General features: G+C 47.6%; 2 protein-coding genes across 3 annotated transcripts; one reads left to right on the top strand and one right to left on the bottom strand.

The window, feature by feature from the left end:
- Positions 1-15,454: 15,454 nt before the first annotated feature.
- PGPEP1 (pyroglutamyl-peptidase I) lies at positions 15,455-38,793 on the bottom strand. Of its 2 annotated transcripts, none has more exons than XM_075070958.1 (5): positions 38,716-38,793; positions 35,629-35,681; positions 23,600-23,716; positions 21,633-21,865; positions 15,455-19,733 (listed from the first exon to the last, which is right to left on the bottom strand). In XM_075070958.1, the coding sequence occupies exons 1-5, from the start codon at positions 38,750-38,752 to the stop codon at positions 19,541-19,543; spliced, it is 633 nt and encodes a 210-aa protein (XP_074927059.1). In that variant the 5' UTR covers positions 38,753-38,793; the 3' UTR covers positions 15,455-19,540. The 2 variants fall into 2 exon arrangements, with proteins under 2 accessions (XP_074927059.1, XP_074927060.1); XM_075070959.1 differs by lacking the exon at positions 38,716-38,793 and adding an exon at positions 36,981-37,143 and having other exon boundaries at positions 15,744-19,733.
- Positions 38,794-43,990: 5,197 nt separating this feature from the next.
- On the top strand, positions 43,991-52,863 carry LSM4 (LSM4 homolog, U6 small nuclear RNA and mRNA degradation associated). The gene is made up of 5 exons (XM_032782821.2): positions 43,991-44,115; positions 44,782-44,823; positions 46,774-46,872; positions 49,248-49,431; positions 52,076-52,863. Exons 1-5 carry the CDS (start codon positions 44,113-44,115, stop codon positions 52,162-52,164), a joined length of 417 nt encoding a protein of 138 aa, XP_032638712.1. The 5' UTR covers positions 43,991-44,112; the 3' UTR covers positions 52,165-52,863.
- The last annotated feature ends 18,084 nt before the right edge of the window (positions 52,864-70,947 follow it).

A 70,947-nucleotide genomic window follows, 5' to 3' on the forward strand; every position in this document is an offset into this window, starting at 1 on the left:
GGATTAATTTACTGCAGGCGGCTTTAGCAGATTCCCTAACTATAATTCTTCTTTAAAAACCCCACAAATTAAAGAACATCTGAGTCTGCAACTGGTTGATCTTTCACTGCTTGTGAACAGAATAGTGAAGACCCTGCCCTCTGCCTTCCTGCATAAAGCCGAGGAGAAAGGAGGAGGTATTTTCACCTTTTCTCCAGAACTGTCCGCGAAGAATGAAGGTTTCAGAAACAGAACATTCTTCCTCCTTTGCCAGCTTGGGAGACAGTTACGTTTGACGTTTTTCTAGCACTGACTCAGTCATGATGAATCTCCACAATGGAATCCTCGCTGACCTTTAGGTAGTTCTAAAGCAACCAAACACAAGATGAATCAAAGTGGGTGCTGAATAGTTTTTATCTCGTGGCAGCAGGAATCTGTCTGCTTTCTTTTCCTTTCCAGCAGGTTGACAGCATTTGTCCAAGACAAAGCTTACATTTTTCCCCAGTGGAACATTTCTCACTTAACCACAGTCACCGTCACAGTGATGCCCAGCGTTCCCGGCCCATGCAATGCAGGGAAGCATGCTCAAGCTTCCAACCACCAAAAATAGAAATCTCGTATAACGTGTCCCTCAGCTGCTCCTGAAACACCTTTCTGATATTAACTCCTTCACACAGGAAGTCTTGTGCAGCCACAGTCCGCAATGAACATCCTTCCTGGGCTCTGACTTAAGACAGGACTACACAAAAAGGGGTGCTGGGGTGTGACAGCCCTTCCTTAGGATAAGCTGTTCCATGAGACCTTCACTCTCCATCCCCAGGTGTTACCCCTTTTGGACCTGAGGAGTTAGCTGGCACTGGGGGGTTTTGCAGACTAGAAGTGGATGCTGGAGTCAGGTGTTCATTGGATGCAATTTGATTTACTTCCAAAGAATGCACAGAAAGGTCTGATTCCTGCTTTGTTCAGGGAAATTGGCAGCAAGTTCCAGGTTCAAGCCCCTTTCCAGACAGTCCTTTACCCAAAAGGTCTCTCCCGGTCTCCCCTAGCTGTCTCTTTAGCTTGCCCCTTTCATAGATGCACAGCCACCCCAATCTTCCCCTTAGTTGTTATCCGACATCATGGCCCTGCACGGGGCTTTCCATCAGGAAACGATGGGATAGTTAATCCGTTAGCTGGAACTGCTAGTGCTTAGTAGACTCATCAGCCCACGCAGCCTCAGGCGCTGCTCAGCATAACAAGCCGTCTCTCTCTCTCACCACCTTCCTAAGGATCTCGCAATGCCGAGAGCCCCACCTGGCTGGAGAGCAGCTGACAAATGCAGCCCAGGCAAGACCTGGCTGATTGGGAGAGGTAAGCACTTCTGCACATACCAGCCCTCGCCCGTTGGTCAAACTGGTAGGCAGTCTCAGGACTCTGCCTGACCTAGATCAGTGATTCTCAACGACCGGTCCGTGGACTGGCACTAGTCCCCGGGACCTCCCAGACACAGTTTCAAAGAGGGTGAGAAACATTGGCCTAGACAACCAGACCACATCTGTGGAGAAAGAGCTCACTGTCCACCTCTGACCCGCTAGGAAATGCTGCCCCTTCCTCCCAGACAAGAACCTGGCCCCAGCAATCCATCACTTCCAGGTCACTGCAGCACTGGCTGGGGCCAAAGGTGGAAGCTGGGCAGGGCTCTGGGTCGTGCAGCCAGCCCAGCTCCTCGATGAGAGATGCTGCCATGAGCACACAGGCTGGGCACCGGTCTGCTTCCACCTGCTGCTTCGAGGGCCTGGGCCAGATCTCCCAAAGCCATCAGCAGGCCAGCACCCAGCCACATCAGCAGCCAAGACCTCCCAAGGCAGCCGTGCTCCTTTGGGACGATGCAGAGCACAATGCCCAGGAGTAAGCACAAGAAAGCCAGAGAAACTGCTCTCAGTCATGGCAGCTCCACTGCAGAACCAGTTCCACTGCAGAACCAGTTCCCAGGGGAGGTCAACACGACCCAGAGACCGATCACTGACTGGCCGTGCTGCAGACCCCCCCAAGAAGCTCTCTCACTGGAGCCAGAGCAATGGGAAATGGGAGGAAAGACGCAAGAAAACCAGCATGTCACAAAGTGCCGCCTGCTTTGCCTGGGAAGGGATGAGAGCAGAAGACTCGAAGTCAGCCAGGCTCCTGGCCACAAGGATCTATTTACTCACAAGCACTTGGCCACTACAGTTTTGCTGCCGTTTGAAAACCCAGCAACGGCCTCATCCACCGCAAGTGACGCTAGGGAGAGCTGTGGTACTTTGGACCAGTCCTGTAGGATATTTGTATTGGGTAGGTAACCCAGCATCTCAGGTGCGGAGATCACCAACCGTGGCCCATGTGCAACAACAGGGTCCCTTGGGATGAGCCGAGGATGGAGCCAGGAGCGGAGTCTCTGCATTTCCAGCAGGTGACATGCTGCCGGTCTATTCTGCAGTACGTACACACACGCATACGGCTGACCCATTTCCAGGGCATACTCTGCTACTGAATCAGTGCCTCCCCACCTCATTAACCATGCAAGGCAGGATGCAGCATTGCCTGGCTCATTTCGATGCACGAACTGGGTAGCTTTGGGCTGGGATTTTCAAAGGGAGGCACCTAAACCCCACAGAATTCAGTGGGAACTCAGTGCATAACTCCCTTGGGCTCCAATGAAATCCCAGCCCGGGCCCCATGGTCTGGCATACCCTCTCCATCCCCACCTGATGCCCACAAGAAAAGCCGGGATGTTTGAATATTGACTCCTGGAAAACACAGATAATCAGCTCATTCTAAATCCAGTCTAGCTGAACAACACAGCAGCCGTTCAGGGCTACCTCTCAAGTAAGACTGGGGGATCCAACCCAAATGCCAGGGAACAGTATAACCCATCACCCACCGCAGTCCTTGCGGCTATACCAAGAGGTGATGCAGAGGGACTTAGCTGGCACTGCCAGGGGGCGTGCGGTCTCTGTTCTAGATGTAACAAGAGCGCCCCCGTCCCCAGCGACATCAGGCTGGGGCCCTTCCACCAGCATGAGAGTCACTGGGAAGAATCAGACTCCATTCAGAAGTGGGAGCTGATAGAGCATCAAAAGTATGAGCAGATAGGCTGGAAATCAACCATCACCCCCAGCCCTGCCTCTCTCTGCACTAAGCCTTTTCCACTCCCGTTCATCGGGGGCTCTTCCTGGGGAGCCGAGTGACCTGGCACCAGCTCCTTATGGGGCTGCAGGTGCAAAGTCAGCTGCCAGCATCCATTATGGTTGTTGCAATGCCTGCAGTGGGGCCTGTGGCTTTCCCTCTAGCTTCCCACCTGAAACCCAGATATTCCCAGATTGTTTTCAACTCTGTGGACCTGCAAAAACTCCACCCTCATCTCAGCATCGGGGCAAGCTCGCCTCCCTCTTCCTTCTAGCTGTGTGTCCTCCACAGAGCCACACTGCACTGCAGCCAGGACTGCCCTTCGAGGACAGCACGCTGGGCGTGGATGAGGTGTGAGCAGAGGAAGTGTAGCACAGTGACAGACACAAACGCTTGCTTGGGGGTTAAGATGGTCGGCCAGAGGTCACCTTTGGCCATAGGCTCAGGGTCATGTCTACACTGCATCTTACTTCGGTATCACTAATGTTGCACGGGGGTGTGAATAAGCCACACCCCTGAGTGACGTAAGGGCTGGTGTGGAAGCACCAAGTCGGAGAGTTGTTGCTGCTCGTTAGGAGTGGATTAATTAAATCAATGGGAGAGCTATCTCCCATGGGCTTTGAATGTCTGCAGCTGGAAACACTCTAGTGCAGTGGTTCTCAACCATGGGGTACCCAGAGCTCTTCCGGGGGGGACATAAGCTCGTCTCGAGATTTGCCTAGTTTTACAACAGGCAACAGCAAGAGCACTAGCGGAGTCAGTGCAACCTAAAATTTCACACAATGACCAGCTTATACTGTTCTATATACCAGGGGTGGCCAACCTGAGCCTGAGCAGGAGCCAGAATCTACCAATGTGCATTGCCAAAGAGCCGTAGTAACACATCAGCAGCCCCCACCCGCTCCCCAGCACCCAGCGCCTCCTGCCTGCTGGCAGCCCCCACCAATCAGCACCTACTCCCCCCTTCCCACCACAACCAGCTGTTTCACACGTGCAGGAGACGCTCAGGGGAAGGGGCCTTGGGGGAAGAGGTTTAGGCACACGGCTTGGGGCAAAGCAGGGGGTTGAGCAGCGAGCACCCCCCAGCACATTGGAAGTTAGCATCTGTAGCTCCAGCCCTGGAATCAGTGCCTAGGTAAGTGTTCTATTAACCTCTGAGGAGCTGCATGGGGCTCCAGAGCCACAGGCTGGCCACGACTGCTCTAGCCCACACACTGAAATGTAAGTACAATATTTATATTCCAATCAATCTATTTTATAATTATATGGTAAACAGGGGAAGTCAGCCGTTTGTCAATAACAGTGTAGCTGTGACACCGGTATAGTCTGGGTGTGATGGAAGCAAGTCACTGCTAAGTGAGGTGTAACTTGGGGGTACATAAGACAAATGAGACTTTTGAAAGGGGGCCAGGAGTCTGGAAAGGTTGAGAGCCACTGCTCGAGTGTAGCCATGGCCTCAGTCTCTGGCCTTAGCCTACGGAGAGTAACATGCACACAGCTCCTTCACTGCCCCCCCACCCAGGAACAAAACCACATCCACAGTCTCCAGCACCGAAGAGCAGGCCCTGCTGTTCCAGTGCCCCGCTGCTGCTCCAGAAGCAAAGCAGGCACGCAGGTGAGAGACCAGTGCAGGGGGAGTCTCTGCTCTGCTGGGGCCTGTGCTCCATTTACTGCCCTGTTCATCCTAAGGCAGGCAGAGCGACAGTGCTGGCCTAGAGCAAATGCCTGAGTAACTGAACTGCAATCAGCCTCGCTCTGGGGTCAGGGGAGGCCTCCGGGCACAGGCCTGAGAAAAGGAGACTCGTTGATGGAGAGGAAGGATGGTACCAAGTGCATGTGCACCAGCATTTGGGCTCCAGCTGAACAGGCTGCCCATTGCACATGCATCTCACACAAGGACACACTCGTTCCCATGCTCTGCCCAGCTCCGGCATGCTCCACTTCTCAGCCACCCCAATATCTTTCCCATTTAAGAGATGGGGGAAACCCAGGCTCCCAGGGGTTGGGTTAGGTTTCCTGATGCCCAGTCCTCTGCTGTCCTTACTGGGCTCTATTTGCCTCGCTCCTAGAGGGGCAATCCCTAACTTTCTTGCAGATGAACAAACTGAGGCCAGAGTCATTAAGCAATGCAAGGCACACAGATGCTAGGGGGGTTTCTACAGAACCCCTTATGCAAGTCACACACAGGAAGGCCTCTGTTCTAGCCCATGGACTGCATAAGCACTTTCAGGGCATTAGCTTCTTGCTGAAGCATGGACTCCACTTTTAGTTTCAGCTGGATTGAGGCAGGAGGTGGAAATACTTCCTCCAGCCTGCATCTGGGGAGCGGTGCCCAAACCAGAACACTGATTGGGCTGACAGGTAGCAAGAGCCGCCCTCCTAAGGGACTATCACCGAGCACTTCGGAAAACACAAACCACGCCAGGAGCCCTTATCGGGGCCCTAGGAAGGCTGGTGCCCGGAAACCAGGAGAGTTCTGCACCATACCATTAGGCACCAGGGCGGAGACAGAGATACATGCCCGCAGAGAGGTGAGGTATTTATATTTCAGAGAGGACAGGAGCCAGACAATGAAGGCACCTCAGTGGCGTCAGTAAAATAACGAACAGGCTCTTGAAATGTCACTGCACGGAGCCAAGGAAGAGGTAGAAGTGGGAAATGTACAGTCAAAACCTGTCTCCTAAGGATGAGCTCAGGAACACTCAGCCCGCTGGAACAGGAAGCAAATACCAGGAATTCCTTTCCAGTGCTTCAAAATCTGTCAGTCATCTGGCTGAGCAAAGGGTGGGTCCAGAGCCAGTGACCTGTGAAACAGGACTGGCATGCTACGACTGCACAGCACTTCAAGCACTTGCAGGCTAAACTCTGTTCCCTGAGGCACATGCGTGCGCATACCTTCAGGAAAGGGTTTAGCAGAAGCTGGGGATTCTAGGAGGCAGGAAATTCCAGTCATTCCTAACCCCAGATCCTATAGCTGCACTGGCCTTATTGAAGTCTGGGGAGCTCTTCTCTTACATTGCAAAAAGGATTGGTTCTCGCGCCTTTGTCTAAAGCCGGTGGAGTTTAAAAAAGTCTCCTTGATAAAAAATAATAAAATCCAGCAGGAACCACTGCATAAGGAGTTCTTCCACTAGCTCCTCGCACCTGCTATCTAGAAAGCTACTCAGGATGCACTCCAGAAAACCAAGTAGTTTCCCAGCTAGGTGGCCATCTTTAGTGGCTTGCTCTTGGGTCACTCTTTCCTCAAAGAAGTGTTCTGACTGCAATTTGACCTTCTCAGATCGAGCCCTGGAACATCATTCCAGAAGCAACACCTAGCGGGAATGGCTTATCACTTTTATCAAGCAATTTAATTAGACTGATCTCTGCGCATGCACAAGTTAATAATATACAGACTAGAGTTGCAAGATGGTTGAAGGATCATTGCAAGATGGCCGTGAAGGACAAGAAAAAGTGTTTTAAACTTCGGCAAGCAACACTCCAACAGAAGGATTTTCAGGCGTATTCAGAAGTCAAAAAGGTAGCCAAGAAAAAAGGTGGCATCTGCTAAGGCTAACGCCATGGAAGGCTTATATGCCATCTTGAAATGAAGGAGGGTGAGGAAAATATAGACTGGCAAAGACCTGCGATGAAAACTAAAGACATTGGTAAGATCAAAGTAGAAATATATTACCCAATAGGAACCAGTGGAGCAGTTACTCTGAAAGGTTTCTGAATGAGGAGAATCCAAGAGAACCACACCGTAGGAGAAAACCAAACAGGGGTCTGATGATACCCGTCCAGGAAGCAGCAGGGAGGCATTAAACAATGAGAAGTAAGAAAGCTCTCAGCCCCAATGGAGCAAATAGGTGTGAAGATATTGAGACAACAGCCTGGTTGCTTCATGAGGCATGAGAAGATACCTGATACCTACAGAAAGAACACATTAATACCAATATCTAAGAAGAGAAAAGAATATGTACAAGGTTGTGGTAACTACCACAGCATTAAACTCATACACCACACAACAAAGATCTGGGAGAAAGTTATTGATGAGACTACAAAGAGAAATAAAAAGGTCAGAGACAATCAGTTTGGATTTGTGCCATGCAAGGCAAATAACAGCTGCTATCTTTGCATTAAGATGGCTTGTGCAGAAAAAAGAGAGAAAAGAAGAAAACCCTGCACGTGGTATTCATCGACTGTGACAAGACTTATGACCACGTTCCAAAATAAATCTGGTGGTGCATGAGAAAGAAAGATTTCTGAAGAGCATCTCAGACTCATCCAGGACATATACAAGGGTGGTATACTCCCACAGGTAGAAGGCCATGTAGAGAAACTGAACAGTTTTTAGTACAAGCCAGTATACATCAAGGCATGGCACATGTTGATGCTCAATGCACTTACAGAAAACATCCAGAGAGCGGCACCATCGCTGCAGATGTGATCATGGGGGAAGCAAGGAGGAAGTGGAAGATGATTTTGAGATGGAGGCGCACTATTGAAAGAAATGGGCATGACAATCAGCAGAACTAAATTCGTATATGTTCTGTAGATTTGAGGATACCTTGCAGAGGGATTAGACTAAATTTTGGGGGCCAGCCATTCCACAGGTAGAGAAATTCCAGTACCTGTGTTTGATAGTACAGGATAATGGTGAACTCAACTCACAAACTTATCTGCAGAACCGGAAAGGGATGGGCTAAAAATGGAGAGAAGGAGAATGCCTATCAAATAGACAAGATCTACAAGACAGTAGTTAGGCTTTCACTTTTGTATGGCTCCAAATGCTGGGCTCTGAGAGACAGGAGCAGATATTGAATACAGTGGAAACGGAAAAAAAAAAAAAAGTGTTAAGATGGATGCTTAGAGTTACAACGATGGACCATGCTCAGAACGAACGAGTCGGGAAGTGGGACCAGCTGTGAAAAAGCTGAGGGAATCCAGGGTTAAATGGTTTGGATGTGTGAAAGGAAGATCAGAAGAGCATATAGAAAACAGGGTGCTAAACTTAGAAGTGGAGGGTAAAAGAAGGGTTGGAAGACCCAAAACGAGATGGCTGTCTGGCTGGACGGACGGCATACCAACATCTGTGATTAGCTGTGGAGTTTCTGAGGCACTGCTTCGAGATAGACCGGAATAGAGAAGACTTGACCCATATAGACAGGACTAAAGCTAGAAGAAGTAGTTGCAAACTAGTGATCTCCTCTCCAGGGCACTTTCAGTAACCCCAAGTATTTTGAGGCAACTGCTGACATTCTCCATTACCTACTCTTTCACTTGCAGCAAGGGGAAGTCACTTGGACAGTATATGATGAACTCATTAAAGGCAGTTTCTCATCAACAACCCACAAGAAGAGACCAGTCTGGACGAACCTAAAAAGGTATGTCACTAGCAGAAGTAATATAGGCAAATGGGTAACCTCAAGACACATCTCAGAAAGAGAAGTGGATAGAATTAAAACAAAGTGACCTAGCGCAAGTCATTTGAGAAGACTCTAAAAGGGAACTTCAAAAGATGGATATGTTTATGTGCCATTCTCCCAGCCCCACAAACACTGTAATTTTTAGCTGTTGATCTCAAACTGCTTTACAAAAGGAAGGTGAGCATCATTACTCCATTGTACATATGGGAAAACTGAGGCACAGGCAGGGGAAGGGACTTGTCCAAAGTTATGCAGCAAATAAATCGCAGAATAGAGCCCAGACTTGACACCCACCAGGTGTGGAGATATCTGTGAACTTCCACTGTCTTTATAAAAGAAGCGCATACCAGCCCAGAGGCTGATGTGTCACTTTTTCATAGAACTTGCAAAAGAAAGACGAGGCAAAGTCAGCCAGACTGCTAAGAAAGGCATGTGTAGGTTCATTAGTACTTGGTCCTTCCACAGCACCTATCATCCAAGGACATCAGGGAGTCACAGACATAAATGCCAAGTATCAGGGGATAGCCATGTTAGTCTGTATCCACAAAAACAACAAGGAGTCCGGTGACACCTTAAAGACTAACATTTATTTGGGCATAAGCTTTTGTGGGTAAAAACCCACTTCTTCAGCTGCATGGAGTGAAAGTTACAGATGCAGGCATTATATACTGACACATGAAGAGAAGGGAGTTACCTCACAAGTGGAGAACCAGTGTTGACAGGGCCAGTTTGATCAGGATGGATGTAGTGCACTCCCAATAATAGATGAGGCCATGTCAATTCCAGGAGAGGCAAAGCTGTTTTTGTAGTGAGCCAGCCACTCCCAGTCCCTATTCAAGCCCAAATTAATGGTGTTAAATTTGCAAATGAATTTTAGTTCTGCTGTTTCTCTTTGAAGTCTCTTTCTGAAGTTTTTTTGTTCAAGTATAGCTACTTTTAAATCTGTTATAGAATGTCCAGAGAGATTGAAGCATTCTCCTACTGGCTTTTGTATGTTACCATAATGGACTGTTGCAACGCTCTTCAGAGCTAGTTAAATCTGCTTCCCCTACCTTTGGGCCCTTGGGAATGCACATGGAATCCTAGCAGACTCACCATGGCTGACCTAGCAACCCTGACTAGCACTAGGGTTTCCCTGGGCAGGGACAGAAGAAGTGATGTTGCCAATTGCTTCCAGTTTCTTCTGGTAACAGATCTGCACTGACTATGCCTATTCACCACCACCACCTGGTTCTTATCTTCAGATCTCAAAGTACTGTACATGAGGTGGTCAGCATCCATCACAGGGATCTTAGTAATAGCTAGAGATTTTTCCAGCTTATGACGTTCTTCAGGGTGAAAGCATTTTGCTTTCCAGACAACACATGGTAGCCCTTGCATTCCTCCCCGTGCCTGTGCTGTGTTACCAAATGAAAAAGGCACTGCTGTCATGGGTTCCTGCAAGAGAGATTTTCACATAGTCGATGGATCAATTTGATGAGTGATCCACCCTGTTCTCCTGTCAGGCCAGCAGAACCTGCTTAGGTTGACCCACAGGCTGGACGCAGGCAGTATTGGCTTGTGTGAAAACACGAAGAGCTGGGATCTTGTGCATAGACAGCTTTTCAGTTCATGTGACTTCAAAACTGGTACCGACAGCGGGGAGGTTCCAGCACCTGCGCCTAACCTGCATCCCTGGATTAGCTGTTCATTAGCACCATCTAGTGGCTTTACCACAACATACAAGCTATCAACACTGTTTTAGGCTGGGTCTACAGATTCCCTGCCTCGTACACAAAGCCTCCACCATTCCGCTGTTGCTGGGGCAGCTCCAAACGTGGCTGCAATGGTGGTAGCACTCCCATCAATCAAGGTGACCAGATGTCCTGATTTTATAGGGACAGTCCTGATTTTTGGTCTTTTTCTTATATAGGTTCCTATTACCCTCCACCCCCATCCCGATTTTTCACATTTGCTGTCTGGTCATCCTACATGGATCAGCTGAAGTGTGTTGACTGCCATGTTGTCTAACACTGCTGGGATCAGGCCACAGAGGTAAGAAGGTTGGTGACCTGTCTACGATAATGCTCCCACAGCTGCTGCGGCTTTAGACAGAGTCAAGAAGAGAGCTCAGGGCAGGCAAGGCTTAAAGTAGGATCTGCCCATTTGGTCACCGGAGTCCTCAAAGTTTCCAGCATTAGCAGTTTGTTTTCAAAGGCACAAGAGGCAGTTGGAGTCCATGGTCAATTGGAGGCAGGCATCTAACCAATTGTTTGAGTATCTGCAATACCGTAGCTCTTCTAACAGGCTATTCAGCCTCCACAGAGGTGTTACTCCAGGACTAGTTTGTCAGATCAAGTGTTTTGAAAAAACCTGGCCAACAATTATAGCAAACCAACCAACCACCAACCATAGCAGCTTCTCAGATTTCGGTAAACTCATTGTGAAGAAGTTGCAGCCCAAAGAGCCATATTTAAATTTACTGTCTAGTTTTTAAGTTGTGCCCGTTTCTTTAATGCATGCTTTGCAGTATACTCTTATATTCGGCTTAAGCAAATATCTGTGGTTGATGAGATGAGCTGGAGGTGTCTCCCCTTTGAAGTTTCACACACCACATATTTTGGGATTGTCCTACACTTTAATTTCAGACAGAAGTTAAAAAGGTGACATTGACACAAATCCTTTTTTCCCAGTTTCCTGCCACATTAATGCTTCTGAATTCATTTTGTGAAGCTCTTTGAACCCTGGCAGACATGGGACATGTCTGGCCTTTATGTATCTTATCTATAAATATCTGTCTAGATATGCTAGACAGGGTGTCTAATATCACATTCAGTGGCATTCTTTGAGGTGCAGAACGTTATCTAGGTATTTATACTGCACTCACCATGAGAGATTTACAAGAAGATGGGAACTAACAGGTGCTCAGTGGAGATTAGGTGTATTGGTAGATATAGCTAATAGAGGGGTCAGAGTGTGGGGTTTGTTTAAAGCATTATCCTAGGAAAACTGAGGCAGAGAGATTAATGTTACGTTTTGGTCCAAAGATGTGAGATTTGTGGACATTCCAAACTTGAGGAAGGGAGCTCCAAAAACCTTGGTCAGCTGCCAGAAAAGGTCCATCAAGTCACTGCTTTGTAAATAACAATTCTCCTAACTGAATACATCACATCAGTTGCATAACTGGATGCAATAACTAGAACCTCTGCCTATTGCTTCCCAGGATCATTAGTCACAGAGTGACACGTTGCAAGTCTCGGGCTCAGAGAACTGTGTGACTAGATTTTCTCTGCTAAGATTTCACGCTTGCTACTCTTACCGAATTGATCCAGCTGCCAAACCTGTGCAAAAATCTCCATAACACACACACACCCCTGAGGGGAAGGACATGACACTGGCAAGTGGCCACAGGAGACATTTTAATGTTTAGCAAATTGTAAACAAAAGTACACAATTTTTGCTATGTCACATGCCAGAACCATGTTCTACAGACCCCCAGCTTTATGTCTTATATCATTCCCTTGAAGGTCAATGTAAGATTTCTGAAAAGTCCCACATGACATAGTGCCTAGAACAATGGGGGGCACAGATACTGCTGTATACACATGACAGAATAATACTTCCAAGCACTCTTCCCTGAAACACTGCACAAAAATCTAAGCTATGCAATGGAAGTTTAAAAACAAAGTGATTCCAACCATACAAGAGAGCATCTCTGAGAAAGTTCCTGAAGTATTTGTTAAATAACACGACACGGCAAAGAATTAACTCACTTTATTGACTTTTGAAATATCAGTTTTAAATTTCCAGTTACAGAGTTCAGTCTAGCAACGCAAGCTGAAAGTATGTTACTGTTTGGTCATTACAACACAGCCCTTTTGTGACACACTGGATTGTTTGGTTTTACAAGGCACTGCAAGAAACTACTGAGAAAAACAGAAGCCCCAACAAACGTATAACTGTAGCAACAATAGTCCTGATAAGCACCCCTGAGAGACTTGGGGGCGCGGGGGGAAGAGGAGAATGTTTATCTGATCACAATTAACAGAAGAAGTTCAAAAGTGCCCATCCTGAAAGGCTGAGTGATGCTGCAAATGCATAAACAAGAGATGTCTGGACAAGAGAACACGATCTGAAGAAATCTGGCCAATAATTCAGTCAGCCTGCTGAAGCCCAGTGAACAGTTAAGAATGTTGTGTGTGCGCACGCAAGTGCACTTAGTAGCACATACTCTGCTCTCCCTTACTAGGCCTGGATGTGTTCTGGGAAGGTCTTAGGAGCTCAGGTCAATGCAGAGCTTCTATAGAACATGCCCTCAGATAAAGGGGACACTGACAAGTGGTCCCTGTTTTCTCCCAGCTACAGGAGTCCAATCTTGCCTCTTCCTTCCGCACCCCTTTGCAAATGGCTCATCTATCCCCACGCACCAACAGGCTGTGTTCCCAGGGAGCAAAGCCCAAGGAAAGGCACTCTCTGTTTAATCCAAGTTAAACCAGGCATTTCAATAAGCTGGTGCAATACAAGACCTGAGCCTGTATTTAAACAGCCCAGGGTTCAACTTCAGGGCAGGCTATAGTTTCATTTCCCATATTTAATTCTTGTCTACAGCAAGACACTTTGCATTTCATTTTGTTTTAAAATATTTCTTTAAATAGAAGTTGTTTCCACGTTTCAATAGGGTGAGGAATTAACAATACAGCCCAAGAGTATCTTGTGGGTTTAATTTTTTTGAATATAGCTTTGTTTCTGCTGTGGAGATTCAGTGAAACTGCTGTTTATTTTTACACCAAGACATTTATTATGTCAAGCTGCAAATACTAGTTTTTAAAGGAAAAAGGACATTTCTTCACTGCAAAATACTAGGTAGGATTTCTGGTACATGCAATGCAACACACTCTACAATATATAAAAATGAGCAATTGGGGCATTTATTGAAAAGCTTGCATAAAAGTTTTGAAAATAGAACATAACCTAGAATAAGCTAAATTGATTGAAGCCCTACCAAATTGCTTCCCGCCCCCCCGGATTTTGCTGTAAACCAGCTTTCTATGAACCAGAAGTGAAACGGTCAAAGGCGCTTGGAGGGAAGCTGCTCTATGGAAGCCCATTCGAGAAACACAAATGGATTTAGAGCTATTGTGAATTCAGCTACAACATCCTTGTTGCAGAATGATTCCTAAAACCGAACTCCATATATGAATATACACAAACCTGCCTGTTACTCTCTCTTATGTTACCCCCAGACAGTTGGTTTTTAACACTACAACTAACTCTTAAGGGAGCTCAATGCTGTATCACAAAAATGCATGGTTAGAAAGATTAAAAACACTTACGCTACAATTTAAAACCAATTCACAGGCCACCATTGGGCGGGCGGTGACAGAATACAATCAGGTGGGGGGTTTATTTCATGTAATGGTTCCTCTTTTAAACAAGGCTTTCACCTGCCAAATTAATCGCTCTTTCCCACAAGACCTTTCCCCACCTGGGGTCCAGCCAGGCCTTTGCACTGTGATTCTTCTATATAGTTCATATATATGCTTGTATGTAACGTTTCACTTAATTACACATTCAGACAGTATGAGGATTATTGGTGTTTTGTCACATTTAGGAGATTACAATTTTTTTTTTTTTTTTTTTTTTTTTTTAAACTTTTCATTCAAAAAAATACTGGGAGGCTGTGCTATCAGCTGGAAGCCAGGCCTGGAAGCTCTGGGTTCTTATCCCAGCTGTACCATGGATTCACTGTGTGACAGTGTCCAGGGTACTGTTTGCCAGCTGGGTGAGGCACAAAGAGGTAACACTGTGTGGAAGATGGGGCAGACAAAAAAAAACAAAACACACATCACTGAAGTCTAAATGCTACATTTGGGACAATTTATAGCCCTACTTGACTTATTATAAGCCAAGCACTTACAGACCAAATCCTAAGTAGATACAGAGAAGTTGTCATATATCAGACCCTGGCAGCAGCCAATACCAATGCTTCAGAGGAAGAGTGACAATCCTCCACACACTGTCATGCAAGGCTGCATGGGGACAAATCCCTTCTCGACGCCGGCAAGCAGTCAGTTTAAAGGTTAGGATTCTTAGTTTACATGGTACCAGTGATACTGGCCACAGAGCCAGGCCTACCAGCAGCAATGAATTGCAAACACTGAGCTGCATAAAGTGGTAATTTTTTTCATTCTAAATGTACTCCTTTTAATTTCACTATGTCTTGTAATTTTGAATACCCTCAACCAAGTCCCCTCCTTGTAAAATTGTTCTTTCCAGGCTAAATAATTCTAGTCTTTGCAGTCTCACGTCACAACCCTGCTCAATACCTCTTTCAGTCTTTTTCAGTCTTTCCAAAGGAGGCAGCCAATGCTGGCCAATACTCCACATAAATGTGAACCATGGATATATTCCTCCCCACCCCCATATTTCACTCTCCTTTTTTCAAATGCACTCAAGCACAAATGGCTGCTGAGCCTTGGGCATCTGTCTTCATTAGTACACCCACCATGGCTCCCAAATCCTTATTTTCAGAGAAGCCTTCAAGTTCAGAGTCAGTCAGTACTTCTCTTCCCTGATTTATAACGGATATTACCATGTTTTTATTTAAGCTTAATTTCTCCTGCCACTAGGGTCACCAATCCCTGAATGAGTCTGAGTGCATCTGGAGTTTCTCAAAAATCCTCCACAGTTTTTATTAACTGAAACAACTGAGTCTCATCCATAAGTGTCACCAACTCCTTACCTCCCACAAGCTGTGAGTACATAAAGACACCTTGACCAACACAACAAAACCTCCCTAGTTCTCTCCCCCATTCTGCAAACCTGATCTCTCATTAACACAAAATCCACCAAGCTCTCTTATCCAGTTTCTCAGCAAAGTGTTAATATAGACTAGGGTGACCAGATGTCCTGATTTTATAGGGACAGTCCCAATGTTTGGGTCTCTCTCTTAAATAGGCTCCTATTAACCCCCACCCCCGACCTGATTTTTCACATTTGCTGTCTGGTCACCCTAATACAGACAGTGCTGCAATGACTGTTACTAGAATTTCACATACTTTACTTTACCTACTAGTTATAGGTATCAGAATTTTAACTAACTCATTTTTTGGGTTTCCACATTTACTTGCTAGTTTGAAAAATTCTGTAGCTGGCAATGGGTCTCCCAGGCAAAGTTCTATTTATTAATGAACAGAGGATGAAGCAGGCAGCAAACATTACACAAGATAGTAACTGAAGTTTTTGACCATTTTTATGGTGTAATTCCAAACAAAATAGGTCTATATTAGAGAACACGAGTTAATGAATTTAAATTAAAAAAAAAATCAGCAAAAAAACCAACAAAAGTATTTAATTTAGCTCAGATTTAAATAAAATTAGTTTAATGTCACAATTAAAAAAAAATCACTATACAAAAGTTCACTAATAAAACAAGACACCAGCTCTTTAAAGAGGTGATCTCCAACTACTTATTCTCAAAACAAAAGAAAAAATAAATTATATTTTCTAGCAAATAAAACCAATCCCATGAAGCTTTATAAAAGCAGACTGAGGAAATGCAAACGATTAAAAACACTGCTCACAACAAAATCAAGCGTATTAGTAGAAAAAAGAACTTTGACACTGACACTCAGAGCTCACATCCCATGCTCCCACTCTCAGAAAATCAGTGAAGTTTTTTCCCTCAAAGGAGGATTGTGGAAAGGGACTCAAAATGCACTTCTGAAAGGGTGCCTGGCTGGGGAGACTCCACTGACTGAGCAGACTAATCCTGAATGCAGTTTTATCTGCTAGAAGAAGCTTCCCTCCTACTTTCTCTGTTCACAAAACTGTACACCTATTTCTACAGTTCTATACAGTATAATCCATTCTTAAACTTGAGTGGATTCCACTGAGCATGGGGCTCTGAGGCTGACCATCTGTAACTCCTTAAGGACTATCTGCACTCAAAGTTACAATTGAACATTCAACAGGAAGATGTTGACAGTGTCCAACTTAGAACTGGAAACACTGACCAAAATGAGATGTAAAACTGGCCTACTATCCAGAGGATCAGAGCTGCTAGGACTTCCCTTACTGAATTAGGAGGAATGTTCAGCAGACAGATGGCCCACACAAGATGAACTAATAAAAGTTCTGCAGACAAGTTGAACTTTAGCTTCTCTGTGTAGGGGCAGCCTCACCTGTGACTTTGAGGACATACCCTACAAGGAACACATGGTTGTTGATCTGCAGCCCTTTGAGACTATCCGATGGGAGTTTCGACTCTATAGTCATTCTATCTCACTCAGCTGTGGAGCTCTGCTTCCATTTTCTTCATAGCCAGGAATCTTTTTAAAGTGGAATTTAAATGGTTTCAGAAATTATGTAAAAGTCAGCTACTGTATTTAATGGAATATATATTTCTCTTTTTTGAAGAGGTTCAGCAGTTAAGATGCATTTTGATGATCAGAACTGCTTACCAATTAAAGGGAAAGCTACAAGATTATTACCTCCACTATTCACAAAAATGAGTAAAATCATCAATATTTAAACAAAATATTAAATATAATAAATTACTAAACAGGAAATTGTGATCTGACCTGCCTGATGAAAGCCTGACAAAAGTGCTACTCCGCATTGAATGCACAGGAGAGACTGTACGGTGACTTTTAAAGCAAGTTCTATCAATCAGAAAAGCTGTGAAGAAAACATGGCGATATTTCCACAGAAAACCAATCTTAAGTAACCCAAAAGTATATCTGAACATCTCTGTGCACTAGCTTCCCAAGCAAAAGAGTTGCCTTAACAAAACTGCAGAAGTCTCCAACCTCCCTCATGCATTCAAATGTTAAGTGGTATTTTCTTTGTCACTGGACTTCCTGGTGGGAAGTAGCAGTAAAGTGGCAGCTATCATTGAGAGATACTATAGTAGAATCACTCATAATTAGAGAGCTTAAAACAGCTACAGATATTTCTAACAGGTTTCAAAACGTAGTTTAATATCATTTTAGTAAAAGTATTAGAACTAGTCATATAAGTTCTTATTTAAATGGCTCCCTAAAAAGACAAGCTAGCTAGCACCAATTTCACTGTTACTTTTGTTGTGGAATTATGTACCTTTCACTTACGACATAATTTACAGTCAAGGTCACATGCTACTAGTTCAAAGACCTTTTTGAATCTTGGCTAGAACACTAGACCCATCTTTCCAAGTGCTGCTTTGGAAAGGCTGCAGAGCAAGCAGACCTAGTCTCAACGTTACGAATGAGATCATCTCACCAAACAGAGGGCCCGTGGAGGCCACCCAGAAATGCCCCCTTTGAGTGAAATTTTAAAATACAAGTCTCAGTTTATACATGGTGAGAAGCGCTTTCTTAAAAACTTCTAGAATGGGACCAGGCCCACAACACCGCTAGTGTGAAAAGTTTTGCTGCCCAAGAGGAGGCTGCAGCTAGAATGGGGGCATGTACTTGCCCCTGATGCGTCATGCCCCCTAAAATTGGTTTTGAGACTAGAATGGACCAGTCAGAAAAGTGCATGTTTGCTACTACTGGGGCGAGTGACCCCAGCAGAGAATCCTGCGTCCTGATTTTCAACCCAGTGGCGCCCCACAGATAATAATGGAAGCCGTGGTACCTTCTTGTCATTCCTTCCCGGTGCCCCAGGAGCGCCCTAGGAGAAGCACAAATACAGAGCTCAGCACAGAGTAAACAAGATCATTGCAACTCTCAGTCTGCATTGGGTCAGGCTGAGTGCCTGCTAGCTGTGGGGCGAGGTTGCCTTTCATTCACATTTTGGCATATTTAGGTCTATAATAAACCGAGACAGCGTAACTGAATATTTAATTTAGGGCTTGTCTACATGGCACGCTAAAGCACTCTAGAGGGTGTGACTTGTAAAGCACAGTAACATGCTATGCATGAGTTCAGTGTTGAAGCAGGATTCCGTCAACGCACACTAGGAACCTGTTAGTGCATACCAGCAGGGTCTTCATGGGACAGCTGGAGCACAAGCCGCTAGAGCACTTTGCTGCACTGTGCGGACAAGTCCTTAGATGTTACTCTTCCTCCAATCCCTAAACAGAACAAAGATTGACAATAAAAAAAGAAGAGTGCCGAGTTCTTTTTAAGGTACGGGGGCAGGGTAAGCTCTAGCATTGAGGTTCTGGGAAAAAGAGACCCCTGTGGAAACAGTGGTCACTAGCAAAGCTTTTCAAACCGCTGTGAGTTTTATTTTATACACATATGAAACCATGTGTTTTGTAAAGGAGGTATATGGTTAATCTGAGCAAGGAAGGTGGTATTAAGAGCACAATAAAATCATTTTTCAGAAATATTTGGTGCAGGCTGGGTGTCTCCTACAGACAAAAAGCCATCTCCTCTTTGTACCTCAAGTACTCCCCAACATGAGAAATCAAAACCATGTACCCCTTCTGTTTGCAGCACTATTAAAGTCTTAACAGAAGTCCACACTAATGCACTGGTATTTTAGGACTGGCAAAAAAGATTCAGTGCCCCTCTAAAACAATTAGAAATGACTTCCCATCCCAAACAAGAACTGTTTAAAGCCCAAATAAGCTCAGTCTTCTATGCCAACTGCTTATAGCTATAATTTTACATTAAAACTTTTTTTTTTTAAATCAGCAAATCTTTTAAACTAAGGACTTTAATCAGAAGATGGTATTATCAATTCCCTGCACACAAAAACTCTGATTCCAGGTGTAAACCTTTCCATCTGCACTGTATTAGACTGCTCAATAGCTGTCACTTGATTTACAGATATCCTCTGTAGAGAAAACAGCACACATTTTTCAGCCACTTCAGGAAATAAGTAGTTGCAGGTGGTTTAAAAGAAAGACTTGAAATCCTTTCTTGTTTCAGATGAAATTCACACAGGAAGGGAAGAATGTCACAGAATTGCTGAAAGTAGAATTAACTTTCATTCTGAAGTCTCCGATTCTCTTTCTGTGCATTTCAGACAGGCTGCTTCCCCAGTACTTAGTAGTGGGGAGTATTTTGGAAGTGCAACAGTGGTAGGAGTTTTGCTCAACTTCAGTGTTCATGGCGACAATTGATTTTGCCTTCAGAATGCTCCAAAACATCAAGCATTTCTTCTATGATAGCCTGTAGTGCCCGGCCCAGCTGCTCTGCAGTATATGGTTTTCCCAGTGGAGGCACATGAACAAACGCAGACCTGCCATGGCTCTGGTATAAGGAAGTATAGTAAGTGAAATCACAGAGATATCTGTAATTAAAAAAAGTTTATTTAGTGATAAGCAACAAGTACTATGAGCAAACTGATACAAATAAAACAGAATGTGGGAAGCCCAGCATCAATGGCTTCTGCTAATTAGAACTGGAAAGCTGTTACAGAAGAGAAAAGAACGATTAAATTAATCCTGTATTGGTCTCAGTTATTGTCTCTGCAGCAGCCAAACAGGTTTCAGAGCTTCTCAGATCATTCCCATGCCAGCTGTTCTAAAGCAACAACCAACTTCTCCCCAGACAGGAAAAACATCACTTTTGTAGCTGCTTTACCTAAAGAATATTAAGGAGATGGGCTTTATTAGGATAGTGGGAGGTCACAAGACCCAACTCCGCTGTCCTACACCATGCATAGTTACTTACAGTTGTGCAGAGTGGGTTACAATGGTATCAACTGAGACAGACACACATGGAAACAAGGCAGGCCCAAGAGGCATAGCTGATTGCTAACCTTCAGTGTTACACTTTAGATCCAAGCAATAATTTCACAGAAAGGGTTAAAGCATTCCTCTGCTCTGCAGACAATCTGTTCCTAAGCATTTCTGTGGTCTCAGAGTTCTACTTTAGACAACTGATAGACATGAGAAAAATTAGCAGATTTCTAATTAAGGAACACAAAAGTGCCCGCAAGCGCTTCAGTCTAGTGTATTTATCTTGTCGATACCCCTGAGTGGCAGGGCTGTTATCCCCATCGTTCAGATGGGGAACCGTGGTACAGACTTGCCTAAGGTCACGTGGGAAGCCTGTGGCAGAAGATGGTACTGAACACAGATCTCACAAATTCCAGGCTAGGGCCCTACACTCCGAAGTCCAGACCATCTCTACCTTTGGAACACTTTTAAAGGTGGGGGGGGGGAGAGAGAAGAGAGGGAGAGAGAAAGCATGCAAACATTGAAGAATTTATAACTTTGCCTTCTGTAAGGAAAGCTGAAGTGGAAAATATAAAAATGTAGATAAAGATACAGCTGCAGATATTTCAGAAAGTCATTTCAAACAAGTTCTCTGAATATATTTTGTTAAAATGAAGGAGTTATTTTTGCTATTCTGGGGAAAAAATGTCATGACAATGTTTAACAGTAAAGCAAAACCACAATAGCTGTTTCTGCTGCAGCCAGATAGCATTTTTTGGTTTAACCTAGCTTCAGAAACTCTACTCCCGCAGTACGAACACTGTGATCATTATCTAAGTGGACTTCCAGGAAACACAAGGTAATTGCCCCAATACATCCCACAGACATAAAAAACAGCGGTGATAAGAACCTGTGGCTGCATGCAACTTGTCTGGCTACTACAATATTTTAATGCGTCTCAGTTCCAGCCCAGGGGCTTTGTGTGGTCTGTGAATGGTGGATAATTACCTGGCATAAACCTAGTGGTAGCAACAACTGTTGCAAGATCTCCAGATAATGAAAAAGAAACTAACAAGAATATTTAACACAAGAATAGAAAACGAGCCCAGTTCCGATGCTTCAGACAAAAACTGTTAAAATGGAGTTACGGTTGAGAACACACATCAGTATTTTACCCCAAATTACATCCCAGTGATGTTTCAATTATATACCCAGGAAATTCACAGTTAAGGTTAAAACTTAAAATGCAGACACATTCAGAAATGGAAATACAGTTACAATCTTACCTCTATCTTCTAGTGACACCATGCAATAACCACAGGCCTAAGAGTATAACATTTTCTCTTATGGTCCCAGATAAAATTAAATTCATTTTAAAAGACAAATTAGGAGTTCTTTCCCCGCCCCCACTCCTTGTGTGAAGGGATGGAAGTGCTGACCCCATTAAGAGTGAGAGGCCCAGGAACTCTGTCATCCCCATTAGTTTAGCACAAATGGAACATATACCACTGATCACTATGACCCCATACCTGCCAGCATCCTTGGATATAGTAACCGTGACATCAAGTCCCAGCGTTGAGACTCTCCTGCAAACTGCATCCATGTCAATAATCGAATCGATGCATTCTGGGCCACCTTCTACACAACACTGAGAGCCTGGACAGAAACGGCAGTTGTCCAAGCCTTTGTATCCTACGTTATGCCCACATTTTTCCAAGGTTACGGTTGTAGCCATACCTGATACACCCACATGAACCACCAACTGCAAAGAAAAAAACAAAAATTAGAGCTAGCTGAAATTAGGGTGGTGGAAGGGAAGAGGAGAGAGGGAAGACAGTAACTCCGGGGGCATTCTAATGCTATGTTGATGGGGCCACATTAAAACCTAGAGAGTTCCAGTAGAATCTCAGAGTTGCAAATACCAGATTTGCAAACTGACCAGTCAACCACACACTTCGATTGAAACTGGAAGTATGTAATCAGGCCCCCCAAATACAGTACTGTGCTAAATGTAAACTACTAAAAACAAAAAAAACCCAGAACATTTAAAAAAAGATTTGACAAAGAGAGGAAACTGTTTCTGTACTTGCTTCATTTAGAATTAAAATGGTTAAAAGCAGCATTTGAAACTTTACCGTGCAGAATAAAAGGTGGTCTTAAGCCAATGTTCAGATGTAAACTTTTGAAAGAATCATAATGTTGTGTTCGGAGTTATGACAACCTCTGTTCAAAGGTGTTTGTAACTCTGAGATTCTACCGTAGTTCATAAGCCAATGAAGACTTGGTTCCAATGTGAAACAATTCCACTTGTGTCTGTCTAGCTCCTAATGAGAGTTTTATTTCATGCCAGGCAAGAGGAAGGTTGGCATGAATGGCAGAATATGCTCAGGAGAAGCTTCCTCCTGGAAGAGCCAAGATGGCACAGATTAGTCCTGAGGTGCCTAGCCCTAGCCAGCCCTTTTCAATGTCTGCCCAGCAAGCGCATCTGATGAGCAGGGTTCTCTGTTTTGAGGTGTAGAATTCTTCAAACAAAAGCGATGCTTTGGAAACTATGGACTATCCAAAGGCCTCTGTACTGACTTTATAAATGTTCTAGGTATCTTTATGGGCTGCCTAGTGATGGCATTCCTGGCTAAACGGGTAAGATACAGAAAGTTTCCTAAAGCAACCAAAGTACTGGAGTGTAATTAAGGAAAATTCCCAATGCTGAAAAAGAGCAGGTGGTAATGCTTGTGGCATTTCATCTCCTGGGAAATAGCACTCCGACTGCTTTGAGTTGGTTCAAGGGCCTAACACAGAAAGGACTTGGAGCTGTGCAGGACGTCAGCTCTGGCCTGGGCAGAGGGCCACAGACACTTCTTGTGAACTGAAGGGCATGAAGGTATGTCCAACAGAATCAGGTCCTGCGGGAGGACCGGCAGTATTTTAGAATCTACAAGGCCTTCCATGTGAAAGATGGGTGATCACCTGGCAGGGCAGGCATGCATACAACCGGTTTGTTTTTCAGATGTGTTTTCTCCAAAATGATTTCGTTCTGAACAAACAGTACTTGGCTTTATGAAAGCTGGCTAATCACTGGATAGCTTTGTCATTGCCCTTGAGAGAATGGAACTGCAAGTGATGAGCTGAAGTCAGATCTATGGAGGTGATTATTGAATTGCAAGGATCTGCAGCCCAGAAGCAGACTGCAGGATTCCGCCCTGAGAACAGTGACAGCTTGAGGCTTGAGACCAAAGCGGGCCACCCTCGAGGAGGCCATGTAGACATCAGTGGTGCAGGGATTTGGGAACTGACACTACCAACCAGGACTCTAGTTATTTTAAGTTGTATAATTGTCCAAATTCACAAGTTTCTGTCAAAAGGAAAGATCTGTCAAATCATCAACATTTTAATCATACATCAGAAGTCTGACTTTGCATTGGGAACATCAGCCCATGGTTGTAAGGATCCGTCAGTTTACCATCATCTGTTCCATCTTGCTTAACATTTTACTCACTTGTGGACTGTGTTTTTTCCACAATGCGGGAATTAGTCTTTGTACTGTTTGGTATTCAACTGGGATTTCATATACATACAGATCCACACCATCTCCCAAGCCCAGCTTCTCCAGCTCCTAAGAACAGGAAAAAAAGTAAATATCAAGATATCAGACACTTATGCTGGAAAGTCTATTGCTGGGCCAGCCTTTGAGCGTGCTTTATGCAATCCTGCAGGAGAGAACTCAGACTGGCTTTCTTGCCTCTGGACAGATGGGGACTGGAAACCTCATGGTGGTTCTCCTCCCAAGTTATAGTGAGACAAAAGAAATGACATTTCTATTCCTCCTCTGCTGGCCATTTGTAGAAGTGACACAGCATTCCCGAGCAAGCCTTGCACCTGCTCTGAGGAGAGGCTCTCTCCATAGCAGTTAGCTGGGCAGGGGGAAAGCAATCATAACTGGGCTCAAGGGACAGTGAGAAAAAGATTATCTTTCCATAAACAATATTAAAAATCCACAGATAGGACCTTTCATCATACAGATTCTGACCTATTCAGAAAGTTAAATTCCTTACAGCTGGAAAGGTTGCAGAGTGCCTCATATCAAAAAATAACTTCATGTCTGTGCCATTTTTCTTAGCTATATTATTTTCCAAGAATATGTAATGACACCTTGCTTCTTTCAAGTGGTTTATGTTACACATGGAAAGCACTAGAGATACTTCTATTCACAGAATAAGTCTTTCTGGTCACCCCAGATAGGAAAAAAGAATATGCAAGTTTTCATGCTTGCCTGCAGTAAAAAGATCAGCAACTCTCATCTCTAGCTAAAAGTAGCAGCAGGCAGATTGCCTTTTTGTTAGTCTTTACAGGGAATTATAAAACTCCTCATATGGAAAATTGAAGCAGCATCAGCACAGATCACTCAATATATTTGTGGGTTTTTACTTTAGCAGGATCATAAATACAGCCTTAAACTCTAAAACGGAAAAAAGAGTTTCATTTGATGGCTTTACCTATACTGTACCATCCAGCATATCCGTACTTAATTTTGCAACAGCAACTTTTAATTTCTGATTCAAATACTGCAATAAGTCATTTCCTCTTTTAAAAATAATGACTAAAAGAGTCCCCTCTATTTTAAATATTTGGACACTAAATGTATTTCAGCTGAATATATAGCATCACATTTTTTCCTACACAAAAGTGAAAGTGGCAGTTCTGTGGCATGCTTAACACTAGCTAAAATGATGCTGTGTTAAAGTAGAGACTGTTCCGTTAAAGAGAAGATAGCTAGCTAGGAAATATAGCCTGCTGCACTGGGAAGCAGTGTCCCAAGCCATCAGAGCAAGACAAACAGAAAACTTAGACCACTGTGGCTAAATGCGACAGGAACTAGTTTCCCAGATGATTAAATACTATATAATACAAGTGGGAAACTGGTCACTTTGTGTAGAAGGATTAGACGGCATAAATCCCTATGCAATAACACAATATACCCTTTAGGAGCATTTAAAAATAAAATCTTGGAGCATAAGACACATGGAGCCACATGCTGACATTCAACACTTGAAGGAAACAATCATCATTTACTTTAGGATTTCAGGTATGTATCTTTCCCCCAGCCCACTAAGTGAGAACTGTAAAAAACACACATCCCACAGGCGTCTAATCAATCGGTACACATACAAGTGTTGGTGTGCATTAAATTTCCACCATCCCCCTCCCACAAGCATGAAGGGCTACATACAGTTCCCCCCCGTTCAACCAGTGGGTATGACAAGAATTAGTGGTGCTCCAAGGCAAACAGACAAGGTGTATGCCCATCCTCTTGGTATATCTGACTCCTCTATATGTATCCAGACCTGGGCCATGGGGACCACTTTAAGTAACGTTTTGCTTGTACTTCTACAGCATCTTTCGCTCAAGGGTCCCAGCACTTTACCAACTGTTAATTCAGTCTCACAAACCCACCTGTGACATGTGGAAAGGAAGTAAGGTCCCCATTTTAAAGACTGAGAAACTCATGCAGCGATACTCAATCTTGGACAATTCACTTAGCATGCTAAGTAGAATCCAATTCACTGGACAACTAGCAGAGTTTTAAAGACAAAGCCATCCTTCTCTGATCATCATCTGGATACTGAGTAGCTTGAAGGGATGTTGTCATGTTTGTCCCAACATTGTTTGGGACAATAGAGAACCCATAGAAACCGATATCCTGATTGCACTAACACTTTAATAACCCTATTGCTTTAACAAGTATTGTTTCAGAGGGCCCTGCTGTTTCAATAGATTTTGGTTTGATAGATTAAATAAAAGATTAGGATAAGTGAGTATGATGCCTATTTATTTTATTTAGTGCACTGTAAATGTATCCCTTTTGACATGTTTATAAAAAGAATAAACATCACTATTTGCACAGCTTTGCACTGAGTTTTACACAGGTTTGCTTAAGACAGCTACACATTGTTTGTGTTGTGGGACGTATACATATTTTAAACAGGAATCTGACCAGATGGTAGAGCTTGGAGTTCCCCAGAAGCTACAGTGAATATCCCTTTACTCATAAGTTAACATGTTCAAAAGAATTCTAAACTATGATGTTATTTAATTGTTTTTGAAATGCAAAGGTAGAATGTGACTTCACTGATTACCGTTGTAGTGTTCACTTCTCACCATATCAAACCTGTACATTTTGGGTTGTGTGGGAGGAGTACTGGAGTTCAGCAAATAAAAGTGGTTGCTTTGTGCTTATCTGGGCACTACAAAAATGAATTGGTTTTTCCACATACAAATTGTGTAATTCAAAAAAAGACAAACGTACTGAAATGAGTTTTAAGAAAAAAAGAGTTTCATCTGCTGGCTATGAGATTAGTTTTAGGAGCATGTAGACAGGTTTTTCATACTTCCATAGGATTTGTAGGTTTACTGTAAATCAATGAAATTATATATCCACAAACCCATATAGAATCAGCATTGTTGCTGAATTGGACAGCTGGCTAATGTCCCATCTTCTGAATTTAGAGTATTTGGATTATAGTTTTAGCCAAGATGAATAGCGCAGAATACAAATATGTATGCAGTCATAAAATTTTACAGAATTTATACCAGGGGTTCTCAGACTTTTGTACTGGTGACCCCTTTTACACAGAAAGCCTCTGAGTGCGACCCCATTACACATTAAAAACACTTCTGTATTTAAACACCATTATAAATGCTGGAGGCAAAACGGGGCTTGGGGTGGAGGCTGACAGCTCATGACTGCCCATGTAATAACCTTGCAACTCTCTGGGGGTCCCAACCCCCAGTTTGAGAACCCCTGATTTATATGCTCTGTGCAGCAAAATTAAGTGACTGCTTACTTTTTTTTTTTGTAATATTTGAGACCCTTACTCATCTGCAAGGTGAAATAAATATTCTAAAATAAAACATTAAATTCAGTTGAATTTAATCTAATTATTCAAAGGCAGGACTAGACATCCTGCTATAGTCAAAAGTTTCTGTCCTGCAACAATCTTAATCAGACAAACAGAAGCCAGACAGCCCACTGACTAAATTCAGACACCAGAGACACACTAACCTTCCCAAATGCCCAGAGGCAGGGAGAATTTTTGAGTACCACACTACTTGGTTTGAAGCACAAAGACACTAAACCAGTGGGAGCAACCCAATGAGGCCCTCCAAGAGCAGCTTAGCACATGGAGGCTTTAGTAGTTTGGGAGAGAGTAATACTGCACTATAATTTATGGCTACTTTTTGCAACATCCTAGTAATAACTGATTCTCCAAAGTTGCACACTTCATTGAATTCTTTATTCATGTATTATTAAGAGGTATTAAAACTTGTATGTAAGTGCACAGGGTAACTACACCCTCCATATGCTTAGTGAACTACTAAAGGAAGAAAGGGACTGACTTTGGTTATTTTAAATATTGAGGCTTAGAAATACAGCCTTGATCATTTATCTTGGGGTATTATGAAAGTTGGAAACCCAGATAGGCAGGACAGCTACAGGGTGAAGTGCAATAACTGCTCATAAGCAACACTCACACTCATTCTTTATTTGTACTCCCAGCGTGTCTGTATCCATCTGTCATCTCTTGTCTTAGAGTTGGACTGTAAACTCCTTTGGGTCCTGTGTGAACATAGCGCCTAGCACCACAGGATCCTGGTCCATGACTAGGGCTCCAAGGTGCTATGGTAATACAAAGAATACAGTTTTATCACATAAGATCACTGGCTTTGTAACAAACAGTACCCCAAAGGGCTGTAGGGATCTACTGCACCTCTTGCATGTCATTGCTTGGTTCTTCCTGTGTATACAATTGGTTAAGTGAGAGATCCATGCTGACTGAAGACATACATTGGGAACTCTGTTGATACTAAAACCGTCTCAATACAATGAGCAGAGAATTGGGGCTCTAGTCTGGTCTTAGTTATTTCCAAAGTGATACACAGAAGTGGCTCTATGCAAAACGTCCAGGACATTAGAAATCTGGGAAAGGGATGGAAATGGGTAATTTAGTGTTCCTCAGAGCAGGCTTGTCAGGTACACAAGAGCCTAGCAAGTTACTTTTTTCTAACCGTTAGTTGAAAACTTTGGAGAAGTTGAATGTGCAAGTTCAAGTTCCCCCCAAGCTTCTCATTAGCTTGTGATTTGCACTTACTCTGCAGGTCACCACTGGACCCCAGCAGCACTACAGGGTCTTAGTATTACCTGGCTGAACAGGACTTGAGCACCTTCTCTGGTTTAGGAGGGACAAATGAGTTTTTCTTCAACACTAGGCCGGCAGGTCATCTCTCCACTTGTTTCTTCTTTCAAACAGATGTGTGGCCAGTGTGGGTAAAGGGGCCCCAGTTTGCCTTGGTGTGTTTTCTCCAATACCTCAGTGGAGCATGGGATACTGAACCTGTCTTCTCGAGGGACTGTTGCCTCAAAGAGCAGGTGTTTACTAAACCTTTTCATTGGAGTTGAGTTTGGTTTTATTAAGGCAGATCAATAAGTTGTGTTCTCTTGATCTTGGCAACTCTGAAGTTCCTTTTAAAGCTCTTGTCCCATTTTCACAGTGTTCAGTGGCATCCAAAGCAAGGGCCAGGAAGGCAGAAGTCGCAGCACCAGCATGGATTCAGTACATTATTCTGAAGCTGTTCTATCTGTGTGAACTCCAGCAGTTCCTGTGTATTAACCGATTATGCCCTAGCAGAGGTGCTTTTCTGAGCCGGGTGCCATGAGGAGTGGGCACTGAGCATTAACACTTACACTATTCATTATGTGAATCAAAGAGAGATGAGGGGGTTTGGAAGGAATCCTCACATCTGAAATCTCTATTGTTTCCAGTTCACCCAATATCTCAGTAAAAAGTGGAGTATGCAGATAGTGCAGGGTTTCACCGTACACCTCAGAAGTTGCATTTATTTGGTAGCATAATGTGCAGCCTACATTATTGTAGTTTAAGACACTATCAAGTCGAAGTTAAGAGATGTTTTCCAAGGGGATTCATAAGGATAGAAGATAAAAGCATGCTCTGGCTAGTTTCTTTTAAACCTTTGGGGGAAAACTCTGCAAGTACCAGCTGGACCCCTGGCCAGAGGCTTCTTTGAAGTTAATTAGGGAAGATGGTAGGATGAACATTTCAATGAAAGAAGAGAGAATAGTATTGTTTCAATACAGCTTGTACTGAAAATTCTCTCCAAACCCAGCATAATGTCTTGCCTGTTTCCCAGCTCTCATAGTTGTAGGATTACTTTTATCTAGTTCTTTATAGTGGAAATTGTTCCAAGGCTCAGCTACTGAATGCAGTATCTCCATCCATCTAGTTTACTCTATGGTCAATTGCCAAACACACTAGTTTGGCCTCTTTTCTCTTTTGCTCTTCTGCTGTCACTTCCGTTTTGATGCATTCCAGTCTCACCAGCAAGATTTCAGTCAGATGCTTGCTCATACGGATGTCGGACTTTAATAGTTTACCCCAGAATGGAACTGGTTCATCTGAAGTGAAACTATCAATTCCTGAGCCCTCAAACACCAAACATCCTAAGAACTGTAGGAAGGGAAACAGACAAAAGATTTGAAGCCTCTGAAAAAAGGAAGAGATTTATATAAGCAAGCTCAAAAGCCAAGCTCCAAACCTATACTGTACGTTTGGTTTAGGAGCCTTACCACAGATTACACTGGGGAGCACTTTCAGAAGCTGTTAAGGGTCTTCAGAATCTGACTGACTGTCAGTAGGACTTAAGTGGCATCTTCATTTGGAAAAAGTCAGTGCTCATAACTCAAGTTAGCTACCTCAAGGAACAAACCTAGCGTAGACAACATAGTTTGTAGTTTGCATGAGTTCCCATGTGAGTTGAAGTGTAACTACAAGCTGCCTTAACAACAAGGAGTCCTTGTGGCACTTTAGAGACTAACAAATTTACTTGAGCATGAGCTTATTTAGCCCACAAAAGCTTCTGCCCAAATAAATGTGTCACACATTTATTTGGATGCCCAAATAAATTTGTTAGTCTCTAAAGTGCCATAAGGACTCCTCGTTGTTTTTGCTGATACAGACTAACACAGCTACCACTCTGAAACCAGTCTACAAGCTGCCTTGTCAGTACTGGGACTTTATCTCATTAACTGGAGTTAAGAATACACATCTTTCCCCTAATGACAAAGGTTTAGGCACTTTTGATGTTACCCATTGCTCTTCAGATAACAAAAGGACAGACAGACAAGTCAACAGCATCCCAGAATTTTGGCCTTGGGTCCTTCTTCCTCCCCCTCCCCCCAAGAATGAGGTGACCAGAGTATTTCTTTTGGAACACAATTACAAGTAGTGAGATACTTTGTACCACATCTGTTTTTATTGCTGATCCTGTATAGAAAGATAACTGACTTTTTAGGTCCTCAGATTTTCAAAAAACCTTGATACGCAGTTAAAAACATATTCTTGTGCTTTTCTGCAGATGGGTATTCTTGCTAAGATCTTATACTGCTAACTCCAATTAGTGTCAGAGTAGGAGTTACACATCAAGAAAATAACTTTCAACTCACTCACAGACCAAGAGCTATTATTTTAATTGTTGTTGGGAGTCCACACTGTTGTTCTTACACCACCAACCTGCTCTCAGACAGAAAGGTTACACATTTAAGGATTACTATACAAGAACATCTTTAGCAGTTTCACTCTTCAAATCCTTTTACTCTCTTTTGCTGTTTTAGTTCCTGACGCTACAATCAGAGCAATGAGAGCAGACTCTTGTGGAGGCTCCAGGCCTTATTCTCTAGGGTACTTATATATATTTTTCGTTCCCCAGGTATAGTTGCAAACTTTTCCATTTCATGAAGTGTGCACTTTTTAAAACAACTGTTTTTCTAAGCACTAACACTTCTGTCGGATTTGGACTTAAGTCTAAAACATGCTTTGAATAAGACTGCTGGCCCAGACTTTCACGAGTGTCTATCGATTCCATGTGCCTGACTTGAAATCCCTTAAATGGGCAAGGGGGTGAGTGGTCAAAGTATTCTTGAAATGAGGTCCATTTAGATGGTGCCTCTTGTGGGAAGCTAAAAATTGTTAATTGCTTTTAAAATCATGGCCATTTGCAGAATGCTGGTAGCTTCCTGCTCCTTAAAAAAAAATTAACCTTATCCGCAGACTGAATAGTGTGCATATAAGGAATTATTTTCAAACAGAAAGGCTAAACACATGTTTCAGTGGAGTCTCTAACACTCAAACCAATACTACTTTCAAAAAGTTCTACACTTTGTAAAAAACCCAAACATTAATATCTCTGGAAACAAACCATTAATTTATACAGTCCGCTCAAACAGCTTTGCCCCTAAAATTTGCAGAAATATACACAAGTTAAAGATAAATTACCGAGATTATAAAATCCTGTTTTTAATAATGCCTGGTAATTCATCTTAATCATTGAACATTTCTTGCAAGTTTTCAAGGGCAAAGCTATGCTTGAGAAAACTGCGTAAACTGGGCCAGGTAAAGTGAACGAAGGATTATATGTTAGCAAGAAGCAGGCTGGATACCTTAATTGTTTATTTCTACACTTAGAAAACCCAACATTAAAATGTATGGATTCTTTTAAATGAAGATAGTAATATTGCTTGGGTCTTAGCCAAACTCTTTAATAAGGGTTTTTGAGTGAGCACTTTAGCATATAGGGCCCCCAGCAGGGAAGTGCTACTCAGACAGCTCTTATGATGCTCCAAACTCTACTTGGACTTTTTAGGCCAAGCCATTTTAGAGATGTGAGCCATAAAACCTTAGGAAAGTTTTCAAAGCTCCTTAAATTCACAACTCCTTTTCTGATCATTACCAAACATGCCAGAAAAATTCTAACGAGGTATGAGATGAAGCATGTAAAATTTCAGGAAGATCAGTTTCTTTGGGAAAACCTGGGTGGAGAAGCATTTGAAACATCTGGCCAGTAACAGGAAGCTAGTGTAAACATTAACTGAAGTTTATAGAGAGACTCCTTTATAATACAGTAGTATTTCCTCTATATTGTAACCTGACTGTCAATATTTAAACGTCATCCTAGTTTTCCCCTAGTTATCAGTGCTGTCGCTTCCTTTACTGGAGTTCTAGGCACATGGAGAACATTTACGCTTGTATGGATGGACAGACGGACACCGTGCCTCCCCCCGGCTGCCAAACAAGATTACTAACAGACCCAGAAAAGATAAGAGTCAGACCTGCTGGTCCATGAAAGTCTGAGCAAGAACAGTGATAAATCTCTTGCTGTAGCTTTGAGGGCAAGTCTGATATTAAAGGTTTGCTGTATTGATTAGTGTCTGAAGCATGCAGACATTCGTTACAACAGACGGATGTTAAGTAATGTTTCATCACATCTTCTTTACACTAATCTACTTTCAAAATTGTAGATATTTTACTTGGTGCATCAATGAAATAAGTAACTACATAATATTAAAGTAATGCTGAAATAAGTCTGTCTTCTAACACACACCTAGGAATTCTGTCTAAGAGTATGGAAAGCTACTAGATGTGAGTCTCAACAATTATGAGATGTGCCATACTGCACCTCTCACTTAACCCTACATGTTCGCCTGAATGCTCCAGGCAGTAACTTGCAGCTGGAAGCATTTAAAGGCCAACTTCTCTGCTCTCTAGTCGCATTTCTATTAAATGTAGTTTTACAAATTCACAACTAACATTTTACCAAATAGCACACACACACTTCTATTCAATAATAAAAATGTCCTTTGGCCCCCAGACAACTTATTATCTACAGCCTTGTATACCTGACAAATATAGAAAAAAACATGTTTGACCCATTCCCTGACCCCTCAACAATGGGGCTCTTTGTGAGCCTTTAATATCCTTATCAGGTCTGTCTAGACACGCTGACAGCATTTGTCCCTAGTAGTGTCAAAACGCACTCTGACCCTTCTTCTCATCCTCCAGCTCAGTCAGAAACACTTCAATGGGATGGATCCAGGAGCCAATTAGCTTCACAGTCCATAGGGCACACCTGTGTCTAAGCTGATCTGCACAGCTCTGTACAGAAAACAGACTATTTTATACCAGGGAGAAAGGCAGTATGTTTAAGTAAACAGGAAAGTGATGTCAATGACAGTTGTTTTTTTAAAGCTCCCTTGAATGAAACCTTGTCTTCACCTCTCACGCAAAATGAGAAACTAAAAAATCCAATAGATATTCATTCAAACAATTCAGTACATACAGAGTGTTCTATATACATGATCAGTCCTGTATTACACAGAAAGCAGGTTTTAAAATGAAGTCTCAAGACATTAAACAAAAATATGCATTTTGAAAACAAACCAAAAATAAAAACAACTAAGTTACTACTCTTAAAAGGCATATGGTCTAGTGTCTAATTTATGTCCTATAATCTTATTTATAGGATCAGTCTTTCCCTGTATACAAAAGCACAAAACAATTAAAAGTCTTAGCACTATTAAAATGCTGCAGTGACTAGTTTCAAGATAGCCATACTTTACCAAACATAAGCAATAGTTTAGCTTTCAAGACCAAGTGAACATATTAGGCAGTCACTGCATTCTGAGGAAAAAAAATTATTTGTCTTCAACACACAAATATACCAAAAAAAAAAAAGGATTGGAAAGAAGAAAACACAGAATTTTATCCTCAGAATGCAGGATAATAAAAGATGTAATAAACGAGAACTAGCTTAGCCCTAAAGCTAGGGAGGATTTACAAAGATTGTTTAATTGATTTTTCTTCTATTAAAATGCAGATCACACTGTCTGGGATTCAGAAACTCAGACACATGTCTTTGTGTCCACTCAGCTCCATGAAGTCCCCTGTCTGAAACTCGCACAATGCCTAACTTGCATGTGTTCAAAGACATGCTGTTCCTTTTTTGTCTGGACCTCTCAGGACTGGAATAGAGTAGGGAAATGCAAATCCCCTATACATTGGTTGAAAGTTTAAGTTTTTAGGATTTTTAGCGACAATCTACCACAAGTAATTAAAAAATCCTGTCAAAGAACAGGCTTACAGGATAGCCGGCACATGTACAGCTATAACTCAGCAATGTGTGTGTAAAACTCAAAGGATAATTTTAAATATTCAGAACAAGTTTAATCTACATTAAAAGATTCTCTAATAAAAATGTACATGATTACTCTGCCTGTCAACAATGGAACTGATCAAAATCACCAGTGCCTTAAACTGAGGGAGTGGAGGGATGTTAGCTAGTCTCTTCCCTTAACTCAGATTATGTAGTTTACTTTTACTACAAGCCACAGAATAGTGGCCACCAATTCTGTTCTCTCTTGTCTCAGATCCCCATTATTCTGCTTCTGACCCCCATAACAAGCTACCTTTATTGGGGATAATTCTTTATGCCAACGATAAATGGACAAGGACCAGTCAGCCCTATCTAACATCAAATTATAGTAACTGCAGTTTTCCTATACACAGCCTACCTTTTCTACAATCTGAAGTTGAGTGAACCCTCTCTCAGAAGACCATCCAGCCCCAACAGTCAAGGAACCAAAGGTCTGATCTCCTTATAACAGTGCAGAGCATACGACATCTGGCCAGCCCTCCATTAGTTGGCTATAATTGATTTTAGTTTGTGATTTAATTTAAAAGCATTCTGAAGAATACATTAGTCCCAGAACACTGAGGCGAATGGGGACTTGGTGAGAAAAACATGTCTAATTCTTTGGGCAAACGTATCCCTGAGATGCATCCCTAACTTCCACTCGACTTGTCAACTGTCGCCAATAACAAAGAATTTGGATAATGCAGTAGTACTGTCACAAATTAACCCTGTTATGGGATACTGCAAAACATGCAGAATACCTTAATTCATCGTTAGCGAGAGTTGATTTCTTGCTGACATCTAGAGTGAATACATCAGCGTTGTAAGAGTACACAGCGAGATGAGTGTAAGAACACGTGCTTATGAAGATATGCAGATCATGAATGGCATAAGTGTCCTACGTAATGACTTGATCTGAGAGCAGTTTGTGCCTCATCAATAAATAGTAGAGCTTTAAAAACCATTCTCCTTCTGTACCTGTCTCCACAGGGAAGTTACACGTTATCCTCATTCACAATGGGAAAAAACACAGATAGGTTAGGTGATTTGCCCAAGGCCATTATTCATGGCAGAACTGGGATCAGAACTCATGCATTTCTTAAACCAAAACCTGCGCTCACTCCACTGCACACTGCAACCACCAATGAAGATTTCAGGTTATTTTTGAGGAATCATCAAAATCTACCTCTTTCCCCTCTGTGGGGGAAGATAACAGGAAAACTTCTACAACGTTCAAAGAGTTATCCTGGGAATTCTTTGTTTTGCTTAACTATATTAACTCAGCCTTGTAAAATTTGACTTGTCCAGAACACATTATTTTTTGATGAGTGATCATTGGGGTGGGTGGGCCTCAAATGGTATATTTCAGGAACAATTTCTGCAAGGCTCTATAATAGACTCACAAATTCTAACTTTTTTAAAAAAGGGGACATATTAGCACAGCACTTTATTTGAACATGCCACATGTGTTTTCATGTGTGCTGTTACCTGAACTGCAATCCAGCTGGCGTTAACAGCATGTTCTCCAAATGGGCCAAACCCTGAAATAGAAATAAAGATTTAGTGATGAAATCATTACCGCAGGCTTGACTGGACACAGAGATGCAAACTGATCTGTGCTATTCTGTTTTAAATGTGCCCATGGGAAACTACTTATGGACACTACAATGATTTCTTTGAATACCAAATTCTTGCTCGTTTACATGCAAGTACTCAAATCCTTTCCGTTGTCCAAAAGTATGTGACTTACATAACATAACATCCAAAATAGACAAAATATTGAAGATTCCAATTCAATAGGTTGTCTAAATAAAGACTCTCTCCCTCTTCTGACATGGTCTGAGGAAAAAAAAAACAAAAACACAAACCAAAAAAACTTTCTGTTCTTCGCTCCCAGTTGAAATCATCCCATCCCACAACTGTGAGAGTCCACAACAAAGTCCTCTACAATATATATAAGCAAATCAGTAGGTCTGCTAAGTATACCTCCTCTCTATTAAGCAAGTCTTAATTAAGATTTTTATTATTATTGTTATATTGTAACAGGAAGCTAAACAGAATACTGCTGACGTTCCCTGCACAAATAAGCACCAAAGGTTATGATAGTTCTATACAAAATACTAGCAGGGAGCCTAGATTTTCTAATGAATAACTTATGGTTAACTAGCAACCCACAATAGGTTTTACTGAGCAAGCATTTCCCCACTCTTATACCACCATAAAAGTTAGGCAATTCAGCTGCATGCAAAGTTATACCACTATAGTTTAAAATAACCTTCAGAATTGATTTGTGACCCTAGAGTGCCTGTGAAAACACACCAGAAGTCTTGTTCAGGTAAAGGAAAGGCCATAGGGGTATAAAGAACGTTGTCATTATTATGATAGTATTCAGTTTGCTGTGAATAGGTTTCAGGTATATTGTATACAGCTATACTAGTAATTAGCTCTCTGTAAGCTCAAACAGAAATTCTATTAAAAAAACAAACAACAAAAAAACCAAAACATCCATATATAATCTAACCAGTGTCAAACTGAAATCTCAGTTCTTAAAATCTTGTTAAGCTTTCCACAAGACTGACATGAAGGTGTCCTACTCCTGCAGGCCTAACCTCCATAAGATAAAAGGTTATCTGACACAGTAGCATACCAGCAAATAGCGAAAAGCAGCACAGTGCTGACAAATCATTTCATTAGTCAACTCAATGACACTCTAAAAGAAACTACTATCCAAAGATGACCAGAAACATTTCATAATCCAGACTGTTGCATTTCTTGAGTTCTGTAATAAGTCCAGCTACAAACCAAATTCCCTGCTCAGTGGCAATTCTAGAGGTGCTGGCAGTGTAGCTTAACACTCTTGATTCTGTGTCTGTTGCCCACACACGCCAGGCTGGCCCTTTGCTCTTCTGACCCACTATACAAGGTGTATGGGGATTCCTTCTCTTGTCCTATGTCCTTTACTGAAGCTAACTCAACTGAGCATGTCCAGGACTTCTCTGACATTCACACTGAAGGGGCCTCCTCCAAGGCTAATTAGCACTGAAACAGCTGCCACCAGCTGCAAAGATCTTTATGGGATTCTCTCTTTAAACAGTTCTAAAAAAATAAAAAGTATACACCCCCCCCTCTGCGGAGTACATATCGCCAACAGAAGGAGGCAGAAGCAATATAATTTCCCAGACTTTTAAAAAGAGAGTTTAAAAAGTGAACATGACAGCTGTACACAGATTACCCCAGTGGTAAACATGGGTCCAAGGCAAGTTAATGTCTGACTGTCAAAAGCAGAAAGTGCTGCAAGCCGTGGAAACTTTACCAACACAACTTTTCTTTTTAGGCCTTTGATCAAGGAATCGATGAGCGGTGGATGCTGACACTTCACTGCATACGCTGGCTGGGCTGACAAAGCCAGAACTGCCACCTTCCTAGATCTCTGAAAAGATACCTTGTAGAAACACTTGACTCCAATTCAAATCACTCCAGTGCATCAACAAAACCCCTTACCACATCCCCAAGGCAAACAATCTCAACTTCAGCTGCACAGGGAGCACTGAATAGTTTCATCAAGTTCCCCATTTGTCACAGAGCTGCCTTCCCCACAAATCAAGCTACCCTCCCCTTTGTAACTTAGGGAAAGACTCTGACAAGCTCTCGCCTGATTTGTAAGGGTCTTTCATTCCTTCGCTTGCTTCCTACTTCTACTTTACTCTCTTAGGCACACTTATTTCAGGAACACTTTTAGTTTCATTTCCCCAGTGGATTGCATGCCTGGGAGTAAATGTCTCTTCACACCCACCAGCTTTCCAGGACTCCCCATGCTGCTTTGGGTGAATTTACTTGTAACTCATAAGATTATTCTTCCTGCTCCCCAAACCTGCAGCAAGACCCTGAGCAGGAAGTCCAGGCTGGAAAAGTGAGGGCCAACCCCCAGATAAGAAAGCAGCAGGACTGGACTGCACAGCCAACCTCCTACCCTCCAGTGAAGAGCCCACTGTGCCCTAGGCTCCCCCCACACACACTCCCAAAGCCCCCACACCTCGCCTCAGCCCCCCAGCTCCACCAATCCCCCAGGCTCCCCACTTCACCTCAGCCCTCCAGGCTCCCCCCACACTCCCCAACCCCCCAGGATCCCCACACACTCCCAAAGCCCCCAACTAACCTCAGCCCCCCCGGATCCCCTCAGCCCCCAACCCTCGCAGGCTCCCCGCACACCTCCAAACCCCACCCTCACTCTCAGCCACCCCAGGGCTCCCCCACATCCCCAACCCCAGGTCCCCCACACACTCCAAACAGCCCCACTCACCTCAGCCTCCCCCGGATGCCCCTCGCCCCAACCGCCCAGGCTCCCCCCACACTCCAACACCCCCCACCTCACCTCACGCACCCCACCCCCCAGGCTCCGCACCCCAGGCTCCCCGCAACACTCCTAAGCCCCACCTCACCTCAGCCCTCCAACCCGTTCCCGCAGTGCTCTCCAACCGTCCACCCCCATCGGTGATCGCAAGCCCCATACACTCACCATCGGCCTCCCCTCACCCGCGAGCGCGGGCTGGAGAAGCATTCCCGCCTACCCCCCGCCTTCCGTTACCCACACCGGCCGCCGGGGAAGCTCCATCTTCGGCTCCCTCCTGCCCGCGGCCCGCCCGGAGAGTGCTGGGAGCCCGCGCCCGCATACGTGACGGCGCCGCTCGCAGCCGCCAGGCGCATAGCCCGGGGCCGCCCGCGGGAGAACGGCCCTAGCCGGACACTTCCGTCGGTCTGGGCATTCACAGCCGGAGTGTCTTCTGTCTCTGCTGCTTGCCGGCGACTGTGGGTCGCAGTGGCCTCGCGTGGCTCCTCGGTCCTGGAGCGTCCCTGGCCTGCGGACCCAGGGCCCTTCGAGCTGAGGAAGCCCCCGGGTCCGACTGCCGCCTCCGTTCTGGCGAATGGCCCAGCCCCCGGCGGAGATGCCTCCCTTCTCTCCCCAGCCCCAGGGCCGAGCTTTTCAGCCGCGTCGCGCCCTTTCGCCTAGCAGGCGAGGTCTCTGCTCCAGCCCCCAGGGCCGAGCCCCGCTCCCTCGTCCAGCCCCAGGCAAGCCCCCCTATCTCTCCAGCCCGCTTCTCTCGCAGCCCCCAGGGCCAAGCCCCCCTTCTCTTCCAGGCCCCTTCTCTTCCAGCCCCAGGGCCAAGCCCTAGCCCCCCTTCTCTCCAGCCGCAGGGCCCGGAGCCCTCCTTCTCTCCAGCCCCCGCTTCTCTCGAGCCGCCCCCTTCTCTCCAGCCCCAGGGGCCGAGCCCCGTCTCCTCCAGCCCCCGCTTCTCTCCAGCCCCAGGGCCGAGCCTCGCCGCTTCTCTCCAGCCCCCGCTTCTCTCCAGCCCCAGGGCCAGCCCCCACTTCTCTCCAGCCCGCCAAGGGCCGAGCCCCGCTTCTCTCCAGCCCCCGCTTCTCTCCAGCCCCCAGGGCCGAGCCCCCGCTTCTCTCCAGCCCCAAGGGCCGAGCCACCGCTTCTCTCCAGCCTTCTCTCCAAGCCCCCGCTTCTGCTCCAGCCCGCCAGGGTCGAGCCCGCTCTCTCCAGCCCCAGGGCCGAGCCCCCTTCTCTCCAGCCCCAGGGCCGAGCCCACCGCGCTTCTCTCCAGCCCCTAGGGACCGAGCCAGCCGCTTCTCTCCAGGCCCTCCTTCTTTCTCGAAGCCCCCAGGGCCAAGGCCTACCCCCTTCTCTCCAGCCCATCTTCTCTCCACGCCCCAGGGCCGAGCCCCCCTTCTCTCCAGCCCCAGGGCCGAGCCGCCCGCTTCTGCTCGAGCCCCCCCCTCCCGCGCCCCAGGGCTGAGACCCCCTACGCAGCCTGATTCCACACCCAGCCCTATGGCCCTAGCAGGTTAAGATTGCCCCCTCCTGATTTCAGCGTTGGGCTAGGCACATCTTGTGATGTGCTCTTTCAATGGACTTGAACCTTTGAGCTTCTCGTGATGAAATCCGACACGGGCCTTGTGAATGAATTTGGACTCTCTTGCTTTTCCTACCAACTGGAATGCTGATAAGCAGTGGTACACAGTGTACTGGTAACTTCACTGCATGTTCCCCTCATCCTTCCAGTACCTTTAGTTTAACAACATCTTACCACTAGCAGTTGCATAACTAAGAATTTAACAAGGAAGGCACTAAAAATGCTGCTTTGAGCTGCTATTTGGTTTCCATACACGCCAGGGAGTTTGAAAACAGCCAGTTACTGGAATCCAAGGGTTTGTCTTGGCTATAAAGGATGAAATATAACCTGAACCAGCAGAAAGGTCTGTATACATACACCAAACCAACCCATGTAATGGAGCTGAGTGATTTTTGGGGTGACCACTAGCAAGGTTGGATATTCGCATCAGATCCATTTTTGCTTTGTTCTGAGCTTCCCCTTCCTCACCCCTGTACTAGAATCTGGGAATTACAGTAACAACAGGGTCTGCTATTACTGCTGTGTAGGGTGGCCAGATGTCCTGATTTTATAGGGACAGGCCTGATTTTTGGGTCTTTTTCTTATATAGTTTCCTATTACCCCCCACCCTGTGTCCCTATTTTTCACGTTTGCTGTCTGGTCACCCTGCTGCAGTGCTGTATGATGTGACACCACCTAGTCATTGATTGCATTTGGAGGTAAATTCTTGAATATTTATCCATCTGTTTGTGCTGAAGTTCAGTTTTTGTCACCATAAGGAAAGTACCATTGTCACAACTTTTAGGAAGAAATACAAACTGTCTCTGTCCAAGCGATCCAGGGAATTTTAAGTCCTGAATTAGTTGGTTGGCTAAATGCTAAGTCCCTCTCTTTAAAATTAAAGGGGAACAGGATCAGTCTTATTAGGAGAGGGGAATAAACCATCATAAGCCATGTAAAATGCACCCACATATCACACTGATAGGCCTGGATATGCCTTTCTCAGCCTACTCTAAGCCACATTCCAAAGTCCACACTGTAAAGCCAAGTCATCCCCTCGGGGTTTTACCTTTATTAACAAAGAATTTAATAAAGTTCACCTCAAACATTTACCTAGACTTGCCTATTGGTGAGGGATCTTACATCAGGACTGCTTTGCTCACATACTAAACCTTCTTTTTGAAAGAAAAAAAGGGTCACTCTTACTTCCCTTATATGCTGGTGAGAAGTGAGCCAGCTGCCTCAGTGAGTCATTACAGCCCACTTAACCCTTTAGCTGTAGGATCAACACCTGCAAACCAGGTGGGGTGTTTTGGGTGAACCATCCTGTTGGGTTCTGGGAAGTGTGTGGGCAGAAGCCCACTCATGGCTAAAGGACCCTCCCCTAGCCTACCAGGAGGATCCATTGAGCCTGGGACTCAATTAAATACAGGGGACAACAAAAGAAAAAAGGACAGATGTGAGGGTCAAAGGGTCAAAAGTAGGGAACCTGAAGGGGACACCCAGAGAACCCTGGACAGTGCCCACTGAACGTGCCAAGGGAGCCAGCGGATGCTGCCCAGAGGAACTCTGCATGGATACATGAGCGGAGAGAGGATCGGAAATAGGTCCCACAGTCGCAGAGCAGCCTTTCAGTCAACCTCCTCTCCCTGATGTTCCAGATGGCCACTTTGGCCATTGCTAGGAGGAGGTTGACGAGGAGGTCCCGTGACTTTGTGGGGCCATGGATGGGGTGTGCATATATGAGAAGATGGGGCGAGAAGTGCAGTCAAAAATGCAAAAGTCTGGGAGGAGCTGGAAAAGGGACTGCAACCTGGTGCACTCAAGGTAGGCATGTGCTAGGGTCTCCCTCACTGCAAAAGGGGCAGGCATCGGGGACAGGTGAACCATGCCAGCCAGTTATAGCAGCCTAGCCATGAGTATAATAAAATAAACCTCAATGGAGATACAGTTTAGTGTAATAATGGCATTCATGCTGACTAGCTTTGCAGGCTATGTCTCGTTCTTGCCAAAGTCCAGTGTAATCTTTTTTGGTTGCTACAATGAAAGTTTCATGGTGGAGCAGTGGGAAACATAATTTAGCTTTGGCTAACCATGGAGCTGCTCATCCCTCTTCCCTCTCCAGGTCAGCTTGCTTCAATCTTGGTTTTATTCCCAAAGGCTTTGATTCATAATCTGTTTGAAATAACAAGGAAGTTTTGGTTTTTATAAATTTTGCAGGTACTGAGCATTCTTAACTCCCATAAGCTCAGCATCTTGCTTTATCAGGCTTTTATTATACAAAAGGAAAACCCACTGTGGTTTTCTTGATCAGATTTTTGTCATTTATCCATGGGTATTTATTAAGCTATAGTATAAACCTTTATAAATCTTTACTGGAAAGAGACTTCCATGATACTGTTGTTAATTCTGAAGATGGACACTGTTTGCATTTTTACAAGTTTTGCAGACCACCTGCCAAACAAATACATATTTAGGGTGGTGTACAGTAGAGGAGAAGTTTCTCAGTGGGGACTTTTAGTTGGACAACATATTTTCCCAATTAAGTGACGGTTTTGATGAAGAAAACAGGCCATTAAAGATAGAAATAAGTCTGAAAATATGTAATGAAATAAAATATGATACTGGGAATAATACAATAAGAAAAATAATATTTACTGTATTTCATCCACACTAGATCTTCATTTGATAGCTTCTATGTTTTAATGTATAGGCTTATAATTTCATACCTATTTAACATGGTTAAACATCACTTATTGAGGCTGGCCAAATGCATTCACAGTAAGCAGAAACTTGCTAATACTGTTCCAATAAATAAATAAAGGGGCTAAATTGTTCACTGGGAGATATGCGAATAAAGCAAATTTGCCAAATGAGTGTATGCAGAATGTATGCACAGCCCTCGAACTAAAGGGATGCAGTGTGTCCAATTTTCACCTGACCCTTTGACAGTCATGTAAGTGAATGGTTTTGGGGTAGCATTACTCATTCAATAATGGTAGTCTGCTTTTTCATTCAATAATGGTAATCTAATGTTTTTAAATGAAGGATAAATGGACGCTAGAGGGCATAGTTCTTCATTTCTGGGTTTCTAGATTGTGCGCCTGCTACTAAAATGCAGTATTGTATGGCTAATGTTCAGGGGAATGGGAGGAGAGGAGGTAGGAAGGCTGGATGAACACTAGGAAATTTAGGCCCGACTCCTGCAATAAGCTCTGAGAAGGTGGACTTCTGCACTACCCAGAGCCCAGTTGCTAACAATAGTGCCTGTAAACACAGGCTTAGACAGGACTGGAAAGAAAACGAGAAAAGAACGAGATGGGAGAGATTAAAGTTTCTCATGGTTGCCAATGATGGGTCATCTCCATCAGAGGAGCTGTGGTTGACTGACTGCCACAATTTTAACTGCTGTGTTGATTAGATCTCTAAGCAGGGCTGGTAAACGAGATGCTTAGACAATGGGGTCAGCGAGGAACTTGTATACACCATGGCTTCCAATGGAGAACAGCCCACAGGGAGCTGGACTGAGCCCTACCAGTCTAGCAGGGGGTGAGGTGCGCAGAACAGGAGCAGGGTACTGGAATATGAACTGGGCAGGGCATTTGGGGGCTCTCTGGATAAGGAGGTTTCAAACTGGGGGTCGGGACCCCTCAGGGGGTCGTGAGGTTATTACAGGGGGGGGTCATGAGCTGTCAGCCTCCACCCCAATCCCTGCTTTGCCTCCAGCATTTACAATGGTGTTAAATATAGGAACAAGTTTTTAATTTACAAGGGGGGGTGACACTCCAAGGCTCGCTGTGGGAACGGGGTCACGTGACCAGCACCAATGTTTGACAACCCCTATCTAGCTGGAGCGCTGCACAGGGGATTGTGGGTAATACCGGCTCTTGGGGCGCGGGGAATTGTGGGTAATGCGGGCGCCACCGCCCTTTGCGGCACCGTCGTAAAACGGCGGCTGTCGCTTTGCGGCTCTCGCTGAGGACTGGGCTGGCCCCGGGTTAGCTCAGAGTTTATTGGCTAGGGGCCGCAGCGGAGGCGATTTGAGCGGCGAGGCCAGCGCGGCCGGAGCGGGAGGATGGTGAGTCGGGGGGAGGGAGCGCGAGGCCGGTCCGAGGGGGAGGGGGGTGAGGGAAGCGGAAGGCGCGTGGCCCTGGTGCAGGGGTGCCCAAGCGGTACCGTAATACACCTAATAGCGTGCAGCGCCTGGTCTAGGGGAGTCCTGACCCAGGGGCTCTGCGGCACTACCGTAGTACACCTAATAGCGTACACCTCCCCCCAGCATAATGGGCCCCTGGGCTGTGACTGGAGGGGTCCTCGGTGCTACCGTTATACACCTAAACCACTGAAATGTACAGCTCCTAGCACTGGGCTCTTAGAGGCTACTGTGATAATGCACCGGGCAGGTCAGCCTGCGGGGCTGTGGTGTGGTAAGTGCTGGAGGCGCTAGCGGTTTGTGGCTTGGCTGCACCTGGCATGTGGTGCTGTTTGCGGGGGAGGGAGTGTCTGGGTGAGAGACGGTTCCTGCTGTGCTTTACCTGAGCTCAAAGGTAAACTTGAGTGGTCGGAGCTCAGGTAGCATATATCTGGAAAAATGGTTCTTACTCCTTCCTGCAAAGTGAAACAGAGTCATCTTGTGCTTGGTAGTAAATTCGTGGCTAAAATAAGTCGGTCTCTAAATGGACTATTTTATCCTCTATTTTTGCTGACATGTTTCTCAGGCTTATCCTCTTTCCTTTTGTTCTAGCTTCCTTTATCCCTGTTGAAGACTGCACAGAACCACCCTATGGTGAGTAACAAGGATATTTACTACAAGCAATGCTTGCAATCCCTAGAAAGCTTTTTCGGTCACCAGATGAGCGTCTGTGTGTTGGCCGGTAGGGAGGTGAATTTGGAAGCTCTAAAGAAGTGAGGTGCCTTAGATGTGTTTTCTGTATCTTCCATATGCTGCAGCCAGAATGTAGAGTGGTGGCCCTTTTTTCGTTCTTTTATTAACTTAGTGTAAAGTAAACCTTCTGAATCTTGTGAGTGACTTTTTATGAAATAAGATTAGAATCAGACATAGCAGAGATTCTAAGCAGCATCAGTGCATTTTTCACCACTCTCAATTTAACAGAAGTCTCACTGTTTTAAAGGCGAGTCTTTGGGCTGTCGCTCGTCTTTTGTTTTAATTTAAAACTGATAGTCATGTAACTTAACAAAGCATGTAGTGTGTTTGTGCAGCAACTACTGCACAGAGCTTTCTAAGGGCATTGCAGCTATTGTGGAACTGCTAGCACAATAATATCCCAAGTACCTTTATGGTAGAAACAGCAGAGAATCCTGTGGCATCTTATAGACTAACAGAAGTTTTGGAGCGTGAGCTTTCGTGGGTGAATACCCACTGCGTCTGACGAAGTGGGTATTCACCCACGAAAGCTCACGCTCCAAAATGTCTGTTAGTCTATAAGGTGCCACAGGATTGTCTGCTGCTTTTACAGATCTAGACTAACACGGCTACCCCTCTGATACATTATGGTAGAAAGGCAGTCTGTATATGAATGTTAGAGCCTACAGTAGTCGCTGCTTGGTCACTGTTAAAAAAATTAACACAAGAATTAGTCAAGTAATTATGGCTGGGTAGACAGGTAGATAGGGCAGCTGATGCTTATTATCCAACTCTGCTGATTTGTTTTTTTAATTCCTTTGTATGTTTGTCTTTGATTGTGAGCAGAATCTGCATCTTTGTATGTATGTGGAGAGATCAGGCATGTTGTGGGTGCTACTGGAATGCAGAAGATAAAAATCTAAAATTCTGTTAGCAAAACTCATTTGCAGAGAGAACAGAACAGATGCTACACAAATGCAGATCTCATGCAGCATCGTTTGGCGCTTGCCTAGACTTAACTTTTCTTTTTTGTGGTTTGGGGGCATTTTCCTCATTTTTTCAGGGTAAGTGGGGGAAGATGGAAGAGGCTCACAAAACTTAGGGTCCAGATATTTTTTCCCAGTAGCACTCTTATTCATCCTGTTTTCTCTTTCCTCTCCCTTTGATTTTATGGGGGTGGTGGTTTCTGAGTGGGTCTCCTACCCTCTGGTTTCTGTATCTATACCTCTTCATGTGTCTTACTGACTTGGGTCTAAACGGCCCCAAGCAGCAGAGGAAAACAGTCTCTTGGTTACGTTAAAATGTAACTCGAAGTATTTAAATTCAGTGAACCTGGTGGTCCCAATATAGTTTCCTATGGGCAGGAACGCCTAGTGTCAAAAAGTGCAAGCAATTTGGCAGCAGTGACTTGCAGTTGTGCCAAAGTGGTGCTGGACACACAGCTGTCCTTGTCCTGTAGAGAGTGTGTCCTTTTCAATTCAGGTTGCAGGTAATAACACAGGCAGGACCACTAGACTTCTGAGGTGCGATTAGAGTGTGGTAGCAGCTTTTTATCCAAAGCTTGAGTAGCAAAACAAGTTCCTAGCACAGCTCAGGTTTTATTCTCCCTGTTCCTGTACAACTCCCATAACAGGAAAGGAGGTAGCTGTTATATCTGCATGTAATGTGGGCTGGATATACTTCTTGTTTATGCCTAAATTGTAGCATATGCACTGATTTGGAAGTTCACTTCCTCTTGTACAGCCTTGCACTGTGACTGCACTTCTCTTGCCCATATATGCTCTTAAGGGGTAATTGATTCAAATGTTGTCTGCCCTGGAGAATGTCACAGTTGCTGGTTTATTGTATGTGACTTTCTCTATTGTGTCTCAGTTGGTGGAATTGAAAAATGGTGAAACGTACAACGGTCACCTAGTGAGCTGCGATAACTGGATGAACATCAACCTTAGAGAAGTCATCTGCACATCCAGGGTAAGGTTGGCTATTTTAGGTTACACTGTCGGGTGCCCCATGCAGGAACCCCCTGTCGTACTCTGGCTTTCTGATTGCTGCTGCCTGGCCATCATTCTGTGTTCTCTATTTAGTGGGTTATTGCTTTTGAGAGATGGTTGGTAAGAGCTAGCCTGTTTGAGCTGTTCCCATTGACATGGTGTTCATGCATTATGCTCAGTCATAGTGTTTAATATCTGTGTAGAAGTGAGGACCTTCTCTTAAATGCAAATAAATGTTTGTGTACTTGCCACCAAAGGCATAGAACCAAAAATGGTCAAACACCAGTGAGGAAAAACAGTTTGCAGGGAATCACAGGAACCAAAATTAACCAGGCGGGGAATTGGGGGAAACGTATGCTACGGAGTAAGTGCCCCATTTCCAAATCAAGAGGAGATGGGGCTCAGGAAGAGAAGTGGGAGGATGTATTGTGGAGACTTCCACAGAGACTGAATCCGAACTGATAATAGCCTGCTGTTGAGTCAGGGTTGTCCGATATACAAAGATTCCACCTTGGTTAACCATGCATGCTATGTCACAGAGCTTAGAGCAGAGGCCCAATCCGGGCAGCCCTACAGAGGATGGCGAGGTAGCGCCACCCCCTTGGTTCCGGCCTCTGCCATGAGCCATGGCTCCATTCCTGGCCCCAGCTGCAACCCACCCCACTGCCCTGCTCTAGTGGGGGTAGGGGGCATGACCCTGAAAAGTATGGAGATCGCTGGCTTAGAGCCGATCTTTGTGCACCTTTCCTAGACACTAACGTAACCATGATCATGTTCTGCTTAATGTTTTGTTTGACTTTCTTCTTCCTTCCTGTGTCTGAAACTGTTTTTGTTTAAGGGAACTGGAATCAGTTTTTTACCTATATTAAATTGGAGTTAGATGGTGTCTGATGCTTTGGAAAGGACACTGGCGACAGGTAAAGCCTGGAGTACAGTTAGCTGTTAGAGCACCTGGTTGAGGGCAAAAAGGTTTCCAGTGTCCCTCCCTCCCATGGCACTGCAAAGAAGCTTGTAGTGGTCAGAGTGAACCCATAGAGTGCTACACAACTGGATGCATGCCTGGCTAGGTTACACCTACATGGTGGGTGTGGCTCATCCTGCCTGGCTGCCAGTTGGGCAATAGAAAAACATCAGTAGACAAGCCCAGACTTAGAAAAATACACCCAGTCAAGCAGGCCTCAGCTGACCCTGCAGATCTCTGGTTAGCTGAATGATGTTAATGGCAATGGCCACTAGATGGCATGGGACAGTATCTGGGATCTGGCTCAAACAAACAAACTAACTAGTTTAACTTCTCTGAGTACAGAAACAAGGAAGTGAAGGGAGACTGGCTCAGTCGTTTCCTGTATTTTGAGCCTAAGTCCAGTTAGGAAGATCCAAAGCTGAGGGTGGGGGGAAGCAGTAAGCTAAACGAGAGCAAGGCACCCTTATTGCAGAGTAAGTGTCCACACTGGGGGCTATCCCTGAAAAACCCCATGTGTGGACAAATCTATGAGCTGTTTCAGTGATGAAAGGCCCTTTTTGGTGGCTGCTGTCTGTCTAGCATAAGTTAGCAAAAGACAGAGCAGGCTCTCTTCTCCCCTTCTCCCGACTGCATCATGGGGCAGTCTGTGGGTTACTGTTCAGCTCAGACACTCCTCTGATTTCCCTCCTCCTTGCTATTTCATCCATCACTTAAGGGCGAACGTTCTAACAGGGTTTTGTCCACTGCAGAATTGGAAGGTTCTGCAACTCGCTTCACAAAGGGCAGCCTCATAATACAGAATCTTAAATCTGCTTTTCAGAGCCACTTCCTCCTGGGGGGACCTGTTCCCTCTGAAATGTGTGTCTGGTGGCCACCTTGCCCCTGCATTCATTCTGCTCTGTTGGGCTCCTCTAAAGGTGCCACATTAATAGGCCCAATAGGGTAAAATGGGTGGGTGATCTCCCATGTTCTTGGAGCTGAAATCTCCTGTTGCAGATATGCCTCTGGTGAGGAAGTCGTGTTTCTTGTTGCCTTTGAGTCTGCTTTCTAAGTAGTAGTTTTTAGTTTGCCTTAGTCCTGTGTACACGTTCAGTCCCTCCTAGTGCTCAGTAGATGTAAGGATTTTACCCTCCACCTTAACTCAGACTTTGTCCACTTTTAATATTGTGTGATTTATCCCACAAGTGATGTGTTAAATCTGTAGTGGCAGATATACAATGCCCCCTCCAACCTCCGCCCCCAAGCCAAGGGATGTATTTGTATTAGAGGAACCATTTATGCTGACAATAAATAAGTGGTAAAATTTTCAAAGTGACGTAGACTTTTCTGAGCCAAAGACGTCAGAGTGCACATGTGCACCTGCTCTGTCCTAACGTGTTTCTCCCCAACAGGATGGAGACAAATTCTGGAGAATGCCAGAGTGTTACATTCGCGGCAGCACAATTAAATATTTGCGTATCCCAGATGAAATCATTGACATGGTGAAGGAGGAGGTGGTGTCAAAGGGCAGAGGTCGTGGTGGCATGCAGCAGCAGAAACAACAGAAAGGCCGAGGAGGTGGCGGTGCTGGGCGAGGTAATGGTCCTGTTTGCTCTTCTGCTTGCGGTGGAGTGCTAGGCTTGTGTCTTAAGCAAATCTCATGTAGGTATAGCTGTTGTTGTTGTTCCACAATTTTAAACTAATAGTGCTGTGTGGTGTGAGACGCTGGAATGATTCCCACAAAAGAGCCAGCTAAGGAGGACTAAGTCCTTTGCCTAATTCACAAACATGCCTGTCAGGCAGGTGAATACAAAGGGAAGGGCTGGAATTGTTCCTTTTTGTTTACTGGAGCTGGGTAGGAACTTAATTATTAAGTAAGTCTCTGAACTTGGCTGTGTCAGATTCCTTCCAAATAAACTGTGTGGCCTGTTCATGTAATTGTTCTGTCCCTCTCTTCACATGAGGTTTGTGCTATCTGCTTCATCAGCAAATCCGTTTTGGGGGAATGAGTGAATGTTCTGTCTGAATGTGTGTTGGGTTCTGACCATTACTGCAGTGGGGGAAGGCAGCCTCTTTTCAGTGCATGGCTTAGGTGAGGCTTAAGAGAAGCCCATCTGGCCATCCCTTTGGGAGTCTTTGCATTACTTGTAAGAGACCTAGCTGCTGACTTTTTTTGTTTCTCTTTCTGAATGTTTGGAGCATTCTCACCCTTCCAGTTGAAGGCTTCATGTTTTGTTATAAGGTGATCCCCTGAAAACCACTCTAGAAATCCATGTAGGTTGCAACGATCCCAGCCCCAGGATCCTAGCATTGTTGGTCATTCCTTATCCTCCTGCTTCTTGTTTCCCACCCTTGAGGCCAGTTGCAGCTTTGGTCAAACCTGTGGCATTCACTCAGTACTGCTCCTTACTTAGCCCAAGAGTTGCTCTTGAGCCAGGGTCTGAAGCTTCTGTTGAGGACATTCCTGGACCTCATGTTTGTTCTGTTACAGCAAAATGTGAGGTGGCCTAGGCCACCTGTGACACAGAACTAGCTCTCTGTGCACCAATAACTGAAGAGAGAGATTGGCTGTTATGTGGCTGGAGCAGCCTTAGTCTTGTCACCAGAACCATTTCCTATCGTACTGATCACACGAGGAGTTGCAGTGAGTTTGGCAGTTTCAGATTTGAACTGGGAAGCTCCTGAAGGGGACTCTGTTTGCAAAAGCAGCATCCTTAGGAATGTCAATCTCCTCCCAGAGGAACAAAGCTAGGATTTCTGCTGCTCTTGCTCAGCCTCTGAAAGCCTTCGAAATGCAAAAGTGACCTTTAGAAATCTGAAGGAGCCTTTTATTTCTCTTCCCTGCACTCCGGTGACCACAGCACTTGGCATTGCTGCTTCTGGATTCAGTGGTTTGCATGAAATATTTCCTCTAGGCCTTGTGCTGGCGCAGTATCCACCTGGTGGAGAGCAGAGTTGATTTCTCCACTGGAGGCAGAGGCGTTCCCTGCTGCATTGATGTGTAACATTTAATTAGCTCAGGGGATATTTTAAAGAGTGGCTGTAGCATTGGCTATCAGCTGAAAGGCTCTTGTTACTGCGGCACAGAAGGGGTGACACCGTTTGCGAAGGAGCTAGCAGGCAGGAACAAAGGTATCATGGGGCGCACCATTAATGTCGAAGAATGACCCTTTCAGCAATCTAGCAATCTGTGGTCTCTTGCTCCTGGCCAGCAGGAGGGGGCACTGTAGTCCACATCTTCAGCTGCTTGGGGGAAGGAGGCAGGTCCTCCTTTCCGGCCAGCAGTGTGGCTAACTTTACTCACCTGAACAGTGTGTGGGCTGCAATGAGCCCAGCTGCATGTACAGGCTGTACAGCTGAGTCCCCAAACTAGTACGTGCCCCACCAGTGGCATGCGAATGTGGTGTCCCTTCACAACAGTTTAAGAAGGTTGGGAGCCGCTGCTCTAGAGCCAGCTGTGCCTGGTTGCCGTGCAGGGGTGTAAGCAGGGAGAATCCCAGAGCACCCCTATCTCCAGCACACCACAGTAATCCTGAAGGTTGGTCCGGAGGAGCTCGATTTGGGACTAGCTTAGCTTGGTGAGCAGTGCTCTGGAGAGAGCTGGAATTGGGGCTACGCTACAAGGTAGATCCATGGTGCTGATGCCCTGACCAAAGCAGCCCAATTGAGTGCTTTCTGGGTCAGTAAGCTGGGTGGAACTGAGGCAAGTCTGATGGGTAGATAGGCAAGGTAATAACACAGCGAGATACTCTTGTCCCATTTTGTAACTGGCGTATCTTTGAAGTGAGTCACTTTCTCCATCATGTTGATTTCTGCATCCTTGTTGGTGTCTTTTTTTTTTTTTTTTTGCCTACAGTAGAATTTTCTAATCTCACTAAATGACTGATACATTGGTCTAGTTTTTAAATAAATGTACTGGACCACTTATTTTGAAAATCGTAACTTTTAATTTGTGTTCCTAGTGCAGTCTACAAGTAACTGCTGCAGTGAGTATCTTGCTAACAGTCTTTGCCGAGAGAGGTCTGACAGCACTCTGCTGATAAGAGAGGTTACATGGTTGATTGTAAAAAGTGGTGTTGTGGATTAGCAAGGTGTAGATTTTAAAGTTCTTCTGTCACCTCATTTAAGAGCCATGGGAAAGGAGTCTACCAGTCAGGCAAAGCATGTGTAACTGCATTGCACCCGGATTATACAGTGGAGGTTACAGCTGACTTGTTCTTTCACTGCTCTTCTTTCCCAGGAGTGTTTGGTGGTCGTGGCCGAGGGATACCAGGGAGTGGAAGAGGGCAGCAGGAAAAGAAGCCAGGCAGACAATCTGCAAAGCAATGAGACTCTGTACCTTTGCCAGAGACAGTGTTGGGAGGCTGTCTGGCTTTGTCACCTCCGGATTGCCATGTGTATAAAAGTGTTAGATTTCTAAACTTCAATTAATCAAGCTAAACAAACTCTGAATCATCATGCACCTTGTCAGCCCCTCACATCCTAGTCTGCTGGTAAAGCTAGGGTAATTGCCGTCACTTTTTTAGCCAGTAAATCCATAAATTGGAAAAATTTGGATTCTCTTTTCAGTTTGGTAAAGGAGGTGACTTCAGTAGACTCTCTCTCCTGAGAAGAGTTACATTCTGTTTAATTCTTCAGGTTCTCTATATTTTTAATACACACAAAAATGTTGTTGGCCCTTGTATGTTTTAAGAACTTGTGTAAACATTTTGAGGACAGTTTGGTTTTGTTCTTTGTTTTATACTTGAAACCAGCTTTGGGATGTTTTTTTACATCTGCAGCATACACAAAACATTTTAGTTAGGAAAACTAAAATTGAGGACATTGTATCTTTGCTTAAGAGCTGTCTCAACGATTCATTTTTTTTTAAATGCCTTTTTTAACTAGTCTTCTGTTTCTGATGAAGCAGTTGTATATCTCTCTACCATGCCTTGGACCAGAGGCCAAGGGGGAACACTCTTGGGTTGTGTGATTTAAAAACTGAAAATAATAAACCTACTGCTGCAGGTTCTCAAATCACATCACTAATTCCTGGCTTTGTTACTGCGTGTGAATTTCACACTGGCAAGTCCTGAGGTATTAGCACCAAGAGACTAGCTGCTCTTTTTACACTGTGTATAATCCATTGGGTCAGAACCACTTCAGTTAAAAATGGGTGTTTCAGTGGCTTAGACGCGTGCGCTGTTCTGACTTCTCCAATGTGAGTGAGTTTCCCAAATACTGATTTTTTTTTTTTTTTTTTTTTAAAGTTAAGACTGTGGATGAAACTTTTCCTCTGTAAGTGGGTTGAAATGCCAATGCACCACTTAGTCTTCAGATTACTTTATCTGAGAGAGGATTGAATAGTGAGGTAAGAGGAGGATGTGCTTTGACTAGTCGTTAACCCTAACCTCACTCTGGAGACTGACTTTTTTCCCCCCGCCTCCCAAGCTTGCTTCTTGCTTGACAAGTAGAGGTTAATTTCATTACCAATATCTGGCATTTCTAAGCCTCCTGTAAGAATCTGTGCTTAGTTTTGTCCTGGAGCCACTGGTGAAAAGGGGGAAATCCTGGCCCTGCTGAAGTTAATGGGCATTCCCCGTTGACATCAGTGAGGACAGGATTTCCCCATTGGCTTGGCTGTGCCAGGATTTTCCCCAGTCTTCAGTCCCAGAGGTGGTAATGTTCCCTGAATGAGAAGTAGTCCTAGAATAAACCTAGTGACCCAGGGCTCCCCAATGTGCCTGTGGGTGCCATGGCACCCACTGGGGCATCTGTGTGCCCACCTACTGGCTGCTGGACAAGCAGCTGCCGAAATGCAGCAATGTCAAGAAGCGCTGCCGCCAAAGTGTTGCTGATTTTCGGTGGCATTTCAGCGGCAACACCTCTTGATAATGCCGCTTCTCGACAGCATTTTGGTGGCTGCTTGTCCGGTGACCATGCTCCTTGGCAGCCAGTTGTCCGGCACCCGCCACACAAAAAGGTTGGGGGACCACTGTACTGACCTGTTCAATCATTTAGTGTGGAAATAGATGCTGTAGACTTTTGCCTCAGCTATTTCTTGTTTTGAAAGACTTAAGTAGGTTTTTTTTTTTGTTTTTTTTGTTTTTTTCCAAAAATATTACAAGTAACTTACCCTTCAGTTCTTGGTAAGAACACAGTTTTCTTTTTAGGGGTATCTGTTTGTGTTCATGTCCACTGTTAATTGCCCTCAGTCACCTCTTCTGAACAGGAGCAAACACGCAAAGAACATGCTTTTATATATACATTTTTTTTAATTCTTTATTGAACCAGTCCAGTGCTTAGTTGTGAGTGGAATAAATTCATTGTTAACCTGTAGAAAATGACTCTTGCCTGCTGTCTGCAACAAAGCTGGGCCTTGGTGAAGACCTTTGTGTCTCTGTTTTAGACAATTGGTTAATTTTTTATAAATCAGTGTTATCACTTAAAAAAAAAAAAAAAAAAATCCTGCCCCAATTGACTGGCTAAAATGCCCATCTTTAAACCCCACTATATATTCTAATTGGTTGTTTTTGGTCATGGGCCTGTGGTCTTCTGATCCCTTGGAGCAAAAGCAGTGAGAAAGGTTCAAATGCAGCCAAGTCTCCTCTTGCCAAGGACACAGAGACCGAGCAAAGGGAAATGGGGACCTGCTCTCTGGGCTGCATTTGGAAATAAACGTCACTGTAGCACTTGAACAGTTTCTCCCCTTTAATGTTCTGCTCCCCTCCCTTTCCCATCCCTGCCTCGAGCCAGGAGCCTTCAAGTGCTGCAGCTGCCTCAGTGAAAGAGGAAAGAAGTGCTGCAAAGGGTGGTTCTTAGTGTCACTACCGTATGGAGTGAAGGTCTGTTCTGGCCAGACACAGCACAGTTACAACAGGCAGTCCTTTGGCTTTGGTTCAAAGTAGGATCCCACTAACCACTTTAGGTGACTCCTAATGACCCGAAACATTTGACCCTGTAAAGTCATTGGGAAGGGCTGCTAGCGTTTCATTACAGCAGGGGAGTTCCTCCTCCCCAGCCCTCTTTCGCTTCTCATTGAGAATATTTCAGGCCTTACCCACTATATGCATCTCCTGTCTTCTGCAAAGGAGCAGTTCCGGCCAGGACGACTAGCTGTAACGTGTTAACAATATACATCTCTACTGTGCATGTATCATCTTTCCTGCCCGCTATCCAAACTAACTTCTTCCCCTGTTTGCAATGGGGGTGTAAGGGGTGTGACAGAACTGTGTCAGTGTCACAGTAAGACCATGGCAGTGTGAGGAAAAGCTATGGGGTGGGAAGGGGCAGGAGCTGCAGCAAAGGAGGGAAGTTGTCAGACTTGCTCATGAAGCTGGGATGCAGCCAGAGCAGTAAACACATGGCAGTGTCTGCTCACAATGGGGGTGGGGAGCCACAGGGAGAAGTGTGCAGTCAGAGCCTGTTCCTCTGGCTTCCCCTTTCTACTGAACAGGGTGTTCTGAAGAGCCTGCAGTTCTCTTTAGGGTGGTGGCTGTCCCGTGAAACCTGCTATTCCACACACACACCCGCCTTTCTCTGCTGGGTCAATTGACTCTGAGTTTCCCTTTCCCTGAAATACAATTATTCTTTTTTCCACAGCCCAGCTGTGTGGCCAAGGCTGCCCCTTGTTCTGAAACATACAGTTGTGTGTATTTATGGGACAAACGTTTACACTAGGAACACATGATCTCTCTTTAGCAGAACTCTTATTTTGCAAAGTGTAAACAGCTCTCTGTTGACTCTGAGCAGCTCTGACTCATAACTTCTGTGCCTTCAGCTGGAAGACAGCATAGGAATAGTTACACAGGAGAAGCCTGCAGCCTGGAGGGAGTGGCTGCAGAAATATTTCAGGGCTGTGTTAAGCAACTAAAAATACACTTTGAATACTCCTCCTCCTCCTTTTCCTTTCTAAATTTCAGATTGTTCCATGTGCCTCTATCAGGCTGCTGAGAATGGCTGACAGCTCATCGTGGTTGAGGCTTTCCCTCCACAATTCAGAGCCAGGTTCTCTGCGTTTTCTGGAAGGAAATAAGAATTTAAAAGATGTGCTGTCTCTGAGCTGCTGGTTCCCGCTGAGTCCTGCCTTGCTGGTGTTGGTGGGTGAATCCCAGCAGTGGGTAATTCTCCTTCCCAGGCTCACTAGCCCAAGCTGGAGGTGTCTAGCTACTACACAATTGAGTCATTAACCAGGTGGGGAGCACAACCCCATGCAACCTGCCTCCTGGCACTAGCAGCAGGTGTTTTCCACACCTCTTTCCTTCCAGCTCCAGAGGCCATCTAGAAAAGCTGGGAGTTGGATGGAGGCTGTCTTAGCCCCGCTGAGGCTTTCTGCCGGAGCTGGCTCTGCAGAGCTCAGGCCTTGTACTCCAAGCAGTGGCTGCCCCTCCCCTCCTGCAGGCAAAGAAATGAGGCTATAGGCTGGCCAGGGAAATAATGGATGGGCTCCTGTCCCAGCTGCTAGCCCTGCCGTCGTAATGGAGAGGAAGGAGAGTGCCCAGGGCACTAACATGGGATTCAGGAGCCCTGAGTTCAAGTTTGTTCTGTGCCAAAGCTTCCCTCGGTGACCTTGGGCCAGTCACTTAACCTCTCTGCCTCAGTTCCCCTCTGTAACTCAGGCACAGTGGCACTGGCCTGCCGTAGGGCTCACTGCAACATGGCATTCTAGCTTGCAAGATGCCCATACTATGGTGATAAAGGCCAGAAAAGTTCTTAAACTGATTCAGCTCCGAGCAGCGCTCTGCATCATGGCCCAGAGCGAGGTCTGTGCATCAGTGGGTTCCTGGCCCTGAGCCAGAGCCCACAGGGAAAGAGCTTATCCCAACAAGTCCTCTTCACCCAGCTGGGGTGGAGCATGGGGAAGCATTTCTCAGAGGCAGACAAGCTGGGCTGGGTTGGTACATTGTGAGGCCCTGCTCAGTTGGGAAGGGCTGATCTGGAGAGCTATGGTGCTTAATTCAGGGGTCGCGGTTGCAGAGAGCTAAAGAGCACCTCCGAGCCACCTGCCCGCACATGCAGTGTTAACCATGCAGCTGAGCTGCTCTGCGCAAGCAGAGGGACCTGGACCTTAGAGCTAGGGCCTGCAGAGAGCCGAGTCCAGCCTGCAAATACCTGCATGGCCTCCACCACCGCCAGCCAGACCACTCCATCTTTTCTGGGCGAGCCACAGTCGTGCACTGTCAACTGGCCACCGCTGTCCTCTATCACAAACGTGCCACCTCCCCTTGGCCATGATCGCATGCCAGCCACCCTGCAGCGACTGCTGACCCAGGGCAGGGCGATCGGGAGGGTTATGAGTGAGTCCAAAGAAGCTCTGCAGCTGGATCCAAGAAGGAAGCAGCAGCCCTGTCCTGCTAGCTTTCTGCCGGCGCTGCACAGATCACAGCCTGGAGACAACTGGGAAAGAGGCCTCATACAGTAGGAGTTGACCAGGGCCCAAGCTTGCCCGCGACTGAGGTGTCTAGAACTTAGAATGGTGCCCTGGAGGGTGTTAACATATTTGCAGAGGGCATCTGGCATCATACATCTATTAATCGGCACATACTGGGCCTACAGCTCTGGCCCCGGGAGCTTCTCTCTCTCGAGTTGGTGGCTCTCACGAGAGGGGCTCCATCCTTGCACTCTGCGAGCTGGTGGAGGAGATTGTCACTAGGGGCAGCTGAATTCCCCTCTGCCCGAGGAGCACCGCACCCGAGAACACAACCAGGACCCGCAGTGATAAGTTCTTCATATGTGTTGGGTGTTTGACAGGCCCGGTGAGCCCCAGCCTCTCCTGCAGCTGGAGCCTGTGGGGCTAGGGGTGCAGGGCCCTCAGGAACGGAGGTGTTTACAGCAGCAGGTGGAATGAAATGAACCCTCTATGCTGGAGCCAGCTCCAAGGTAATTGAATGCTTTACATTTCCAAAGCACTTGGAAGTCCAGCTGGGAGGCTAATGGTTTCATCAGCATCAAAGGAACAGCAGGATTTGGGTCAGGGTCCAGCTGTGCTCACTCAACCCACAGTGGCTGGGCCAGAGATCACAGATTCTGCCTTGTCCATGGGAAAACCAGACCTCTCCATTCTCCTCCCCATGATATCCAGGTTTCGCTCCAATACCAGGGGGACACCCAGGGGAGAGGTTTTGGAGCCGGGTGAGTGCAGAGCCATTGTACGTCTCCTCAGTGCAGTGGCAGAATTCTTCTCCAACTCCTACAAGATAAATATAGCTGGCAGGTGGCAGAGCAAAAGTGTGACTAAGTGGGTACGCGTGAGCTCTGGGCTGCTCTGGCTCCAGGAATAGCATGTGAGGCATCAATTCGATTTGGGAGACTCCAAACATGGCTGTAGCTCCTATGGTCTATGGATAAGGAGGCGGCTCCTCCTACAAGGCTTCCCATGGCCCTAACACAGCTGGGAAAATCCTTCGTTGGAGTTCTCAGGTTTAGGGTGACCAGATGTCCCAATTTTATAGGAACAGTCCTGATATTTGGTGCTTTTTCTTATATAGGCTCCTATTACCCCCCACCCTCATCCCAGTTTTTCACATATGCAGTCTGGTCACCCTACTCAGGTTGTCTGCCCCACAAGGCACTTGGGGAACCAGGCTGAAGGGTCGTCTGAACAAAATACACATTCATAAACCACATCAAGTGCTAAGCTCCCTGTAAGCCACTTACGAGGCAGGTGTGTCTGCCATGCCATGAGGAGCGTGAGAAAGGCCGATTGACTCTGTTGCAGATCGCTGGACAAGGCTGTCTCCTTGGGGTGGTGAGAGCCACAGAGAGCAGCAAGGCAGGAAATTGGCTGCACTTTGTTTTTTCAGGAGAAAGGTCTTAGAAAACAGCAAGCTGCTGAGTGTTGCTGAGAACAGGGTATGGCCTAGGCTGGGGGGGGCACTTGGGTAGCTGCCCCCTGCATGGAAATCCTATTGACTCTGAAGACCAGGAGCTGGGAATCAACCCCAGAGAAGGTGCATGCAGATGACAATGGGATTTCTGCTCAGCAGCGATGAAAACTTGGTAGCAATGAGACGTTCTGGGAACATCTATATGAAATGACTGCATCCCAGGGCAACTCCAGAAACTGCCCACTCTTCAGCGTCTGCCTGCATAGCCCAGCGGTGCTGTGTCTCTGGCCGAGGGAATTGGTTTGGGAGCTGCACAGCGGCAGCAGAGACAGAGCAGAAGGGCGGCACGCTGTGGGCCAGCATGATGCTCTGGAACTTCTGGAATGGGCTTTCAGCCAGCCTCCCTTCCACAGGGATTGCCCCTTCCAGGAGCAGGCCCTGGGAGCAATGAGCACGCTCACTCCAGGGCCGCTGGGCCACAGGGAAGGATCCCGTGGACATGCCGGAGACTGAATGGTCATGTGGACAAAGTCTAGAGAAGGTCAGATAAGTGGAGGATTCGTTCTCTCTCTTGCAAGGGTGATGGCCGCCCCGGCATTGGGCAGGGGGGCTGCCCATGGCCGACTCCCAGGGCTTTTCCTCCTCTGACAACTCCAGTGCCAGGACCTTTGCTATCAGAAAGAATGTGAACTGGTTTGGAGACCTGGGCACTGAGCGTGGAAACGCTGGGTCTCACGACGACCCCTCCTGTCAGGCCAAACCAACAGCCTGACTCTGCCCCCGGAAGCAGAGGATTGCAAAGTGTCCCCTGGCACCCAATTGCCATGGATATCAGCTGCTGCCTTGATTTTCTCAGGGGATGTGTATACTGCAATCAACCCCGCAGCTGGCCCATGTCAGCCTGGGGTTTAGGGGGTATAATGTTGCGGGGGAGCAATCCAGGCTCTGGGACCCCGCAACGGGGGGAGGGTCCCAGAGTCCGGGCTTGACCCCAAACGTCTACACTGCAATTTGATAGCCCCACAGCCTGAGCCCAGGTCAGCTGCGGGTGGACATCCCCTGAAAGGTTATCTGGAAAGGCCTCTATTAATCAGTGCATGCTGGTGTTCCAGCTGATCCCCAGCCGGGGAAGGCCAGGCTCTGCTCACAGCCCTGGCTGCTGGCCAGCTGCCTTGCACTGAGGCCCAGGGGTTGGTTTGGTTTGCTCCGCTCTGGAACTGATTAAAGCACCTACAAGCAAGGGTGACCCTCATTCAGCCTCCTCGCAGCCTGGACTCCAGGAGCAAGGAAGTTTGGGGGGCCCCTCAGGTGCCCTCCTGGGCTGGAGCAGGAGGGCACCTGATGTTGCTCGCCCAGGGCTGGTTCTTCATGGGTGAGGACATGGGCCTGCAGCCAGGGAGCCACCCAGGGCAAGGAACAGCCACGTCAGGCAGCGGGGTGGGGCTGTTTGCTTTGCTGACATCGTTGGGGCCAGCAGCTCCAGCTGGCAATTTGTGGGGCGTAGAGCAAACAGCTTCGCGAAAGGGGGTGGCATGGAAACCAGCGTGACAGGCTCCTGGAAAGCAGCCCACTGTGCACCTTGGGTGGGCAAAGCCACTTGGCACCAGCTGGAACAGCGTCAATGTGGAGACAAACCAATTAAAGGGACAGGGACTCAAGCTGGCCCTGTGAACCGGCTCCCAGGAGCGGGGCCAGGGGCCAAGTGCTTCTCTGGGGACGCCTGGTGCGGAGCCTCTCATGTGCATGGGGCTCCGGACCATGGAGGGAGTCGCCGACTGTGTTTTCTCAGGACGGAAAGTCTGAACCTGCTCATCTGGCAGCACCAGCCTTGTCCCTGTAATTACGGGGCCCATGGAGCCTCCCTGGGATGTGGCTGTGGGTGGAAACTCAGCAACGGGTTAAAGCAGGAGCCCAGTGGTGTGTGAGGGGAGAAGCCCCCCCTGCCATCCGTCCCCACACTTCCCACCCCCCGGCCTGACCCAAGTACATGGAGGAGCCCATCAATGCTGCCTTGGGCCAGAAGGGGTCAGCTGTGAGCATCCTGAGTACCTGCTGGGGCAGAGCACAAGCTGCTCCCCCACGGACCCCCGGCTGCCTTGTTCCTTTCTGCACCCAGCTGGCAAAGGCTGCAAGCCACCCCCGGAGCCCTGAGCAAACAGGCCAGATCCTGAGCCCAGGGCTCGGGGCAGATTCACAGCTGAGTGACCCCAGACCCTGGGGCTGGAGTGCACAGGGATCTTTTCCCTCGCTCCCTGGCTCTCAGCTTACTGCCCACTTAACCCTCACACACAATCATCCCTTGTGAGTGTCTCCACAGTGATGAGCTGCTGAGTGACTGGCCGGGCTGGGGCGCTCAGGGCTGCTGCTGGCGCTGTGGGCTCTGGGAGAGGGCTCATGCCAGCCCCCGAGCTCTGCCCTGCTCTGCTGATCGTGTATGTCATTCACTGCAGTGCAAAACAAAACGTAAATCCTGTTTCCCAGGGCCACTGCAAGGGCCCAGGCTGGGCCAGTGTTGGGGAGGCAAAGAATTTTCCATGCTTTAATCCAGGGTGTGTGGGGTGTGGGAGCAGCTGCCTCGGCACTCGGCAAGGGTGCAGCAAAACAGTCTCACATCCACCCAGCCCCTTGAGAGTGCACTTGCCAGGATCGGCTGCCAGGCTGGCTGTGCACGGGGATGAGGCGAGCACAGCTGCAGCTCAGCTTCAGATGGAAAACGGCGACTCGCCTGCATGTTACAGGACAGAAAACGCTGTGACGAGCCTCGAAGGGCACTGCCCAGCCCAGCACATGGAGCCCCCAGCGCCAGGCCCATGCCTGGGCAGCCACAGCTAGGCACTGAAATGAAACTGGCCTGGCTTCCAAAGGGGCTGCTCACCTGCAGCTTCCCTGGGCCTCAATGGGAGCAGCAGTTGCAGAGCCTCTGAGAATCAGGCTGCTTTTGGTCAGGGGCCTGAACGGCCTAAGGGCAGAGAGGGAGGCACCCAAGTAGGAAAATCTTGGTCAAGTTCCTGGGAATGGCTCCCAGCAGAGCTCCCAGCTCCAGCCAGGGTTCCCAGCAGAGCTCTGAGCCCCGAGCAGCCTCTGACGCTGCACCATCAATCATTTACTTAGGTGCGCGCTGGGTGATGTCAGCGTTGCCATGGCACCCAGTGAAGTCCTTTCTATTCTGTGCTGACAGACTCTCCCCACACGCAAACCAGCTCGCGGGAGACACTTATTTTTACCACGTCCCACGACAGACAGGAGGTAAATTTGTCCCTTGCTCCTCTACGTGGTACCACCGTTAACCCTGACAGCCCTGCAGCAGACAAACCCGCTACGGCGCAGGGCGCCCTGCCACTCTCCTACCCTCCCTGTGCCTGCAGACTGTTCGTTTGCCCGTAAGCTGAGTTTCAAAGGGCTCAGGTGGCTGTTGGCTTGCGGGGTCGGCTGTGCGTGGATCACAGGGGGCTGGGTGGGCACTGGAGCCTGCCTGCAGGTCCATTCAGCAGCTGGCACAGAACAGAGCTTGGGAACAAGTACTCGGAATACGATTCGACGTGACTGTTTCACATGAGATGCAAGCCCGAGGCAAGGCCGATTTCCAGCTCCCCGGGAGCAGCGGTTGTATGCATGGCACTTGCCCTGCTGCTGTCCTGTGCTCTGCAGAGAGTTGGCTTGGACAAGCAGAGGCCTGCTGCTCCAGCACCATTCCCCAGCCCTGGCCGCATGGCGGTGTGCTGAGAGCAGGCGCAGTGGGGTGAGCAGGGAGGAGGCGGTGCAGGCAGAGGTTGTAGGCAGATGGCATGGGGAGCAGGCAGACGTGGCCTGAGAAGAGGGAAGTTTGAAGGGCTGCAACCTCAGAGGTGCCAGGGAGCACTGTCAGCATGGGTCCGGGAGGGTATTTGTCCCGTCACCTGATTTACCACAGCCTATTGCCTGAGTGGAGACTGTGACAAACGCACCAGTTGCAGCCAGAAGCCCATGCAGGGCCTACTCTGCCTGCCAGCAACTCCCCAGGTGGGACCCTGCAGTCACTGAGGTGGGGCATGGGGCTGGGAGTGAGGGCTCCTGGGTTCTATTCCCAGCTCTGTTGACTGCTGCTGGTTATCTGTGCCTCAGTTTCCCCAGCTGTGGCTCCCTCCCCTCGAGCAGTGGAATGTGGTAGCCCAGGGGTCGGCAGCCTTTCAGAAGTGCTGTGCCAAGTCTTCATTTCTTCACTCAGATTGAAGGTTTCCTGTCATACATTTTAATGCTTTTAGAAGGTCTCTTGCTATAATATATAACTAAACTATTGTTGTATGTAAAGTAAACAAGGTTTATAAAATGTTTACAAAGCTTCATTTAAAATTAAATTAAAATTCAAAGCCCCCCCGGACCAGTTGCCAGGACCTGGACAATGTGAGTGCCCCTGAAAATCAGCTCGCGTGCCACCGGTTGCCTACCCTGCTAGGCTCAAGTCTGCCTTATTCTCCCACGCTGCCCCAAGCCCTGAATGACTGATGGCCTCCAAAGGGAACCATTCCCTTCTCACCGCTGCGTCCTGCCACCGAAGCAGGCTGTGCACCTAGCTCTGCTGCAGCAGCCGTGCCAGGGCTGCCCAGTGTTAAGATGAGTTCCTGTCTGCATCCTGTAGAACTTGCCCATACCGGTATTGCCCTGGCCTCTTCTTTTGTCATTCAGTGTTGAACGCATTCTACAACAATATGCATTTCCTCACCTTTTGGGGGCGAAGCCAGACTTTTAGGCACCTGCTCCCCTATTTGGTGTAAACTTTGCTTGTGCCAATCAGATAACGAAACACACACAGGTTTTGGGCCCCGTCCCCTATGACACTTCTATGATGTCATAGTAGGTACTTTGGCGGCCTGCCATGTGCAGGCAGGGAGAGGAGAAAGAAAAATGAATCCTGTGTATCCTGTGTACACCCGTAACTGAGCCTGATCACCTCGAAGCCTCTTCTCAGCTCACGTGTTTCGAACGGTTTCTTACGTTTGCCAGTCGTTATTCGTTTGTGTATTTGTAAGTATCAATTAGTACTAAATGCTGCATTCTTGTTTATAAATATTGTTAATAGATATTTTAGTCGTGTGTTTTAAGTTTTATTAACTCTATTAGGTAATCATATGCTGCTCCCTACCCCTTGTAACTATCCCACATAAAACTTTAAATTAATTAATTTTAGTTGTGTGTGCGGTCTGACGTTTGCATCGTGGCCCATACTCTCCTTGCATCCCTTACCAATACAGTCCATTGCCACGTGCAGCCTGGTAAATAACAGGCCTGCATTTCCTTTCGCCCCTGCGAATACATGGCAATTTACATCCAGTTGGAAACTCGGACTCAGGGAACCAGAGGAGCGGGTCACGGCTGTGCCAGCATCAGGGGACACCACAGTCCTGAGGAGGCCATGCTGAGGTACTGGGGGTTCTTGGCTGTGTGGCACCCCCTCCTCTCGACACCCAATTTCATCTGAAGCCCCCTCTACTCTCCCTGATTCTGCCCGCAGCGGCTGTGCACCAGGCTGCCCCAGCTCCCCAGGATGCTCTCACTGCTCCCCCAGTCCCCTGAGATGGTGAGGGAGGGTTGGTACGATGCACGTGTGGGACAGTGGATGGTGCTGGGTGGTTGGGGGTGGTCCTCTGCAGTGCTCTAGCCCCCCTCCCCGCTGAGAAGGCCTGTGTTGACTGTCCCCTTCTCTGGTGCCTGGCATCCCCTCTGGGGAGGCGCTCTCAAGCACCCAGGGAGGGACACAGCCGTGGACAGGATCCGCTGCCTCTGATTGCCCCCCCACCAGTAAACAGCCCCCCTAAGCGCATGGTCTCCATGTCCTCACCAAGCCCCCCAGCGCTAAAGGGCTGGATGGAGAAGCCAGCGCAGCAGCAGGAGTGCCAGCAAAGCCTGGGGGGCAGCGCTGCATCCCAGCTCCATTCAGGACATGAGCCCACCGGCTCGAGGCCTGCGCATGCAGCTGGGGAGCTGGGGGAGAACGGGGCTGGGGAGCTGGGGCAGTGGCAAACACCAGTCTGGCTCCTGAACTGCATGTTTGGCTACTAAAAAGCAGTGAGTGAGGCAGCATCCTGGGGGTGGGAGTGGGGCCAGCTGGGCTCCCGCAGGGCTGTGACCTCACTGCACTCACTGACCTCGGGGACAGCAGCTGGGAGAGCTGTGTGTCTCGCTGGTGGGGGGGGCTGGCGTAATGCAGCCTGGGGTTGCAGGGAGGACTGGGAGACATGGGCTGGGGCAGAAGGAGGGAGGGTCGCTGAGACCTGAGGAGAGGATTCCCAGCTGGCTTTCCCTCCCCACCCCCACAGCCAGGGAGCTGGGCACCCGCTGAGTCCTGGTACCGCCACTCAGGCCTGGCTTGGCCCAGGTCCCCACTGGCTACCGGGGCCTTGTATTCATTTCAAAGGAAGCTGTGAGGTGCCCCTTCTGTCTGCGCCCTCCGGGTGGGACAATGGGGAGAGCCAGGGATCCCCAAAGCGGGGCGGGGGTTTGAGCTTGTAATGAGTCAGGGAGCCAGGTGGGTGCTCTGGCCCTGGAGAGGCTCCCCTGGGCCCGGGGTGGGGTCGCTCTGCCAGTGCTGCATCGGGGCTGCTGACAGAGGCACCCTGGGACTCCAGCCTTAACGCCTGAATCGGGCGGTGCCCAGTCTGGTCAGGAGAGACGGGCATGAACCGCCCAGGGAGCGAGGCAGGCGCTTCTTTCGGGTGCCCTGGCCCCGGCTCTGTTTCCGCTCGCTCAGTCAAACCTTCTCAGAAATGACCTCCCCTCCTCTTCAGCCTGTTTGCATATTTTCTGTCCCACAGTGCTTTGCCGGGTACTAATGGTGCTTCACACCCAGCCTGTGGATGGTGGGTCCTGCCCTCGGTGGGCTGCTCCTGGAGGTGGGCTCTGTGGTGCCAGAGGGGGTCGTAAAAACCGGGGCTGGAGCTGGTCTGCTGGGTTCTGGGGCTGGCTGCTCTGGGAAATGCAGCCGCTGCAGGAGCTCCAGGCCCGGGTCCGGAGTGAGCTACGCTAGGGGCTGTACAGAAGTGCTTGCTGCTGAGAGCCAGACAGTGCTTCGAGCCACCTGCCCCCCAGCCAGCTGGTGCCATCCCCACTGTGTGGCCGGGAAGCACAGGGAAGAACAGCTTTCCCAGCGGTAGAACCGGGAGGCCCGGCCGTTTGTTCCTATGGCTAGAGAGCGCTCCCAGCCAGAGCCAGGACTGGACTCCTGGGTTCTGGTTCCCAGCTGCACGCTCCAGGCACAACCCACTGGGTCTCTGGGGGAATTCTAGGCTCCCCCGAACTCGTGGGCCTGGCCTTGCCCCAGTGCTTAGGGTGCAAGCCTAGGATGTGGGAAGCTTGGACTCAGGTTCCCTGCCTCACGGGGCGGCGGGATGAATATGTCCCTGCTGGGGTGCTAGGGTGGGATGAGGCTGCCTCGGTACAGTTAAGCTCCCTGCCCAGGCTGGCACTTCCAGTCCTAGCTGGGCTCTGGGCTGGGACAAGTGCCCTGCTGGGAGGGTGCGGGATGTGTGGGGACACTGGGTGTGGTTCTAAAGCTGGCTGGGGCTGGTGTGTGTGTGGGGTTCTCTGAGCCACTGGGTCTGCTAAGTGAGAGGGAAACCGCAGGCATGGCTGTGCTCTAATTACTGCAAAAACTAATTAGAAATGACTAATCGCCATGGCAACGCAGCCTGTGCTGCTTGCGTGGGGCTGAAGTGCTGACATGGAGGGAGCTGCAGACGCAGGCCTGGTGCTGGGGGATGGAGCTGTGTGACGAGGGACCCAGCAACCTGCCTATTGCCCCCACGGCGTGGAACCGAGGAGGCGTCTTCCCACCCCTGCGCTGGCTCCCCAGCCCCAGACACCCTGTGAGCTCCGTCGCTGCAGCCACAGCTGCTGAGTCATAGTCCAGACAATCGCTTCTGCTGCATGCGCAGCGCCGGGACATGGGAGCACGGGTGCTGCTTGGGACCAGCTGCTCTGCACAGGTAGCAGAGCTGGGAGGGAGGGACCCCATGTGCTGGCTGCTCCCCTGGGGTAAAATAACTGTGTTGGGGCCTAACACAGACCAGGGCGGGCAGGAGGGCGACTCAGGGCACAGTTAACCACGTCGCTCTGCCCAGCCACCATGTCCCAGGGCGTGTGGAACAGCTCATCCTCCCCCGGCTTACAGCGATTTCCCCAGTGCTGCATGCTCTGCCATGTGGGGAACCTTTGACTTGCCCCTGCTGGTGACAATATTTCCCAGAGGGAAAACGGGACCCTGCACGGGGAAGCCTGAGTCCCCCCCACTTTCCTGCCCCCAAGCCGCTCACCCGAGCCCCCCTCCCTGCATGAGACTGGGGCTGGGGTCACTGCTTGTCCTAACCCTGCCTGCCCCCCTGCATCACCACTCACCCCCCTGCCTGTTCCTCTGCACCCTACTTTTTTGACAAAACTGGGCATTTGTCCTATTTGCTCTTGCCAACTGATCAAGTCAACAAGCAACGAGGACAAATGTACCTTTTGCCCAACACATTGGGATGGCCAGAACAGGGCTTAACAAAGGGACTGTCCTGGCCAAAATGGGCAGTTTGGTCACGCTACTGCTGGGGGATTGGCTGGCAGCGTGGAGCGCCCATGGTGCCAGAAGCGGGGTGTGCATGGGCCAAACTGCTGGGAAACAAGCAGCTGTGGCTGCAGCACAGAACAACCCCCTGCCTCACTTTCTTATTCTCTCCCCAGCCCTGCAACTGCTGGACCAGGCTCTATTCCCTCCTGTCCTCGTCCAGGAGGAATGCGGGGGTCTCAGCCTTTATGCTCCCCACATTCTGGGTCTCACTAGTGGCCTGCTTGGCCTGTGAGAGGTAGAGCAGCCTCGGGGCTGCAGTAACTCCTACTATGCTTCCCAGGGCCAGCGGAGCAGCAGCTCTCCTATGGCCCGGGCGGTCTGCGGAGGGAGGACTGGCTGAACGGCTGGGCCCAGTGGGGACTGTTACTGGAGGGAGGTCCCTTCCAGGAGTGTCTCCCACAGCAGGAGCGGAGTCTGGAGACAGAAATACCAGGAGGGTTCCTATTAATGACCCAGGGTCAGTTGAAGCTGCTGTCCCATGTGGAGCAGGCCCATCCAGTGTTGCAGCCCACCCCGGTCCTGACATGCAGGGCTCCCCAGGCAAGACAGGCAGCTTTGCTGTATTTCCAATCAGGGAACTGGCCCTAGAGATAGGGAGGGGCAGGGAACATGGCAGAGGGGGGTGGAACAGCAGCTGTTTGTGCTCTGCAGGAACACACCAGCCTCTCAGCCTCCCGTTTACTGGTCACTCAGCCTGGGTGCTGCTGGGGAGATGGGTCACCCCAGAGCCCAGGCCACCAGAACCTCTGGGGTCGTTCAGCAGCTAGGAGCAGCTCCCAAGCCCGAGGAGAGAGCACATCTCAGGGCACACAGGGCACCAGAGAACCTGACCTGGGTGGGAGGGACTCTGGTGCCTGAATGGGGAGTTGATTGTTGCTGCACAGATCTGGTGGAGAAGCTGCTTTAACCTGCTCCCTGTGGGAGAGGCGTTTGCTCAGTCAGTGCAGCAGGTTCTTATTAACACCCAGGAGAGGTTGCTGGAGGCTGGGCCAGCCCTGCCGCTCCCGCCCGCCAAGGTCAGGATGACTCAGGGCGCCCAAGTCCCATGGGTGGCTGCTGCCGTGTGTTCATGGGAGCGTGTGGGGAGGCAAATCAGTAGAGGGCAGTTATTAGCCTCACTGACCAGCACAGCTGTGCTGTTTCCCTATTGTCGAGGGGGGACCCCCAGCCCCAGTAACTCAGGGAGTTTGTGCCTGAGTCAGAAATAGAACCCAGGAGTCCTGGTCCCTATGTCAGTGCTCATGTCACCAGACCATGGTACCAACTGACCCCAGCCTGCACCTGGTGAGGCTCCTCAGGCCAAGAATAATCCTGATGAGCTGCATGCCCGGCTCAGTCTCACTCCTGCCAAGCTACTGGGGCACAAACATGCTCACTTAGGGGAAGGAGGAAACCCGATGCTGTTTCACAATCTCCCTGCACCACATCCTGCACTGGCACGGTGGTCACGTGATTCGCCCTGCTGGGAACAGGCCTCTGCCAGGCTCCCCACCTGCCTCCTGGAACTGAGCTGGGCACCCACACCCTACCTTACCAAGGCCTTCCAAGGGCCGGGGTTGGTTGGCATAGCACGAGGTGGACTGCGGCTGTCCTGATCTGCCCACGCAGGCATCTCATGGAGGGCAGCTGAGTGCAGGACACTGGGGCTGGTCGCTTCTGAGGGAGGGGCATCCTCTGTATTCCAGGAAGGATTTCGCAGTCACTTGGGGTGGAACACGATGAAAGACACCTGGGACATGAGGGAAACTGAGTCACAGCCCACAGAGCTCATCCACAGGGGGCCATTGGCAGCACCAACAGATCCAGGCCGGGCAGAGCCAGACCTGATCCCTTGTCACAGAGTCCCCGGGTGATGCTTTGGAACTGCTCCCCACAAAGCCAGGCAGGACTTTGGGGAGCCTCCTGTCCCTCGGAGCAGACTGTCTTCAGGGCAAGAAACGTACACGGCTTCACCTCCTGTGTCTGACCTTGGAGCATTCAGCATCCTCTGCCCCTCCATGTGCTTCCCACAGGGAGTCCACCCTGGTGGGGTCCTGGGGAAGCCACCGGGTCCTGCACCCCCACTTTGCAGTCAGACGTGACTCTCAGCCAGCCAGTAACACAGAGGTTTATTCGATGACAGGAACATGGTCTAAAACAGAGCTTGTAGGTACAGAAAACCGAACCCCTTGGCCGGGTCCATTCTGGGGCCCAGCAAGCCACACACCCACGTCTGCCCTCACTCCCTGTCCCCAGCCAGCTCCAAACTGAAACCCCCTCCAGCCCCTCCTGTCTGGGCTTTGTCTTTTTCCTGGGCCAGGAGGTCACCTGATCTCTTTGTTCTCCCGCACCTTTAGCATCCCCTTGCGGGGGGGGGGGAAGTGCGAGAGCCATTAGTTGCCAGGAGACAGAGGGTCGGTGATTTATATACACTGGCCTTTATCCCACCACCTAGAGACTTAAGAAATGCATAGGGGAAACTGAGGCATCCACACAGCATTCAGAGGAAACATTAAGAACAGTCCCACTTCATCACATCCCTTCACTACTTGGGTCCCTGAGGCCAGTGCTAGGAGGATGGGGGGGGTGTCCTCCCTCGCCTGTCACCAGGGGCTGGGTCACGATGCGCCGTGGCTGCCACCCGATTGCTGCTCCCAGTCTTGCCCAGGCATCACCTCCTCCCCAGGCCCATACGCCCTCTCCTCTGGTTTTGCTGCTTGCTTTTCCCTTGCCCCCCGCCCCCAGCTCCTGCCCTGTCATCTCTGCAGCCCAACCGTCCCCCTTCACCCGGCTCCTGCAGCCTCCCCACCCCCAAGTCATCTGCTTTTGGCCCTCAGCCCACTGGGCCGCTGTTTCTCCCACAGGCATCTTGGTGCCTCCTGCCGCAGTGCCCTCCCTGCACTGATCCGGGGGGCCACAGCCCCCTGAGCCGCCCTCCACGTTGCACACGACTCAGCCAGCGGGGAGTGGCTGGGCAGAGGCAGGCAGGGAGCGCTGAGACATGCAGCATGTTGTATCGCCCCCACCCCGCCCTTAGACTGCAAGCGCCGGCGCAGGGCAGTGTGCACGGGCAGCGCCCGCAACACAGAGTGGGCACTACCAGGCTATAGGAAATAATACCTCCCACCCACGCATCACACACTGCTCCACGAACAGACCCCCAGCCCGATCCCGAGCCCCCTTCCCCACTCCGGTGTGCTGCAGACCAGGCTGCTTGTTCCAAACCAGTCATAGAAACAGCCCGGCGGCGCTTTCCACATGCCCGGCAGTTGCACAAGGATGGCAGCTCATTGAGAAAGAGCCTGTGCTGCTTTCGGGGGTTGCCAGGCTCCTGTAGGAGGACGGCTGGTGCCCGACCGAGTAACCCCCAGCCTGGACAGGTGCCCCTGTAGGGAGGCAGCGAGCGAGATTAGATTCCTCTTCCCCAGTGCTCCCTGGCCCCCATCCCATAGTGCCTAGGTGTGACGAATGGGGAAAGTTCTTAATGTTTGCTCTGAATACTGAGTTGGTGCCTCAGTGTCCCCTAGGCAGTTCTTAAGTATCTAGGTGGTGGAATAAGGGTGTGTGATTGCTGCAGAGGAAAGGGCCAGTGCACCTAAATGCCTGGCACTCTGTCTCCTAGCAACTGATGGCCTGGGCCCCTCCCTTGTAAAGGTACCAGCTGAAGGTGTTGGAGAACAAAGAGATCAGGTGGCCTCCTAGCCCGGGACAGAGACAAAGGCCAGAAGAGGGGCTGGAAGGGGGTTT

This window comes from Chelonoidis abingdonii, chromosome 11 (assembly GCF_003597395.2).
Source record: "Chelonoidis abingdonii isolate Lonesome George chromosome 11, CheloAbing_2.0, whole genome shotgun sequence".
NCBI lineage: Eukaryota > Metazoa > Chordata > Testudines > Testudinidae > Chelonoidis > Chelonoidis abingdonii.

Coding starts and splice junctions, on each gene's coding strand:
- LSM4 (XM_032782821.2), top strand. Junction 46,873..49,247: donor AAGTCATCTGCACATCCAGG/GTAAGGTTGGCT, acceptor TCTCCCCAACAG/GATGGAGACAAATTCTGGAG. Junction 49,432..52,075: donor AGGTGGCGGTGCTGGGCGAG/GTAATGGTCCTG, acceptor CTTCTTTCCCAG/GAGTGTTTGGTGGTCGTGGC.
- PGPEP1 (XM_075070959.1), bottom strand. CDS start 37,143: ATGTCAGAGAAGTCCTGGACATGCTCAGTTGAGTTAGCTTCAGTAAAG. Junction 35,682..36,980: donor CAAGAGTGTTAAGCTACACT/GCCAGCACCTCT, acceptor TTTCTATTTCAG/GGTTTGGCCCATTTGGAGAA. Junction 19,734..21,632: donor ATATCCAAGGATGCTGGCAG/GTATGGGGTCAT, acceptor TTTTAATTACAG/ATATCTCTGTGATTTCACTT.